The sequence below is a fragment of the Hylobates moloch genome, unplaced genomic scaffold (assembly GCF_009828535.3).
Source record: "Hylobates moloch isolate HMO894 unplaced genomic scaffold, HMol_V3 SCAFFOLD_11, whole genome shotgun sequence".
NCBI classification, from domain to species: domain Eukaryota; kingdom Metazoa; phylum Chordata; class Mammalia; order Primates; family Hylobatidae; genus Hylobates; species Hylobates moloch.
The window spans coordinates 15433082-15504131 of record NW_026652286.1 but is presented as its reverse complement, the minus strand read 5'-3'; the positions used below and the strand labels follow the sequence as shown (position 1 = coordinate 15504131).

Sequence of the window (71050 nt, the reverse complement as noted above, 5' to 3'; positions counted from 1 at the left end):
CAAAATAACAAACCCCAGTAATTAATGATCTTCCTTGGGGGTTGTTCTGGACTTTCAGCTTCAGTAGGGAGGGAAAAAAAAAGGTCCAATAGGAGGGTTCACCATTTCCTGCTGATTAGAGCTGGTGAGCTCTGGACTAAGAGTTAGGATACCTGGATTTGAGTCCTGGCTTTGCCACTAATTACACGGTCCTTTGTCTCTCTGTAAACAAAACATTGGCATCTAAGCTCCTTTCTAGTTCTGTGGTCCTTCAGCCTCACAATCCTTTCAACTCTATTTAGCCATGCCAAGTTAAGTAACAGCACCTTCACTGAGTGCTCACAATGTGCCAGGCAAATTGCTAAACACATTAAATACATTATCTAATTTAAGTCTCACTGCAAACTTATGAGGTGAGCACTATTATTATTATTTTTATTTTATTTTACTTTTTGAGACGGAGTCTCACTCTGTCACCAGGCTGGAGTGCAGTGGCTCGGCTCACTGCAACCTCTGCCTCTGCCTCAGCCTCCTGAGTAGCTGGGACTACAGGCACACTCCACCATGCCCAGCTAATTTTTGTATTTTTAGTAGGGACGGGGTTTCACCATGTTGGCCAGGGTGGTCTCGATCTCTTGACCTCATGATCCACCTACCTTGGCCTCCCAAAGTGCTGGGATTACAGGTGTGAGCCACCGTGCCCAGCCTATTATTATCCCCATTTTACAGGTTCAGAGAGATTAGAGCATGATGATAAGAAAGCCACACCATGTGTCCTCTCCCCAGATGGGTTACTGACCTCACAAATGTGCTCCAAATGGGGTCCAGTAGGAGAAATGCAGGTAGATCCCTGATTGACATTGTTCAAGTCAGCATCACCCTCATTAGCGGTAAATGAGGATAAGCAGTAATAAGTAGTCAGGCAGGTGCTTGGAGCCGAAGGAAGGAGGGAAAAGGATGTTAATTAGCAAAGCCAGGCACTTTATGCAGGTGGTCTCATTTAATCCTTAGAGCAATGCTGTACATTGGGATTATTCCCATTATACAGATAAAGAAAATGAGGTTCAGAGAGGTTAAGTGACTTGTCCACTTACACTTCCCACCACCGGTCAGCAGCCAACCTGAGATTTCGGTGTATTTTGTTTGACCTCTTTCATCACACTGCGTTGGGACAATCCGTTGTTTGCGGCCAGAGATTTCAGGGCCTGAGCAACCACACATACATTTATTGAGGCCAAGACCACGTCCACTGACAGTGAAATAACTGTTCAATTCAGACAAAGGGAAGGTGGGGAAAGGTCTTTAAAAAGTTAGTCCTTTTCTTTGATATCGGCTGAGCTGAGATCTCCTGGGTCTATGCCCAGCCTCTGCCCCAGCCTCTCCAGGACACATGCTGTCCTGCCTCTGAGAGAAGAAACCAAGGACCTGCTAATGATCTCCATGGGAACTGACTCAAGGGTTGGACCCCAAGGAGGCTTCAGAATAGGCCCATTGGAGGAAGCACAGGAACAGGCTGTGAGGCAGAAACAAGGAACAAACCTAGCCATCTTCAAAGACCAAAAAAAAGTTACATTTTTTTTCTGTTTCTCTTTTGACCCTGTCTTTGAAGACTACATGCTTAAGAAGAACCACTCCGCTGGACCTTCCAGACACAAGGAATAATTGAGTACAAAGAGACACGTTGCTCAGGTGCTCTTGGGATGTAACTTCTCAGCCACCATCCAAAGAGTAGCCTACCATGGTATACAGGTAAACTGGTTCTCTGGAAAACAAAGCAACAAAGGCAGTGCTGCTTTGTAGCACTTGCCAATTCCCATGGTGTAAAGACTTTCAGTTCAAGCTGCTAACACTTTAACATTTGGCTTGCAAAATACCTAAATATTTAACAACTGCCTTCAGCTAAACAAGAAGTGACATCTTGGTTAGAAAACACGTCTTATGGGCCAGGCACGGTGGCTCATGCCTGTAATCCCAGCACTTTGGGAGGCCGAGGTGGGTGGGAGCCAGTTGTTAAGGAGTTAGCAGCTCAGCTACTACTAGCAAACCAGTGGAACTGGTGTTCCATGTACCCTGGGTAGCCAGCTTTGAGGGTACACCATTCTGAGCAAGCAAGAGTCTTTTGTGGACAATGGCCCAGTGTTCTCCTTCCCCACTGTGACTCTAGGTATGCCAAGATATTCCCTGTCTTTTTAATTCCTGCACTTCCTTTTACCTGGAAGCTTCTTCCCTTTCTCTTCCTTCTGAAAAACTCCTATACATCCTTCAAGAACCAGGCTGAAAATAACTCTGTTAAACCTTCCCCCTGTTAAAGCTCATTCTTGATCCTTTGCCCATGCCTGTATTACCTGTTTAAGTGTCTGATTCTTCTACCAGACTGTGAGACTCTTGGTCATATAGTTTGGATCTTTGTCCCTACCCAAATCTCATGTTGAAATGTAACCCTCAATGCTGGAGGTTGCCTGGATCATGGAGGTGGGAAGTGATTGGATCGTGGAGGCAGATTCTCCTGAATTAATGCCATCCCCTCTTGGTGTTCGTCACGATAGTGAATTCTCATGAGGTCTGGATGTTTAAAAGTGTATGGCATTGCCCCACCACTTCTCCCCACATGTGAGATGCACTTGCTCCTGCTTTCCCTTCAGCCATGAGTAAAACCTGCATGAGGCCTCCCCAGAAGCAGAAGCCACTATGCTTCCTGTACAGCCTGTGGAACTGTGAGCCAATTAAACCTCTTTCTTATAAGTTACCCAGTCTCAGGCATTTCTTTATAGGAGTGCAAGAAGGGACTAATATACTTGGGGAGAAGGCAGTGCCTGATTTATCTCTGAATGAGGGGCCAGACACACAGGAGGCTCACAATCAATGTCTGCTAAATGAATGACGTTATAAACTTACCTCTGATTTTAAGAAATGAAGGACATCATTCCTTCACCTGGTTTAAATGTCCATGTTTCCAGAAAGTCTATAGAAGCAATTCCAACGGTGGTAGCTGGGCAACAGCAGCTAATAGGGCAGGTCTCTTCTCCAATTACGGGCAAGAACTGACTACAGCAGTGGACAGGGCTCCTCCTGGCCTATCTCAGCTCTGAAGGGATGTCCTAGGAAGACTCAGACCACTATGGCTGGGGTCAACCTTTTTGGCAATCAAAGTAAGGAATGGGAGAGTTTAAGGCCAGAACTTGGTTGTTCTCCTAAGTTCCCCCCAAATCTATAAGCCCTCCAAAGGGATGCACTGAAGCCAGGGAGGGCACCCCTAGATGTCCCCTCGGGACCTGTCATGAGAATCCAAGCATAAGAGGGAAGGGCCAGACCAACTGCCTCAAACTGAGAATTTCCAACCTGTGAGAGAGAAGTGGAGGGAAGGGATGGAAAGTGGGAGAAACGATGGAGAACAAGAATGACTAGAGACAGTAGTAATGTTCTTTATGTAAACAGGTGATAATAGCAATGACAAAATTAAGAAAATAAAAACACTGCCATGAAGATTTATAGACTAGCTAACACAGACCTAAATCGGCAATAACTTGGGCTGATAAAAGGCAACGGGGCATCAGCCACGTAAACAGCTCGTCACTTCAATGCTTCCGTGTATATTATGATGACACTGGTTTGTTGATACCACACCGCCCCCATGACCCCAGGCACCAGGAGTGGGGCCTGACTCACTGTGGGGAGGTTGTGCAGGGTTGACACTGATGAGTAGCTTTTTCGGAAAGACAAGTTATCCTTGACTGGATGCAGATGGCTTGGTGAAAAATGAAATCTGCCAGCAGACACTGCCTTTATCAGCTGTAGAAGTTCCGCAGGGACGAGACTTCCCCATCCCTGGCCCGCCTGGACGAGCCTCTGGTTTCAGCACCATATCACAGGCTGTCCTAATGAATTCTTCTGCGGGGTTGGAGCCTTCACATATCTGCTTCTAGGAGTGCATCCTGGCGTCTAGAGCATGGTACGGAACTCGCCTGGTGTTTGCATTCCACCTCATGGAGTCGTCAAGGAATGCTTGCGGCAGGAAAGGGAGCGCCAGCCTTACCAGGGCTAAATGCCCTGCCTCAACTGGGCCATCTTGCCAGTATCCTGGGTCACCCTCATTGACTTCCAGGTGGGAGTGCCCAGGAAAAACCAACAGCCTCCCCAGGACATGTCAAGCCAGACAACCATTGATGTCTACAGTGTGGAAGACAGTAATAACAAGCACCACTGTTAATTAGCTTTCTCTTATGTGCTGACCCCCATGCCAGGCACTGTGCCTCATGTAACACACGTCTGTCCCATGAGGTTACTGTTATAGCCTCGCCTCATAGATGAGTAAACTGAGGGCTACATGGACCTGTCCAGAGTCAGGGGGCTGGGAAGTGGCAGATCCAGGGAATAAAATGGAGCTTCGTATATCTACAGGGCCTGTAAACTTCAAAGGACAAATAAGAATGAAAATGGGCAAAATAAGACTAAATATCTGGAGATTTGGTACCCTACAGTCAGATAAATGAGCAGATGCTTCGGTTTCACTCGCGATGCAGTTGCATCATTGAGAAGGCCACAGTCTGACAGATAAATCTACCATGTGGATGTTTTTTAAGCACACTATAAACTCATTTCAGAACACAGCACCCGAAGGTTTGAATTAGTGCTGCTTGTGGTTATTTGTGTCACTGTTCTGCTCCTTTGAAACCAGGATTTGGGAGGCAAGGTGTCTCCAAGGCCCCAAATCGCTCCGTGAACTCAGCCCGATTCCTCGATACTGTCCCTGCTGCCGACACACTCAGGTGAGAAAGGTGTGCTTGTCCCAAGTGCTTCCCATGCCTTCCTCCTCTCCTCTTATCTGGGAAGCTGAAACTGGCAGGAGGCATTCTGATGGGTTCAGAGAAGACCTTTATACAAATGATGCACAGAACAATTGAGGTGTGGGCCTGACCTCCAATGAGGGTGGGTCCCAGCCAGTCCCCTAACAGCACCTTCCTCTCTGGGGTGAGACAGATGGGCATGCATCCCTTCCGCTTCCTGACTTGAGCAACTCAAAGGAGGAGAACAGAGACAACTGTGTGATGGGGTAGTCTGGCAATGACTGACCCCGGCTCCTGCCTGCTCCGCCCAGCGGTGCCCAGCTCTCCTCTCTGCAGCAAGGCAGGGCCAAGGCTCCCTGGCAGGAGTGGCACAGGGCCAGTGCAGGCCGGGGCCCAGCATCAGGCTCTGCCTCAGTCCTTTCTGAATAGCTGAACCTGCTCCACGTACAGCCAGAGGCCTGGCTGCCCTGAGCAGTGCCTGCCAGCAAGACCGAGGGTAGGCGGGCTAGGCACCTGTGGCCTCTCCTTTCATCTTCAGGACAGCCTGGGAGGAGAAGAGTGGCGCTGTCTGAGTTGAAGCTCCAAGATGCAGAAGGCGTTGCCGGGCTCATGGGGATGAGTGGCAGAAGGTGTGCTGGTAGGTGCTGCACCTCAGCACTGGGATGTTCCTGTCTCTTTGGGGGTGGGGGTCATGCCACCCCACTGCCTCTTCCCACGATCCTCACCCTTTGCTCTGGTCCCTTTCTAGGCTGTCCTTGGTGAGCAGAGACTGGCCAGGGGCTGGATCAATAGGCAGAAGTGTTGTGGCATCTTGCCACTAGCAGTTGAATGCTACTAACACTGGTGGGGTTGCGGGGAGGGGTGTCCTTCAAAGTTCTCCTCAGTGGTGTTCCCTGGGGCCTTGGAACCCTTGCCTAGAAACGGTGGTGGTTTGTCTCCATGAGGCAGCATCGGGAACATCTCTCCCATCAGGCAGCATCGGGAACATCTCTCTCATCAGGCAGCGTCGGGAATATTCACTGGGTGGGCACTTTGTGTTGCCCACCCAGTGAATTCAAAGGCAGCTCTCTCAGGAGGGAGAGGTAAACGCTGTCTCCCCCAGCCTGGTTATGGGTGAAGGCAGAAGCTGTCCCACCCAGCTCCTCTCGCCTTCTTGCTCCGCAACAAGCTCTCCGTGAGCCGGAGCAGAGAGCACTCCTTCCCAGGACGCTGCTAGGGGAGAGGTTTGCTGGGGTGGGGCTAGAAGGCGGGCAAAGATAGAGGCCACTGACAGGGATCGTTATACTTTTAGAAGTCAGAAAAATTGGGACAGGCGGTGTCTCTAGGACAGGCTCCCTGGCCTTTTTCATTTGGGTGGTAAGGACTCATCTTTTACAACTGGAGGCTGCCTGCTGAGAAGTGGGACAATCCCATCCATGGGGTCACATCCACAAGAGTCCCCCGCACCCCTCCTTCCCTGGAAACCAACAGCTTCCTCCTCTGCCGCTCCCTCTGACGTAGAACTCCTTGGGAAAGCAGGATACTGCTTTTAAAGAGTAATCATTGACCTTGAACTCTTAAGATGTGTTTCTCAATTTTCCCCTTTTATCACTATCCGGCTAACATTATGCCATGTCATTTCTTGAGTTCCGGTATTTAATACAAAATGTGGAATGAAAACATCAGCCTCTACAACTGGGTATGGGGGAAGGGAACATTGTGTCAATCCTGCCCGTCCTTTCTCTGGGCTCTCGAAAAACATCCCTGGTATCCCAGCAAGTGGGCAAGATACCGCTGTTGCATTCTCTCAACATTCCTGCTCCTCTGGTGCATAAGGCCAACGTGCTGTGGGACAGGGGACAAATGTGGTACAGTGTAGGAGTGAAGAATATGGACTGTGACTCAGTCAGATTAAAATCTCAAGTCTGCCATATGCATGAACTGCATGACCCTGTGGGAGGTACTTTTGGAGTCTCGGTTTCTTCATCTGTAAAATGAGAACCACTATCAAAAGGAGGCGAGTGGAGAGACTGCATGTAAATGGAGAATGCATGTAAAATGGCACTGAGATGCACACAAAGGATCAATACATGGTGTGCATTGATCCGATTTGCAGTTCATCACTTGAGCATCTCCTAATTGTGAAAGTCCTGGGGTGTGCGTTCACAGGCTGGTGCAGGTTCATGCTAGGGGCAGGCCCTGTGAGACAGAAGCCTCCTCTTCCTGCAGACCTCTCTGACATCTGCACTCCATTCCTCATCTGTCTCATCTTTCTTCCCAGACTGGTCTTCCTCACTCCACCCCTCCTTCTTTCTCCTGGAGCCCAACTGCCTCCTCCATGGCCCTCCGAGTCCCCACTGCATCAGGCAATCCTTCATGGCCAAGTGTCAGCATCACCAATGCTCCTGGGACGACAGGAGAGGGGAAAGCCACTGGTCTCAACCAACCTCTCCCCTCTGCATTTATCTCAGCCCTTCCCCCAGACCATCCTTCAATCCTTCCCTGCTCCATAAAAATATTGCACCAACTCCACAGCTCACATTTGCTCATTTGGTCTGCTTGACTTGTTACCGCTGTGGTCTCCCTGTCTGAGGCCTCTATTCGAATTGGGATGATTTTGTCTGTGCTTAAAGGCACTGACCTTCCAGATCCCCGGACTTCAGGAATTTGTCCTCATCCCCTCATCAGTCTCTGAAGCACAACCTTATTCAGGGGTCTGGTCTTGATCGTCCTAACTGTGCAGGGCTGGCCGGTGGGTTTCCAGACCTCTGAGATACTATACCCTTCCTATGCTGTCTGGCTCTCTCTTTCCTTCTCAAGGCCACCTGAGAGCTAACAGAATCAGGATTTTGCTTGAAAAATGGAGGAAAGCCCAGAGCCCTCCATGGAATCAGCTACTTTCTCAGCATAACATCAACTGACAATAGAAATCAGGCCAGGTGTGATCATCATCATGAATATTTATATTTATTTATCAGTTTTGCAAGATGCTATCAAATAAAATTGCACATATTTCAACCACTTGATAATTAAAATAGTCACTAGAAGCAAAGACCTGAATGAAGAGTCCAGACCTTTATATTTTCATAGGGATTTGTTTCTCTTTTTGTGGTTCTCATGCATTTACCTATGAGAAATTCCTACAAGCCACTCTGCCTGATTCAAGACTTTGAAGAACAATGCCTCCATGAGTCAGTTAATTCAGAATGGTGGGTTCAAGACAGCCCAGACAGCAATTCTTAGGCCAGCCAAGATGCACCCCATCACCCCTCTCATCTGGTAACAGTCCCTCTACAGCAAGTGACTTCCCTCTTCTATGCCAGGGTCTCTCAACCAGGGGACTATTGACATTTGGGGCCAGACCATTCTTTGGGAAGGGGGAGGAAAGGCTGTCCTGTGCACTGTAGTTGTTTAGCAGCATCTCTGGCCCGTATCCCCCAGATACCAGGAGTATCCCACCCCTGCCCGGGTCATGACGATCCAAAGTGTCTCCAGAATTGCCAAATATCCCCTGGGGGAGCAAAATCAACCCCCCCACCACTGCCCACACACACTCACACACACAAACTTCTTCCTGGCACATCCGTTAGTCCAAGATCAGTGTTGCAAACACCCTTCAGGGAGGACAGGGCTCCAAGGACCGTCACCTTTGCTCTTTGTTACCCAATAGAGCCAAGAAAGTAGTTCCTAGTAGCAGCAAGACATGGGAAAACCCTGACTGCCAGTGAGGCTTGGGGCTCACAAGGAATACATCCTCACCAAGGCCAAACGACTTCAATTTGTGGATGCTGGAAAACAGGGCATCAGGGAGGCAGGGGTCTGCTGCTGAGATGTGTGACTGAGTGAGGTGCAAGGACTGCAGAGGCAGGTGTGGCCCCTCACCACACTTGATCTTACCTGTGGAAGTCTCCCCAACTTGTGGAAGTCACCAACATAGGATCTGCCAACTGTGTTTGAAAACAACCCCCTCATGGATGGATTCCCCTGGGCTAGTGCACACAGTTCCTCTGACTGCATTCAGCATGCGTGTCTTGACCCACAGTGGACCTTCACAGCAGGGCCCTGGGCCATCTTCACTGGCTCCTCTCAAGGACTAGAAGGGCCCAGCACCATCCCAGGATAGTCAAGTGCAAATCTCATCAGTCACCCTTCAAGTATTTAACAAGCCCACCCTGTAGATCCTTGCTACACATAGCGTCATCCACAGGCCGGCACAGTGGGAATCCCCTGGGAACTTGTTAGAAAAGAAGACTCTCAAGGCCCCGCCCCAGAACTTCTGAATCTGAGCCTGAACTTTAGCAAATTCCCCAGTTGCTGTCCATGACATGAAAGTTGAGAAGCCCTAATGGAAGTAATGCAGGAAAGGGAGAAGCTCTCCTTCCCTCTAGAAGCTCACACTCTGGCAGAGAAGATAGGATATATAAAAAGAAGGTCGGTGTGGTGGCTCATGCCTGTAATCCCAGCACTTTGGGAGGCCAAGGCAGGCAGATCACAAGGTCAGGAGTTTGAGACCAGCCTGACCAACATGGTGAAACCCCCATCTCTACTAAAAATACAAAAATTAGCCAGGCGTGGTGGTGCGCGCCAGTAATCCCAGCTACTCGGGAGGCTGAGGCAGGAAAATCGCTTGAACCCAGGAGTTGGAAGTTGCAGTGATCCAAGATCGCGCCACTGCACTCCAGCCTGGGCAACAGAGCGAGATTCCATCTCAAAAAAAAAAAAAAATACACACACACACACACACACACACACACAAAATTAGCTGGGCATGATGCCATGAGCCTGTAATCCCAGCTACTTGGGAGGCTGAGGCAGGAGAATCGCTTGAACCCAGCAGGCACAGGTTGCAGTGAGCCAAGGTCACACCATTACACTCCAGCCAAAAAAAAAAAAAAAGGATATATAAAAATGAGGCAAGGGAGCAGAGTGCAAGTCTACACCACCAAGCATGTTTTGGGAGGACAACTGGATGCTGAAGACCAAGACTAAGTGCTGCCTTAGCCACTTACTTCTACTGAGCCTCAGTTTCCTCACCTGTAAAGTGGGAATAACACTTGCCCTGTCTACCTTACAGGATTGTCCTAAAGATCAAAAAGGATAGGAAAGTACTATTCTGATCTAAAGTACTATTTAATGTTAAATGTACTCTAAATGCTACAGAGGTTCAGAGAGGAGAGGGCTCCGGGTGACTGGAAGAGTCTGGGAAGATCCAGCAGAGGGAGTTGGGGAGCTGGGAGTACTGAGTCATACGCTAAACCAGGTGCTGCAGTAAATAAAGCAAGATGGAGAAGTGCACGTGCTGACCACTGCACCCAACACCGCCTCAAGCCTGGGCCACAGGGTACACTGACCTACTTTCACCCACTAACTCCTCACAGTCTGTGGAAGAGCAACACAGTGGGTCTCAGAAACACATACAGCGTTCACAAGTGCTTTACAGAAGACACAGAGCAAGCAGAGATGGTCTCCGTAGCAAGGCTGGCAAGAAGCTCAATTGCTGCAAAAGTTATTAACTCTGAGTTGGGGTAGAGGGCAATGGACTTTTTACCATTTTTCAGAGCTGACCTGTGAGGATGGCTAGACACTGCAAGAGGATGCCTGGAGGAGGGAGAGGTAAAAGAAATAAGCCAGTAAGTTCTTGGGTAATAGTTTTCCTAGATAACGTTTATAAGCCTGTGCTATGTACTTGATGTTTTCATACTTAAAAAAAATTAAACCTCACTATGATCCTATCAGGCAGGGACTTTTGTCCCCACTTCACAGATAAGGAAACTGGAGATTTAGAATTTGAAGCCAGGTTGGTCTGCTTTCCATAGCCCACGATCTTACTGCAAGCTAAACTTACAGGGTCGTCTGAGAATCTCTGTTCTTCCCTGTGCAGTTGAAACAATCAATGTGGCTGTACTTTTGTTGTAAGACCTGGCTCTTTCCGACTCGCTGACGTTTGCCATGCTTGTCCTGAGCTTCTCCAGAGAAATGCTGTCTTCTGGCAGGAAAAGATAAAAACGGCTGATATAAATGAGTCACCACACTCGCTATAATTAACAGTGATGCAAGAGCCAGATGCAAAATAAGAGGGGCCTCCGGACCTGACTTTTAGGCTGCCCAAACTTTGAGCTGCACTTCAATGTAAAACAGTCTCCATGGCTAGGCTTCTGTCTGTTTGAGACGCATTTTAAATGAAGAAATAAAACCCGGAATGCATGCAAGCCCCAAGATAAGGGAGCTGAGAGTGGCTGCACCAAATTAATCTCCTTATTTACAATTCAAAAACCATACACCAGAACAGAAAGAGAGTTTATAGTTTATAGATAATATAGATCTTTGTTTTCACACTCAGTTGCCCTGGAAAGGCTGAGCAGTTTTCAATCTGCTGAGCTGATTTATAGCAAGTACAGCTGTAAATTCAACTGTACTAGGTGTTCAGCCTATGCCCTCCCAGTGATGTATCTGTGAACTTTTCAAAAGGACTAGTTACCATTAACATCTCTCTATTTTCTTTTGCTGATCTGGAATGATGGGATGCAATGATAATCTGCTTAAAATAAACCTTAAAACCTTAAAACATAATCACCACATCTTCCACAAACCCCATCCAACCACAGCACGAGCACAATCACTCTGTAATGCAAGGTGAGGGTATTCTCTGCTGCTTCTAGGACATATAAGTCCCTCCTGAAGTTTGACAGAGAGAAATAAATTGTGGTCAGGACCTGGATAGGCTCACTAGTAGCCACCGATGTCGGTGGCATCTTCTCTTACCTGTTTAAAAGAGGCTCAGTGGCCTTGAGATTTGAACACAATACAGCTGATGGAATCTTGCCACTTTCCTTTTTGAATAGACTTTAATTGAGAGCAAAGTGAAAAATGCAGGTTACAATTTTAAGTGTTATCATCAATATCTTGTAAGATCAACACCCAGTGATGCATCTAGTACTTATACAGTCCTAATTTTAGTTGTCAAAGAGCAAATCATTATCAGACATATATTTACACAGTAATTTCAAGCAACAGTAAATAATAAATTCCCTCCCTTAAAAAACAAAACACAACAGAACACACACACACGCACACACACACACACACAACCACCTTTAAACAATGGATTTCCTCACCCAATAAGTCTCATTTTTTTCACATATACTTGTAGACCCAAAGTTACTTAAGTTACTTAAAAACAGTCTTATCAGTGGAGATCCTGGACCATCCCCTATTTTCTTTTAAAGTCACTTTCATTTTTACAACTTGAAGCCACATAACCAGCATGGTTTTTATACACTAAGGACACCCCCAATGATGAAAATGAATTCCCCTCCATTTGTGCGAGGAGATATGTACATCTATGAAGACACATATGATTACCACTCAAAAGAGTCAAAAACATACACAAAAAAATCTCAGATCTTCATAGTTTCTTAAGAGCAGTGTGCCAATGTTCACATTGAATTAACTGAACGGTAAAATTCTTTTAGATTTCTATACAGAGGTACTGGTTAGTTCTGATTCTTTCTTCAGCTGCTTGAAATGCATGAGCTTTAAAAGTTGCCTGGCAGAACTACATCCTGCTTTCCAGGTTAGCAGCCTGGCTGACCTCGGGAATGTTAGACAAGACTCACCCCCGATGCCTTGCTCTCTGATTTATTTCTTGCTGTTGCTGTTAGTAAATGGAAACCATGACAAAGTTTACATTAGCAGACACATACACATGCCCTGGCCTATAAATATTCCATGATAGAAAATGGTACAATAATTCCATCCCCAGCGAAAACGAGCATAAAAAAAGAAGGGAAGGGTCAGGGGGACATGATCAGCTATGGCTCTTCTTACAGTAGAAAATCCAGACCAAATGGCAATGGGCTTTTAACTAACTGCACATTGTTAGCCACTTCTCCAGGGCCTGTGACTCAACTAAAAGTAGGCAGGGCAGAGACCAACTCTTCCAGGCACACCTGGTGGTTTCCAGAAGCACCGGTATCTTGTCTTGGAAGTTGGATGAAGAAGATCAACTGAAGTTTCCTTCTTAGTGAGGAGGAGTGGAGAGTCAGACTTGAAAGCAGTTCACACACTGTGCTGCCTGGGACACTGAACGGTCCCCGAGGGAGACCCCTCAAAGCGCCAGCTGGAGCTTGGTCATGTTTCTCTGATGCATGTTGTGATGGCGGACTAATTCATCTGACCGGGCAAACTTTTTCTGACAACTTGGCCACCGACAGCTGAAGGGCTTTTCACCTGTTGACACAATTGCCAGTCAGAGACACTTGCAATGAAGAGACAGGCACAAGTTCAACTATCAAGGCCCGAGTGAAGTCATCACAAGGCACCCACTCTGAATTTCCCATCATTCCATCCCTGCGCTAACCAACTGAGCTCATTTCCCAGGCAGCCTTGAAACGGCAGCACCTCTGGGGGGCTTTAAGGATCAAAATATTGTAAAAAGTTATATTCTTAGGTCAGAAAACTTGGAAAGTGGGAGATAAAGAATGAGTCAAGTTGAGGGAAATGTCTGAGCAATTCATAATTAAGGGGAAAAACGTTTGTTTCAGTTTCCGCTGATAGAATGTTTTGTGAACTGTGTAAATTTCTCCCCTTGTTGAGTAAGTTGGGAACTGAGATGAACTGGGCTGCAGAAGCCTCCGGGTCATCTACCCTGGGTATTACTGAGTGATCACTGTCCAGGGATCTCAACTGTGACTGAAGCTTTTAACACTTCTATCTGTGTAGATACCCTGGATGGGCTGGATACTTTAAAATAAATCACTGATACCAGTTTACATGTTATGTGTTGGGTTTTTTTTCTCTTCAAGTGTTACTGAGAGCATAATCCTGTTATATGGAAGATTCTAGTTGGGGCGTGGTTCTTAGATTTTTAATAAGCTTGCCAAAAGATTGAGGCTTCTCCACCCAAAGAGCCCTCAGACATTCTTTCCAAGCCTCATTCTTACTAGGGAGAATAACTATCATTTATTTGATGCTTAACATATGCCAAGCCTTGTGCTGGGCTTCACACACACACACACACACACACACACACACACACCCTCATGTATGCCTTACAACAGCCCGTGGGGGAAGCGTTATTATCCCCACTCTACAGATGAGGTAGGACATCTATTGAGGGCGGATCCAGGCAGAACTCAAATCTCCAGGTCTGTCGAATTCCAGAGCCCGTGCTCTTTCCTGTATCACACCTCCCAGGCCTAGCCATGGTGGAAAAGCAGCTGTGGCTCCATCTTAAGGAAGAATGCACAGAAGCCAAACCCTGTACCACCTGACGGATCTTCTCAGATACTGCTGGTCCCACCTGGCCTTCTCTGAGAACTACTGGTTTGGACAAGCACTGAGAGATGTCTCAGGAGGGCTGGTGTCCCAGAGTCAGACTGGAGGCCAATCAAATGTGGTATGAAACAGTCTGCTGGCAAAACAGGTCATGTCACACTTACTTCGGGAGTGTGACAGCAGCGTACAAGGGACTATAACACTTTGCCACCAAATTGTGAGCTCAGGACTAAGTCAAAGAAGCATCAAAGTCACCTGAGGAAGGGAAGCAAGATCCCATTCCACCAACCATGGGCCACAGGTGTCTTGGCTCTGTTTTTAAATGCAGCCAGTTTGGGCGAAGAATCTGGGGCTGCCCAGGGGTTTGTGATGTCGTGTTTTCCTTCACTCGCTGTTCCTCTGCTCTTCCTGGCCTGGCTCCCACTCTCCAACCCCACCTCCAGCAGTGCTGTTAAGGGCTGGCTCCTAATGGACAAATCCCAACTCTGTCTCTCATCATCTTCATTCCTCTCGGTCTCTCAGTGGTGTTCAGCTTTGCTGACTTTGACTCTCTACTTGACTCTCCATGCTCCCTGGACTGCAGAGTAAATGCCTGCCCCTTCTCCAATAAAGAAGCAAGTGGGACAAGGTGGGCTGGAAGCAGACAGAACTGGATTTGCTACTTACTAGCTTTGTGACTTTAGATAAGCCATTGAATTACTATTGCCTCAGTCTCCTCATCTGTAAGACGGGAATAAAACATGCCTACCTTACTTTTTTTTGTTTGTTTTGTTTTGTTTTGAGACAGGGTCTTGCTCTGTTGCTTGGGCTGGAGTACAGTGGTGGGATCACAGCTCACTGCAGCCTTAGCCTCCCAAGCAAGCTCTAGTGATCGTCCTACCTCAGCCTCCCCCAAATAGCTGGGACTACAGGTGCACACCACCATGCCCAGCCAGTTTTTGCATTTTTTGTAGAGACAGGGTTTTGCCATGTTGCCCAGGCTGGTCTTGAACTCCTGGGCTCAAGCGATCCACCCACCTCAACCTCCCAAAGAGCTGGGATTACAGGCGTGAGCCACCACAGCTGGTCTTACCTTACTCTACTTACAAGCATGTTGTGAAGATAGATTTAGATAAGCTAAACATTAATCCTCTTTCCAAAGGTAGAAGATATGCAACAATGGCGGTGCTATTTTTATTATGAATCACACCAGACTTGCAGAAAGCAAAAACCTTCAGCAGCCAGTAAATAAATGCCCTATTCTTCTCTCTGTACTAGTATGAAGGAAATAATACCCACACACTGATACTGGTCCAGCAGAAACCAAGACCGCTCCTGGGGCACTAACTTTCAGCAGAGCAAGGACTCAGTTCTCTGAAAATAGTGCCATGAAACATGTGCTCTCAGAAGAATAAATGTTTGGCCTTCTAGAATTTCTGCTGCTTTTCTGTAAAGTTGATTATCATATCAAACAGAGTGACAAAATGTGTGACGCAACAAACTGAAAACAGTAGGGACCTGGCTTATCTCTTCATTTTCATTCTGCCCACACCAGCCATTCTTTTCCCATCTTTCTCCTTCTCTGTATTTCCACCCTCCCCTTCTTTAAAAAATGTTATTATTTATTATTTAAAGATAGCCATGCACTATTCCTTCTCTCAACTGAGTCTAAACCTTAGAACTTTTACACTAGTCTTTTCCAATCCCTCTCATCACAATTTCATTCCACAATAGTTTAAAAAAATAATGAAAAATAAATGTGAAGAAAAGTTTACGCACTTGTTTTACCTGTATGAGTCCTGGTGTGGGTCTTCAGGTGGTCGGACCGGGAGAACTTTCGCTGACAAGTTTTACACTGGAATGGTTTCACACCTAAATGGACAGAGAAGGTCTAGCCTCGGCCCTAACAATGTGGGGCATAATGAGGCCCACAAGGCTGACTTCCGGCAGCTGGAGGAGCCCAGCATTTCCAGCCATGCCTGCAATGTCTGCATCTGCCTCACCCTTAGATTTCCCCAGTCCCCCAGGCCCAACAAAAATCACTGATTCTGCATAGTAATCTTCAAGGACCTGCTTCTGTCTTGGGAACAACCATTCCTTAACCACAGGGGTCCAGCTTCTCACCAGCTGGAAGATCTCAGCTGTGTCAGAGACAGGAAAAGTGAATCACACACTGCAAGTTGGATTCCGCTCTCCATCACCCTCATTCTTTGCTGATGCTCAGTGTATCATCAGCCCACTGCTAGTGGGATCTCACTGTTCTGTGGTTTGCAGGGGAAATGTGGGGTGTTTCCTTTTCTTTCTTTTTCTTTATTTAAGGGGAGGAACATCTCCAGAGATTATGGGGGGAAAATACTGGAAAAACTAAATACATGGCTGACTCTCCCATTCATATTCAACAATGAAGAGAATCATGAAATCAATCCTAGCCCAAGGGAACACAGCTGCCAGCAATGAAAAGTGAACCTACAAACCTGTATGTCTCCTTTGGTGTCTTTTGAGCTGGTCTGAACGAGAAAACCTTCGCTCACAGTCCTTGAAGTCACACTGGTATGGTTTCTCACCTTGGGGAAGACACATGTTCTATTTGAAAATGATACTGGAAAGGGGGATCTCATTAAAGGCAACCTCTCCTACTAGGACTGAACAGATCCCAAAATGCCTAAGGCACTTCGCTGGAGCTTGTTAGGGTAGGATGATCCCCAACTTGCAAGTTACAAATGAATGGGAGCTCAGGGGCCAGAGGATTCTGCCCCGAGACTCACATCTAGCTCTGCCATTTAAAAAAAAAAAAAAAAAGCCCTGGGCGAGGTGTGGTTTCTTTATTGTAAAATGGGTCCAATAATCCAACAACTTCAAAGGATTTATGACCTTCACATAAAGGGCTCAGCCCATGGCCTAGCACAGAAGGAGTGCTCAAAAAATATTAGCAAATAAAAAACAGAATCTTTAACTCCCAGGCAGAATCTGAGGCAGAATTCTGGGATGCACGCGCCTTGAGGTCAACCTCATGAAATAAGAGTTTTATGTTTTACGGCCCGAAGATCTGGTGTTCTCTGCTACTGACTCCTTGTTCTTGAGTCAAGCAAATATGACTCCATGGTTGTGAGACCCTCAAGACACACCAAAAGCCCTGAGAAAGTTTTTGGTGTGCTTTATCCAAGAGAAGTCAGTAGTGGGATTACCCAACCTCCTGTCTCAGAATGGAGAAGCCTCACCCCTGTCCCCCCCCTAGAGAAAGTTCAGCCAAATACTGGGACCTGAGCCCCAAGAGAAGTGAGCAACCCCAGGCCTTCCCACCTTCCTGGGAGAAGCCTGAGTCACAGGCATCTGGGATGGAAACAATCCATTCCAGAATCAGTCAGGTCTTTCTGTTGCAGGGCAGCCCCCTGTTACGTTTCCAACCTCAAAGCCTCTGCTATTTCCCTCATGAATCTCTATTCCCCACTATGCCAGAGCTCACATCCTGAAGTCCTCCTTGCACTCTGCTCACACTAAATGTCCCCCATCCCTATCTCCACATCGAAAAGTCTCCTGGGTGTCTCCTTCTTCTGCAATGCCTGCTTGGAAACTGCATGGGCCAATCTCTCTTCCTTCCCTCATGACATTTATTCCAGGGTGTCTAATGTGGTGAGCTGTGTCTGGATCTACAATTCTGCAACTCTTCAGTGGGCTGGAAAATCCTGAGGGCTGGAGCCTTTTTATTTTTATTTTTTCTCAGAGACAAGAGTCTCTCTCTGTTGCCCAGACTGAAGTGCAGTGGTGTGAGCCTAGCTCACTGCAGCCTCAAAACCGTGGGCACAAGCGATCCTCCCACCTCAGCCTCCTGAGTAGCTGGGACTACAGGCATACACCAGCACACTTGGCTAAATTTTTAAAAATATTTTTTGTAGAGACAGGGTCTCACTATATCGCCCAGGCTGGTCTTGAACCCCTTAAGCAATCCTCCCGCCTACGCCTCCCAACATTCTGGGATTACCGGTGTGAGCCACTGCAGCTGGCCCCTTTCTTTGTATTGGTATCCAGCTTGGTGCCTTATGTTTCATCTCTGTGAGCTGGAGAAGTCGATACCCCTATTGAGTCTGATTTCCTTCCCCTGCCTTTGAGCTTCTGCTCATCTGTCACTTTCTCTGCCCAAACTACCAGCCTCCACTGGCTAACCCAAGCCGTTCTTCCACTGAGAAACTTTCTCGGATGACCCTAGTTCAAACTGATACCCTCCGAACTCCTCGGTGCCTCCTGTCTCTGATTTAGTACATGATCATGTACTCTCTTCGTCACTTTTCATTTGTTTATATCCTAGCTCCCAAACAAACCATGAACTCTTTGAGAAGGAGGATTATAACCTGCAGTTAAAAAGCAGGAGTTTGAATCCTCTTTCTGCTATATCCTATCCTCTTCATAAATGTTTTGTGAGTGAGGATTAAATGAAATCTATATGTAGAGAGCCTGACACCCAAAAAGTACTTAATATAACAGTCCGTACTGTTATAAATAAATAAGAAAATATTGCTCTCTTTCAAGGGGGACTGTAGGATTGTTACATACCAACCTGCCCTCATCTTCTGCAAGGAAGAGTTTCTTAAAGGCTCCAGTGGGTCTGGGGTTTTGGCTGTCTTGTTCACTGCCTTCCCTTCCCACAGTTGTCTAACCCTCACTGCATTCTAAGTGCTTCTCTCCCATTAAAAGTTTCTACAACCATATTGCCTTCATTTATTCCCTTGCATTTTTCAGGCAGGATTTTACTTTTTCATTTTCCTTATAACCTTGACAGTCACTTTTCAAATGATCCCATTTGGGGAAATGAGTAAAAATATAACATGCCACTGGTCCCCTCCTCTTTACCCTCAAAGTCTGTGGCCCACTGAGTGCAAACTCGGGTTGATACCAGAATTGCATCCTCTGGACACAGTGAATTAGCAAAATCCAATGGTCTAAGGAAATCTGAATGCAGCTCACTTTTTTCTCCAGCTTCCCAAGAGCAAAATCAGCAGTAATAATACAGTTGTAACAGTGATCCTATAACAATGCTGTTCTTCGATTGTGGAAAAGGCAGCAGTAGCTCCTCTGTAGGAAAACCTGGGTTTCACCACACTCCCACCTAGTGCCCACAAGGCCCAGAGCAAACGTTCTGTGACATGGCTGTCCACATTCAAGGTGGCCAACAACAGACAATGCCAGTTCTCTGTTTCCCAGAAGCAGCCTCCTTGACCTGGGGGAACATCCAGTTTCATTGGCATTATCTTCAAAAATCAAAAATCATCATCTCTCTCTCTCTCTCTTTTTTTTTTGGCAGTCTTGCTCTGTCGCCCAGGCTGGAGTACAGTAGTGAGATCTCGGCTCACTGCAACCTCTGCCTCCTAGGTTCAAGCAATTCTCCTGCCTCAGCCTCCCGAGTAGCTGGGATTACAGGTGCGTGCCACCACACCAGGCTCATTTTTGTATTTTTAGTAGAGACAGGGTTTCACCTTGTTGGCCAGGCTGGTCTCCAACTCCTGACCTTGGGTGATCCACCCACCTCGGCCTCCCAAAGTGCTGGGATTACAGGCGTGAGCCCCCATGCCTGACCTTTTTTTTTTTTTTAAAGTGATCACAAAAAAATCAAACTAACAATCAATTTTCCCTTTCCTGTCTGGTTGATTATTACTGACCCAAGCAGATAAGTTTTTCCTTGGACCATCTCTTCTAAAATTTCACAGTGATCTTGCCCATTGACCTCCTAAAACCATCTGATGACTGTATTCCCAGGCTAGCTCCTCTCTCCTTAGAAATGCTAATAGTATTCTAACACCAACACGATTCCCACACAGGTCTCTTTAATTCTGTGGCACTTTGTCTCTACCACTCTGCTCTGCCCTTCTGGAAGACAGTTTACTGACCTCTGTAATAAAGGATGGATAATCAGAATGCAAAATGGCCCCACAGCCTCTTTACATCACCTGGATCAGACCTTTCAAAGCAGTGCTTACTTTCCATCCTGGAAATGACCTGGGTCCTTAGCAGTGTGAGAGCCTGGAAAAGGAGCTCTTGAACCATGTTTGCCCAAGGCTGGACAGTGGGCACACTTACCAGTGTGCTTCCTGCTGTGCATCTGTAAGTGGGACAGCTTAAAATATCTCTTATTGCAGCCTGGGTAAGCACACATGAAGGGGCGTTTCTCACTGGTCTCAGATGCTGACCGCACAAGAGTCGGGGCTACTCCAGGCACACGCCGCACATCCTGCAGGCAGAGAGTAAGAGGAAGGGAGGCTTTAAGCCACATGTGAACATTCACGTAGGTCTTGAGGGAGAGTGAGAACTGGAATATATCCAAAGAACGGGTGGCAGGTGCAGACCTAAAACCACTCCCATTCACACTCCAGATCCCCATGGCAGACATCAGTAATGGATGCTAAATTGGGACATTCTACAATGCAGTGCTCTAAGATCATCACTACTGAGCAACCAGAAGTGGCTCTTGGGATGAAACCTACAAGAAATGGCTGTCCCAGAGCCTCTGCAAAAGAAATGCTGGTACCTGGAAGAGCTCCCAATCCTTTCTATCTCTCAGCTTCTCCTCTTGAGGTAGTGATGTCTGCAAGTCCAAAGTCCCAAAGTCTAACTACTCCCTCCCACTTGGAGACATGACCACATGACCTAGAGCCAATCTGCAATGGGTGGGAACATCCTTATTAGAAAAAAGTGGGATAATGAATGAGCCCCATGCTGACCAGATCGTCCAAGTATAAGCAAATAACAAGGAAGAAGGAGCCTCTGGATTTGGGGGTCCCATCTGTGAAAGGAAGCAAAACCCACCAGAAGGCCATGGTGAAGCCAGCAAAACCTTTAATAGTGAGGCCAGAAAGCACTGGAATCCGTCTGCCTTCTGTGCACTGCACACGTCCTTTGCAGGGCATCTGTTGCTCCCCTTTATCTTGTGGAAGTGCAGTGTGTGTGTTGTCAGTCTTCCAAGAATAAGAACTGGAGGAAAACAAAGAGGCAAGCTCCCCTTCCTCTTCTTGGGGTCAGGGAGTCATAAATGGGAGCCGAGCAAGTGCCTGAGTGGCCACTAAATTCTCCTCATTCCTTTACAGATGAGCAAATCAACTCCAAAGGGGGTGAGATGCTGACACAAGAGTGCGTCCATCTTTTGGTTTTGTTTGTTCTTAAGACAGGATCTTATTCTGTTGCCCAGGCTGGAGTGCAGTGGCACGATCGGGGCTCCTGCAGCCTCGACCTCACCAGCTCAAGTAATCCTCCCACTTCAGCCTCCTGAACAGCTGGGACAACAGGTAAGAGTCATCACGCCCAGCTAATTTTTTTTTTTTTTTTTTTGGTAGAGATAGGGTCTCCCTATGTTGCTTAGGCTGGTCTCAAACTCTCAAGCTGAAAGGATCCTTCTACCTTGGCCTCCTAGAGTGCTGGGATTACAGGCGTGAGCCACTATGCCTGGCCTAAAGTGCATCCACGTTTTGTGCTAAGACCTGGAACCACTTCTGAATAAAACCAACTCCTCGCCCTGTGCATTTTCCACTCTACCCCATGCTTATGTTCTAGTCCCTATTTCGCATTGCCCTGCACTGAAAGGTCACTTTCCTTTTTGGAAGGAAAAATGCTGTAGTGACATACAACACAATATTGATGTTAATAGGCCATAGTGTCTCAGGGATAATGGTGGCATAAAACTAAATGGTAAGCCAGCTATTGGATTGGAATACTCAATACCTGTCCGGTCTGGAGTTTTTTAGAGGCCATGGCAAGTGAGCCTGACAAACTGGGCTTGATGGGAAAGAAAGCAAAGGAAGCATTTTCCATTTCCCTTAATTCATCCTAGAAGCAGTGCACATGGGAACAGGAGTTGTTGATCTCAGTAAGGGTCCTGGTGAAGGATTCTGATGGTATGCGTCAGGGGAGAGGCTTGATGTCTCCCCAAACCGTCATCAGATTTCCATATTTTGGTAACCCTTGCCTTTATTCCTCTCCATTGAAAGGCTTGGGAGTAGAGAGCACACTGTTCTTTCTTCATGACACTTCTGGAAACATTAATCAGAACATCTCAGAGCTACTTGCCCCACATATCATGTGGGGTCTGGCCCAGATACAACTTATTTCTAGAGTACTGACCATTCTGGTGAAAGTATCACTGCTGTTACTCACATGGATTGATGTTTATAAGCCATAAACTTAACTGTGTGTGCTTCTGACCACCCAAAATAGAGACTCTGCAGGGAAGGCAGACTGAAGGTCTATGGAGGTGGCAGACCAAAAGTGTCTATTGAATTATCTGAAACTTTTACCTTTATACTTTACTTTCTTCATGCTCCTTGGAGACTTCCCCCTCCCACAAACTGTCCACCATCCTCTGCCTCCGTAAGAAGCATTATCATGAGGTAGGTATAAACAGGGGGTCTGAAGTCAGGCAAGACCTGTGTTATTAGTCTCGGCTCCAATATTTACTAGCGATCTGATTCTGGACACGTTATTCATCACCTCTGGGCTTCAATTTCCCCATCCATGAAATGGAGAGAATAACAGTACCTACCTCATAAGGATGTATTGCAGATGAAATGAAGGGGGAAAGGCCACAAATAGACACGGAGAAACCTTACATGCATATTGCTAAGAGAAAGAAGTCAGCCTGAAAATGCTACATCTGGTGTGATTCCAACTATATGACATTCTGAAAAAAGACTGGGCTGGGTGTAGTGGCTCACGCCTGTAATCCCAGCACTTTGGGAGGCCGAGGCAAGCGGATCACGAGGTCAGGAGATCGAGACCATCCTGGCTAACACTGTGAAACCCCGTCTCTACTAAAAATACAAAAAATTAGCCAGACGTGGTGGCAGGCGCCTGTAGTCCTAGCTACTCGGGAGGCTGAGGCAGAAGAATGGCGTGAACCCAGGAGACGGAGCTTGCAGTGAGCCGAGATAGCGCGGCTGCACTCCAGCCTAGGTGACAGAGCAAGACTCCACCTCAAAAAAAAAAAAAGAAAAAGAAAAAGACCGGTGATTACTGGGAAGAGAAGAAGAGGGAGGGAAGAACAGGTGGAGTGTGTAGGGAATTTTAAGGGCAGTGAAACTATTCTGTACGATACTAGAATGATAGGTACATGGCATTATGCATTTTTCAAAACCCATAGAACTGTACAATACAAAAAGTGAACCCTAATGTAAACTATGGGCTTTAGTTAACAATAATTTATCAATATTGGCTCATCAATTATAACAAATGTACCACATCAATACAAAATGGTACTAATAGGGTAAAGTCCATTTTTTTAAAGTCCATGTATAAAACTTAGCACAATGCCTATAATATAGAAAATGTCCAGCCGTAGGCGGTACAGTTAATATGATTATCATCAACACTTGGCAAGATGTGAGTCTACCTGTGGGCACTTTACGATGTAGGCCACATCTTAGAAGTCAAAGAGGTCCGGGCGGTTTATTCAAGCCCAATTAGCTCAAATACAAAAGCCGCACAGCCCGCCCTGGAGGAGTCAAATGGAGCAGTAAAGGCAGAAAGGAGAGGATTCTGGAGGACGCATCTTGGGCAGCGTCAGGCAGCGGGGCAGCCTCTCTAGGAGAGGACACAGCCGCCTTATCAGACCCAGGGGACAAGCAGGGGTCCCTGATGTTAAACGAGCCTGCAATTAAGAAGAGGCTTGCCAGGGCCAAAGAGTCCATCAGTAAGGAACTAAAGGGCCAGTAAGGAGGAAGAGGCAGTGCGGCCCCCTTCCCGCTGGGGCCTCTCTGTGTGCTCACCTGAATGCCTCTGAAGACACCGTGCGTGTGTATTCTGTACTGGGCGCCGCAGAGGATAGGCGTTGTGTGGTTATCGCTCTCGTACCCTGTGCCGTGGCTGCAAACACAAAGAAGGGAAAAAGGCTCAGGGTGGCTCACAGTCGCCATTTGGAAATGCTTATCTGCAGTCAGGAGGGAATGATGCTTTGTAAAGCTCACAGAACAAAGATAGTTGGTTTTTGCCTCCCTCCATGGGGCCACTTTAGATGCAGGGTTCTGCGGCGGGCGAGGCCGCTGGATCCTGGGGCCGCCACCTCGCAGCCCCTCCCTCATCCTCCGATGCGAGCGAGACCTAAGCGTGCACCGTCGCGGTCTAGGTCTCGCTCAGACAAGCCGAGGAAAACCACAGTGGCAGGGTTTCATCCTCGGCAAGTTGTTTACCATCTAGACGGCAGGGCTGACAGCTGCAAGTATCTCAGGAATGAGCAGAATGCCTCAAGCTTCACGTTAAGTGCACTAAATTCTTGTCGGCACCTCATGACTCAGTTTTTACCAGATAGCACCAAAAAAGTGATGACGAAAGAAGAGATGTCGTGTCCTCAGAAGTGGGGATTACATATCTGTAGCCCCACTCTGCTTAAATGACAGGTCAGTTTTCCAGATCAGCTTAACTCTTGGTAGCCAGCCTCTGCTGTAAGTGAGCACTGGAGAATCTTCCTCCGGCATTCGACTGACTAGTTCCCTAACTGGTGCTCAGGTTAAGCTTCGACTACATAGGAAGAGCTGAAAGAGCTGAAAAGGACAACTTGGAAGGGATGAATGTTCTGCTCTAAAATTATTCTCTCCTTCAGATACAATGCCTCTATCTGCTCTACAGTTATTTTACTTCCAGATGAGATGAGGCAGACAGGTTTTTCACCCGCACCAGCAGCACATTAGAATCACATCTAGAGGCACCGAGGAGAGTTCTTACGAAATAGCTCTGTGAAATGATGCAGCTGCTTTGCAAAATATCTGGCAGTTCCTCAAAAGGTTAGACATAAAGTTAACATATGACCCAGAAATCCCACTCTTAGGGATATTCCCAAGGGAAATGAAAACAGATGTCCACACAAAAACTTGTATACATTGTGCATTAGCAGCATTATTCCTAAGAGCCAAAAAGTAGAATCAACCCAAATGTCCATCAGCTGATGAATGGATAAATCAAAGAGAATATCTTAATACGATGGAATATTATTCAGCAATGAAAAGGAATAAAGTACCAATACATGCTACAATACGGATGAACCTTTAAAATATCGTGCTAAGTAAAAGAAGCCATTCACAGAAGACCACATGTAGTATGATTGCATTTCTATAAAATGTCCGGAATAAGCAAATCTATAGGGACAGAAACTAGATTAGTGGTTGGGTGCCTTGAACTGGGGGAGTTGGGAAGACAAAGAAAATGACTGCTGAAAACGTCCTAAAATTGTGGTAATTGTCATACAACTGTGAATATACTAAAAACCATTGCATTGTACACTCTAAATCAGTGAATCATATGGTCCATGAAATCTATAAATCTGCTTTTAAAAAATTATCAGTGTCGGGGGTGGTCTGAGAGGGATGCATCAGTATATTTATTTATTTATTTTGAGATGGAGTCTCACTTTATCACCCAGGCTGGAGTGCAGTGGTGCGATCTTGGCTCACTGCAACCACCGCCTCCCGGGTTCAAGCGATTCTCCTGCCTCAGCCTCTGGAGTAGCTGGGATTACAGATGCACATCACCACACCTGGTTCATTTTTGTACTTTTAGTAGAGATGGGGTTTCACCATGTTGGCCAGGCCAGTCTCGAACTCCTGGCCTTAAATGAGCCACCCGTCTCGGCCTCCCAAAGTGCGGGGATTACAGGTGTGAGACACCAGGCCCAGCCGCATTAGCATTTTTAAAAGCCTCCAGGTGGGATTGAACTGGCTGTCAGCACTGAGAATTCCATTCTCTGCCTCCATTACTCTAACTGTTGGTTCCAGGGATCCTGGGCAGGGAGGCAGGTAAGCTGATGGGTGGATCAGCCCACTCCATCTGATGTGGGGTGGGGAAGCCTGCAGTTGACCCAATACTCACTCACCCAGAGGAGAGAGTGCCTGGAAGGGAAGAGTGTCTGCCAGGACAACTGAAATGTCCACACCCTCTAGGGCCACAGAAGCTGTAGGGTTTCACATTTACTTCTGGCTCCAAGCATTTTAGAAAGAACTGCCTGCCCCTCTAACCTACCATATCTTGTCTCCACATCCTTCAAGTAATTTTTGACTTATCTAGGGCAGGGAGAATGTCTCAAAGAAGTAGCCCCAGGGTCAAACATGCAAAAATTGGGCAAAAATGCCAAACCCAAAGAACATATGCCCTTCTGACCCTTAGAATGTGTTTGCCAGGAGAAAGAGGCTGTGTCTGCCTTCCTTACAATTACTTGGTACAGACAGTGGGAAAGTGAGAGGTGATGACAATGGCCACTTGGCAGCAGAAAGAGGGCAGGACCAGAATGGTGCCATGGTGCTGCCAGAACATTTTGCCTCAAAGGCTGTGAAGAGAAGCTGCCTTTGCTTGCTTCAGTCATCTGAATGGAGCCACAATGTGACTTACACATTTTCTTCCTTTTTCTTTTTTAGAGCTTGCTCTATTGCCCAGGATGGAATGTAGTGGTGCGATCATAGCTCACTGCGGCCTTGAATTCCCAGGCTCAAGTGTCCCTCCTGCTTCCATCTCCCAAAGAGCTAGGACTATAGGTGCTCCGCACCATGCCCAGCTGATTTTTATTTTTATCTTTGTAGAAACAGGGTCTTGCTATGTCCTCCATAGAACGGTCTCAAACTCCTGGGCTCAAGTGATTCTCCCACCTTGGCCTCCCAAAGGGCCAGGATCACAGGAGTGAGCCACTGCACCTGGCCTACTTTCCACATTTTCTAGGGCTGAAGGATTTCTAGGGACACAACATGAAATTTCTGCCATCGAAGGGTAAAAATTAGAAATCTCTCTTGACAGCTAAGCTCTGGGTGTTAGCTGGGTTCCTGGAGGGTGGGGGGCAAGGGAACAGACTTTCCTGAAGACAACTGTCTCATGAAGTGAAGTGATGTGACACTCAAAGGGAACAGCAATCTGCACAGCCGGATGCAAACCACAAACAAAAGAAGCAACAAGCAACAAGACTGTACCTGCCAAATATGCCAGTGGATTCTCCTACAAGGTCCATGAAGAAAAAAAAAAAACAGCCAGGCCCCCGCCTATGGGGACTTGGGTCTCCAAAAGACAACCACACCAATGCAATTCCACATTGTGGAAACCTGCAGTTCAACACTTCCCAATGTAGTGTGCCCAGAGCACCAAGTACAACGTACTGGCATCTGATGTGGTAACAATTCTCTCTAAATAAGTTTTTAAAAAGCAACTCGGTGGTCTGGGAACCATAGACTAACAGAGATAGAAAGGATCTAGAAAGGCCGTCTACACTAACACCCATTCGAAGCAGAAATCTCTTCCAGCTTATGCCCAACAGTTGATCAACATGACTGGTGACTAGTTTTCAAGACAGCCCATTCCATTTTAGGGAGCTTTAAAAACAAGCTGAAATCTGCCTTCTCATTTCTGACTCCTGGAGAACAACTGAGCGAATTTTTTTTTTTTTTTTTTGAGACAAGAGTCTCACTCTGTCACCCAGGCTGGAGTGCAGTGGCACGAAGTCAGCTCACTGCAACCCCCACCTCCCAGGTTCATGCCGTTCTCCTGCCTCAGTCTCCTGAGCAGCTGGGACTGCAGGCACCCGCCACCACACCCAGCTAATTTTTTTGTAGTTTTAGTAGAGACGGGGTGTTCACCCTGTTCCAGGATGGTCTTAATCTCCTGACCTCATGATCCTCCCGCCTCAGCTCCCAACGTGCTGGGATTACAGGCGTGAGCCACCACACCACGCTCAGCCGCAAATATTACTATTTTACAGCCATCTGTGTGTATCTCCTCTGCCCCATTGTAAACTTGGCCTTGAATACAAAGACTCTCTGCTCCTCTCTGCATCCTCTAAACTCAGTGACTGAGGCCGGATGTGGTGGCTCACGCCTATAATCCCAGCACTTTGGGAGGCCGAGGCAGGTGGATCACGAGGTCAGGAGATCGAGACCAGCCTGGCCACCATGGTGAAACCCATCTCTACAAAAATACAAAAATTAGTTGGGCATGGTGGCACGTGCCTGTAATCCTATCTACTTGGGAGGCTGAGGCAGGAGAATCGCTTGAACCTGGGAGGCGGAGTTGCAGTGAGCCGAGATCGTGCCATTGCACTCCAGCCTGGGTGACAGAGCGAGACTCTGTCTAAAAAAAAAAAAAAAAAAAAAAGATTTCAAACAGTTTTCACGTTTTTCTGTTTTGTTTCCTAGTAGACTTCTTTTTGAGACATAAGATAATTGACTCTGCTGAATGACAGGGAGAAGGGATTTATGAGTCCTTGGCCAAGATAGTCAGGAAGATCACAGGAATTGACAGCAAGGTGTCATGAGCCTGTGGTTCCAAGTGGAGAAAAGAACGGTGAGTCTGGGGCAGGCAGGTAAAGTCACGGGAGAGGAGGTTCAGGGTAATATGACTGCTTCTCCTGTCCTGCCACAGAGACCACTCTGTGCTAGAAGCCACTCTCCAACTTAACAAAGATACTTTAGACAACAGTTCCTTTGGTTTTATTGTTCAGCCAAGCACAAATCATCCATTTAAGCATTTAGCCCATCATCCCCTACCTTGTCCACAAGGACACCAAAAATATCAAATATCTTTTGCAATGAAGAGCCACTATATTAGCGAACTTCCACTATTGGACTGGTAATTCTACCCAAAAAGAAACGGACTTGGGCACGTGTCTTGCATACCACTAACCAACCTTGGTAATGATCCCTGTTTTCTCCCCAGCTTGTTCTCAAAGATCTGGCTTAATAACTTTTCCAAGAATTCATGCTAACTCTGTGGTTTCCAGAATCCACTGGGTATTTTTCCTACTTGAAAACTAAGACATTTATCTGTCTCAACTCTTCGGTCACCTCTGTTATTCTCTATGAATTTCCAGGTTATTGGATAAGGAGGCAGTTATTTTATGTGTTTGCTAAATTGGTAAGAATATGGATTTGACTCTTTTTAATTTAAAACAGAGCCATGAACTCAAATATTCCTACAGAGGCCAAGTAAGACAAGTAAAATAAAGGCGACCCTAAAGAATGAGATGACATTGAACTCACAGGGAGGGCTACCCTGGCCACATCACCCTCTGACCAACAGAGGCAGCCATGACTCAGCTCCCCCAGCCAATAACTGTAAACAGTGTGAACCCAGCATTGCTATACCTTTCCATTCTCAAAGAAAAGTAGGAAATCTGGACTTTTTTGAGAGCACCTGAGTTATAAGTGCTTGCAAATAATTGAAATTTTAAAGAATCACTTTCAGGTCAAATAAAACACACATCTGGCCCAAGGGCCACCAATCTGCAACTTATTGTATGCATCTCATGAGTCTGGTGATTGAGATCAATAAAATTTATGTCTTTAGGGCATGTGGGTGGCTCACGCCTATAATCTCATCACTTTTGGGAGGCCGAGGCCAGAGGATCACTTGAGCCCCAGGAGTTCAGACCAGTCTGGGCAATATCATGGTAAGACCCTGTCTCTACAAAACAATTAAAATTAAAATTAAAAAAACACTGAGCATGTTGGTGTGCACCTATAGTCCCAGCTAGTTGGGAGGCTAACGTGGGAAGATCACTTGTGCCCAGGAGTTCAAGGCTGCAGTGAGCCATGATGGCACCGCTGCACTCTAGCCTGGGTGACAAGAGTAAGACTGTGTCTGTAAAAAATATATATATATATTTTTAATATACATATATGTTATATATAATATATTCATAAATGTATAATAAAATATATGTTGAATATATAAATATATAGAGAATATATACTTATACATAAATATATATATTTTTCAATCTGTAGAACCCTAGGAGTCATTCATTAAGTTCCATCACCTTACACAAATGACATAACTTCCTCCCTGGCCTCAGCTTCATGTAAAATGAAAATAACAGCACTTCCCCCATCAGACTGATGCAATAGGTCAGGTAAGTAAATCACAGTGCTTGGTATGCACTCAATAAGTGTTAAACTGTTGCTTATATAGTATTATCCCAATTTTATAGCAAAGAATACTGAGGTTTAAGGAGACATTGCATTATTTGCCCACAGTCGGATGGCAAGTGGCAGAGCTAGAGTTTCAGTCCAGGTCAGTGCTGTTCTTCCTTCCAAATGAGCTGGATAATCCTGGTGGTATTAACCCCACCCTACAAGTTCACTTTTATCATCATGACACTTGAATGACTCCCAGCTTTTTCCAGCGGGATGAATGAAATTAGGCACGCTGAAGGTTTTAAAGGTGAACTGGGGTAGAGGGAAAGGACTAAGGTAGAGGAGAGTTAAGGGAGTGGGAAGGGACAGGTTTGAAACATTCCCTCTTTAGCCTTCTTCAGCTTCTACTTGGAGGCACAACATGTAGTTTTGTATAAAGCAATGGTTCCCAATGTTTTTGGCACCAGGGACCAGTTTTCTGGAAGATCATTTTTGCACAGACCGTGTGGTAGGGGAGGGGGTGGTTTTGGGATGAAATTGTTCCACCTCAGATCATCAGGCATTAGTTAGACTCTTATAAGAAGCGTGCAACCTAGATCCCTCACATGCGCAGTTCGCAATAGGGTTCACACTGCCATGAGAATCTAATGTCGCCACTGATCTGACAGAAGGTGGAGCTCAGGCAGTCATTCGAGGGATGGTGTGGCTATAAATACAGATGAAGCTTTGCTACCTCACCTGCCACTCACTCCTGCTGCAAGGCCCAATTCCTAACTGGCCACAGACCACTACCGGTCCATGGCCCGGGGGTTAGGGACCTTTGGTATAAAGAAAGCACAAGGCTAACTGATGGAAATAGCTGCTTATGTGCAACAGAGCACGATGTTTACCCTCCACCAAAAAAAAAAAAAAAAAAAAATTTATTTCTATTGAACTGGGAAAATAAGCAGAAGCAGTTATCAGCAGAGCATGCACTTTGGCACTTCACTTCTGGCAATGGCCTGGACTGTACATTTTCCTAAACAGCTTTAAGATGCATAAAAATGTATCCTGAGAAAATTTGCTTTTCCTAGACAGCTTTAAAATGCATAAACACGGCCGGGTGCGGTGGCTAATGCTTGTAATCCCAGCACTTTGGGAGACCGAGGTGGGCGGATCACCTGAGGTCAGGAGTTCAAGACCAGCCTGGCCAACATGGTGAAACCCCATCTCTACTAAAAATACAAAAATTAGCTGGGTGGGATGGTGGGCACCTGTAATCCCAGCTACTTGGGAGGCTGAGTTGAGAGAATCGCTTGAATCCGGGAGACAGAGTTTGCAGTGAGCCGAGATCGCACCACTGCACTCCAGCCTCGTGACAGAGCGAGACTCCGTCTCAAAAACAAAAACAAAAACAAACAAACAAAAAATGCATACACACTTTCCTTAGAAAGTTTGCAAAAAGAGAAAAATGTCCCTCATATAACACAAATTGTGAGCCCTCTTCACGCCAAAAACGTGTACACTGAGATTTGGCCTGGGGAAAAAAAAAACAAAAAAACGAAAAACAAAAAACAAAACACTTAACATTGCAAGAGTGGCTTCTTTAGAAATGATTAACTTTGATATTCCACAGGCACATGAAGATTAATAAAAAGGAATTGAGGTTTTACAGATGAGGAAAACCAGAGCCGCCCTGAAATCCCTTATCAACAGAAGAAGTAAAAGAGAGAAAAGAAAAAGAGCCTTTGGAAGGCAATTAGCATTCATACGAATATTCAAAAAGGGGGAACTTCGGCCTGTCATTTCTCTCTCCCACCTCTAGTTATTGGCCAGGCAGGCATCCCCCCATCTTCACCTCTGTCTTCTCCCCTCTGCAGAGTTAATCAGATTGAAGGGAAGCACCTGGGGACATTCAAACTCTTGTGTCTCTAAAACATGGAATTTACCCATCAACCCCTCTTCTCTCCCCACCCTTGATACTCAGGGCTCATACGTGAGATGCTGAAATGCCTGATTCTTTTCGGTGTTGACAATAAATGCCGCTGTAAGCCTTGAGAACCATCACCCCCTTGTTTAAGGATCTGTGCTAAGAAACTATGCTTCCTTAAAGTTTAAACACAAGAAAAAAGGCTGAACACAGTGCCACTCATCAATTACATTTACCTAAAAAAGAAAGAAAGAAAAAGGAAAAAAGAAAATAAAAAAAGAACCCCAAATCGAATCAAGCCTCTAGGAAACACAGGGGAGGCCAGGCGTGGTGGTTCATGCCTGTAATCCCAGCACTTTGGGAGGCTGAGGCAGGCGGATCACTTGAGGTCAGGAACTTGAGGCCAGCCTGGCTAACATGGTGAAAACCCATCTCTACTAAAAATACAAAAATTAGCTGGGCATGGTGGCATTTGCCTATAATCCCAGCTATTCTGGGGGCTAAGGCAGGAGAATCGCTTGAACCCAGGAGTCGGAGGTTGCGGTGAGCCGAGATTGCACCAGCCTGGCGATAGAGTGAGACTCCATCTCAGAAAAAAAAAAAAAAAAAGGCTGGGCGCAGTGGCTCACGCCTGTAATCCTAGCACTTTGGGAGGCTGAGGCAGGCGGATCCCTTGAGTTCAGGAGATCAAGACCATCCTGGCTAACATGGTAAAACCCCGTCTCTACTAAAAAATACAAAAAATTAGCCGGGTGTGGTGGCACGCGCCTATAGTCCCATCTACTTGGGAGGCTGAAGCAGGAGAATCGCTTGAACCCAGGAGGTGGAGGTTGTGGTGAGCCAAGATTGGGCCATTTCACTCCAGCCTGGGTGACAGGAGACTACGTCTCAAAAAAAAAAAAAGAAAGAAAGAAAGAAAAAAAGAAACGAAGGAAGGCAGAGGGAGGGAGGGAAAGAATGAGAGAGAGAGAGAGGAAGAAAGAGAAAGAACAGAAAAAAGGAAATACAGGAGAGAGAGGCCCAAGTTTAAAAGACTGTAAGATAAAGCAATCTGCCAAATCCAGATTGTAGGATATTCTACCAGAAAACTGACCTGCTATTTCCAATAAACCAATAGCCTGAGAAGAAAAGGGAGGAGGGGGCTGTTATAATATAAGCTAGAATTAGGAGAGGACAACTACCAAATAAAACAAAACACAACAAAACAATAAATCTCCGCATAAATACTGTACTCACTGTGTACTCGTATGAACCACAGATTGCTGGACTTGAATTAATCAGCCCTAAGGGACTTAGGGCCAAAAGATCCAGGAGCATTCCCTAGGAATTCTCAGTGGTTATGCCACAATGCTTAGGTTTAACACTTTACTCAATGCATATCCAATTTCCCTGTAGCCACAGTAATTTCAAAAGTCACTTTCATATGCACTTATCAGATCTTATTTGGGGAATGAATAGATACTGGGATTATCCACATTCAGAGCTGGTGGCAACCTGGCACAGATGCCCCCAGATCAACATAAATATTATTTTATTATTTGCTTGAGTGTGACATGCTCCATCTCTTTATTTTAAAAAGTAAAATTTTAAAAATACCAGAAATAATTAAATATTTTAAAACACTTGGGATGGGAAAAATCTAAGCATGATCCAAAAGTCAAAAACTTGAAACTATAAGACAAAAACTTACTATTTTTCCCATAAAATAAAAATATCTGACAGAAAAAAACCATTAACAGAATTAAAATACAAACCAGAGAAAATATTTTCATTACATATGACAAACAAAATAACTCTTATAAACAAAGAACTTTTTCTTTATTATTATTATTTTTAGAGTGATGGTCTCTGTTGCCCAGGCTGGAGTGCAGTGGCATCATCATAGCTCATTGCAGCCTCAAACTTCTGGGCCCAAGCAATCCTCCCACCTCAGCCTTCCAAGTAGCTGGGACTATAGGTGTGCCACCATGCCCAGCTAATTTTTTAATTTTTTTGTTTTCTATAGAGATGAGATCTTGCTATATTGACCAGGCTGGTCTTGAATTCCTGCCTCAGCTTTCCAAAGTGGTGGGATCACAAGCATGAGCCACCGAGCCCGACAGAAGGAACTCTTATAAATTAATATTGTTACTAGATGAACTATCCCAGCTTCTAGCTAAAGCCAGCCCCACCAACTTATCTATGGAGCCCCTTCTCTCCCACCTCCTTCAAGGACACTGTTCCAGTGATTCTGTCCCCTCCCATTGACCATTTTTTCCCTCCTCTTTTTTCCTTTTCTTTTTTTATTTTTGTTTTTTTGAGACAGAGTCTTGCTCTGTTGCCCACACAATTGTGCAGTGGCACAATCTCAGCTCACTGCAACCTCCGCCTCCTGGGTTCAAGCAATTCTCTTGCCTCAGCCTCCCGAGCAGCTAGGATTACAGGTGTGTGCAACTATGCTCAGCTAATTTTTGTATTTCTGTAGAGACGGGGTTTCACCATGTTGGCCAGGCTGGTCTCAAACTCCTGACCTCAAGTGATCCACCTGCCTCGGCCTCCCAAAGTGCTGGGATTACAGGTGTGAGCCACCATGCCCGCCCCATTATTTCCTCCTCTTGATCATTCTCATCAGCAGACAAACATACAGATACTTCTATCTAAAGATAAATAACTAAATAAAAGCAGAACAATTTAAAGCAAAACTACTCCTTCTCCCGACCTTCTTTCCCCAGTCAGCTAGAACCCCATTTTTTTGCCCCCTTTTGCAGCAGAACTCCATGAAAGCATGGTCTTTACCTCCTCTCCTTATCTCTTAAACCCATCTGTTTCAGGCTTTTGTCTCTTCCCTCAAATATATTTAGAGGTAACTGCAATTAATAGTCTGATAAATGTTTCCAGAATTTTTTCTCCAAAGATATAAATACACCTCAAAATGTTTTTTTAAACCGTTATCTCTGGATGGTGAGAAGACAGATGAATTTTCTTTTTCTCTTTATAATGTTTTGGTCCTGTCTGAATTTTTTAAAAAATGATAAGCCTGTGTGACTTTTATAATCAAGGAGAAAATAGCTGTTTTCATTTTAGATAAAGTCGCCATCTAGGCATACAGAACTACATCTGTTGTTTTAAAAATGAAGAGTCAGAAATACAGCTAGAATAAATAAACTGGTTCGCTTTTAATAGAAAAACTCCTACTAAAATATGCAGTAGCTCCTCGTTTCAGAGAAAACACTTATCTGGATAACTTTTTATTAGTGTAGCTTCCAGATCAATGTTCTTCTACTTAGAGGTTATGATCTTTTCTTGGGCAGATGACAGGCAGAAGGATAAATGGTGAGTAGAGGGTCTCAGAAGAGATCAGGGATAGGAGAAGTCCAAATACTGCTTTGGATCATTAAGGTATCTTCCACTCATCTGATGTAATCTCTCCCTCTCCAATACACACACACAGACACACACAGACACACACACACACACACACATGCATTCATCAATCCTCATTAACCTCACTTCACCTCCCTGTGCTACAATCACTGTGTTTCTCATTTCCAACTTGGCCCCTTCTCCATCCCAACCTTTCTTTCCTAGCTTTCCTATTCAGCTCCTTTCTTCTCCAGATCTAAACAAACCTAGCATTTTTCCTCACCTCCACAAGATGAAAGTAATTCCTTGCTTTGAAATAAAATAGTTAGAATCATGGTATGGAGATAAGTCTTCAGAGCCCAAAAATATTTTTTAAGAGGCTGAGAATATTTTCAAGAAGTCAAGGCTATCATGACAACTTCGCGATGGCCTATAAATATGCATTTGCTGAACTGAATCTCACCTGAAGCCAATCATTTTTGTAAGAAAGAAAATGACACAAATGTACATGCATGGACAGGAAAGGGTCTAAAATTGTGTGCAACATCATTATCATCACAGTTTCATGTGGGCTTTTGGGGGGAGTTTTAATTTCCTTCTCTGTGTAGTTATATTTTCTAACTGTTCTATAATTTATACACATTACTTATATAATAAAAAAATTCAATACATTCGTCGAATGCGTGTCCAAAAATAAAAGGATAGAAAAGGCCAGCAGCCAGGGAGGGGAAAGAAGAAGGAGGAAAGTGAGAAGCAAAGGAAAGAAGCTTCTGAATCAGTCCACACTAAGTGAGAGGGACACAGAGCTAAGTCACGAGTCTCCATCTTTATCAAACCCTGGAGTCCCATTCTTCGTTCTGGCTGGCAGGGTTAACAGACCCTAGGCCAAGTCCAATGCAAGGCAATAATAAAGAAAAAAAAACTCTTTAAACGGCATTAAATGAAACTGTTTAAACGGGGGAAAATTAATAACTTGTTGCTGGGGGTGGAGATGAAGGAGTAGGCTCGGGAATGCTGATATTCACAGAACTGAGGCTCCCCACCTTCACTTTGCATCTCAGCCTCCAGGAGCCACTTAAAAGCAAGCTATCTATTTCCAAGAAGTAAATCTCTTGGACGGGTACCTTATGTTCACGAGCCCACGAGGGAAGGTGCTGGGCTGTGTATTGGAGCTCCCAGCCAGAGAAGACAGCTATCTCTTTTGGCACAGGTTCTCAGGGATGAGACCATGTCTAGCGGGGATTTTCTCCAGATTCGACAGCCTTGGCCCTACCGAAACGCACAGCTTTGTTTTCACCATACATCACTCATTGTTGAGTCTTTTTTGTTTTTCCTCTCAAGCATCCACAGGTTGAATACTGCATGTTCCCAACAGCCTGTGAACTTCTTGGACCAGCAAAGGGACATTCATTTTGCTGAGCACTCCTTTCACATTTCTATTGTGTTCGATTTCCCACTCCCCCTGCCCGAGTCCCCAGAGAATAACTTCTTCCTTGTTTTAATAACTTGGATCACAGTCAAGGTTGATGTGTTTCTCCATTTTGCAGGATATTTTCTTCAGAAGAGACAAAACAGAGGCCAACAGGGTAGGAGAGGCTTGTTCAGAAATCAGCAGCCATTGAGAACACACAGAAAATGTTTTCAAAGAAATAGAAAGCAGATAACACAAGGCACCATCAATAGAAGGCTTCAAAATGGTGGACTCATACTCAGAAAGATTCCCCAGCAACGTTTTCTCCCAGGGACCCACTTTAAAAATCTAATTTCATTTGTTTGGGGGGTGAGGGAGAAGAAAGTGGTTCTTTCCATAAAGTACCTTCTTATTGACTTAAATTGAAATACATTCTCCCATTGGAGGTCATAAAAGTAGCTGTGATCCCAGTGGGTATGCAGAAATTAGAAAACGAGTAAAGGGAGAAGGAGGAGAAAGGAGCGGTTCAGTCACACAAGTATATCCCACCTCTAACACAGCAAGTTTTCATTTCATCTGCCCATGTTCTTTATAAAATCCTATCCCCATCCATTTTAACACTGCTCCCTGACATCTAATGAAAGATATCCCCATGGACTTGCTTGGGATACAAGGAAACAAACCTATTCTTTGTGAAGCCACTTTTTTAAAAAGAAACATTTTCAAGGAAAGAAGACCCGAACCAGCATTTAGTGGGGTTTAGTCTGAGGTACATGATCTTTTAATAAAAAATTGATAATGCCTCTTTTTTAGGAGTGATACAGAAATTGCATCTTTCTTCTCTAAAACATGAGTCAAATCACCAGTTTTCCTGTAATAGATCTACCTTGTCACGTGATTTTTCTTACCATTGATTTCAAACAGTGTCAAGATACTAGTTATGAATGAACGCAAAAAGTTATGTGTCTGAATTTGTCTTCATGGAATATCTTTTCTCAAATGTATTCTCCATATTAATACTTTTCATACCATGGCAAAAGAAAGTAAATCCAGTATCACAGAGAACAATGACCCCAACCCAGATTGGTCTCCCCTGGGGAAAGGCCAAACTTTCTACTGGAATTACAGTAGAAAATCCAGTTCTGGGCTGTTCATGAGTTTGGAGGAGACAGCCAAGGTGTCACCATGTTTGAACGCTAAAAGTGAGGCAAACTGTGGGTCATGACACATCAGTGGGTTGTAAAATCAATATAGTACATCACAATCAGCATTTTAAAAAATGAAATGGGATAGAGAGAAAATGTCAGCAGGCACAGCATATCATAAGAGTATTGCTCAGTGAAAATCTATTGTGTGTGTGTGTGTGTGTGTGTGTACATGTGTGTATATGGGATCTCACTATAAAGGGTATTTCTAACTGTGGTCACAGTCTAGAAGGTTTCCACCCATTTAAGAAGCTCTAATCCAGGGCGCAGGTCCTGGAGTCAGACAGAACTGATTCCAACATGGCTCTGCCACTCACTCACTATGTGACCTTGGTTAGGTAGCTTCATCTCTCCACCTCCTCAGCTAAAAAAATGGATGTGGCCATAGTGTCCTGGGCATACTGTAAGATCAGATCAGAAGAGGAAACATGTACAGCCCCTCACACAGCACCCAATACTGTTTATATACATCCTTAGATAAATGTCCACTTCACAAAATGGAAGCGGAAACTTGTGGATTTACAGTATGTTCTACAGGGATAAATTCACAGTGTGAAAGAAGATGGTAGGCAATTAGCTAATTGTAATTTTTGCTCTGCAAAACAGTTGTTCTTTTGTGGAACTATCTGTTGGGCCATCTAGCCCTTTTTATAACAGCTCCCTGAATAAAGTTAATATTCGAGAAATATACGTATATATTTTGTTTGTTTGTTTTGTTTTGTGGAACGGTCTCACTCTATCGCCCAGGCTGGAATGCAGTAGCCTGATCTTGGCTCACTGCAACCTCCGCCTCCCAAGCTCAAGCAATCCACCCACCTCAGCATTCCAAGTAGCTGGGGTTACAGGCATGTGCCACCATGTCTGGCTAATTTTTTTGTATTTTTTGTAGAGAAGGTGTTTCACCACATCGTCCAAGCTGATCTCAAACTCCTGAGCTCAAGTGATCCACCCACCTCAGCCTCCCAAAGTGCTGGGATTATCAGCATGAGCCACCATGCCAGGCCAAGAAATACATTTTTAGGCAGGGCGCAGCAGTTCATACCTGTCATCTCAGCACTTTGGGAGGCCAAGTGGGGCAGATCGCCTGAGGTCAGGTGTTCGAGACCAGCCTGGTTAACATGGCAAAAACGTGTCTCTACCAAAAATACAAAAATTAGCTGGGTATGGTGGCAGATGCCTGTAATCCCAGCTACTCAGGAGGCTGAGGCAGGAGAATCACTTGAACCCAGGAGGCAGAGGTTCCAGTGAGCCAAGATCGTGCCACTGCACTCCAGCCTGGGTGACAGAGAGGGACTCCATTTCAAAAAAAAAAAAAAATAGAAAAAGAAAAAAAAGAAATACATTTTTATTTCAGAAATCCTTCCCAAGATGTAAGTAACAGACCAATGAAAACTTCTCATTTTTTTCTTATGCAGGATTGAACAGAACAAATTGTTCACACTTTGTGCTTCATCCTTATAATACAGCTTCTGCCTCCTCAGCAAGTGACTAACAGTACGTGTCTAAAGACCTTAAAAAGTATCGAAATTGTCTCAACTATGGAAAGATCCAGCTGCAAATACATGCCAAAATTCCTTATCTGTAATTTTTGTAACTGAACAAACAAGCCCCTGTATTACAGCCTGAAGAAGTTTTTGAGAAACGTACTGCTCACTTCACAATCATGTTCTGTCTATCCTTGCTGTTTAGCCTGGGGAAGGTTATCAAGTTCTGAGGAGAGGCGAAAGGAGAAAAGGAAGGGAGCCAGAAAGAAAGGGTGGGACCAAGAAGCCAAGGAACTTAAGACGAGTCAAGAACAGGTAGAAAAGCCAGGCGCGATGGCTCACGCCTGTAACCCCAGCAATTCGGGAGGCCGAGGTGGGCGGATCACCTGAGGTCAGGAGTTTGACACCAGACTGACCAACATGGAGAAACCCCATCTCTACTAAAAATACAAAATTAGCCGGGCGTGGTGGCGCATGCCTGTAATCCCAGCTACTGGGGAGGCCGAGGCAGGAGAATCACTTGAACCCAGGAGGTGGAGGTTGCAGTGAGCCAAGATGGCACCATTGCACTCCAGCGTGGTCGACAAGAGCTAAACTCCATCTCAAAAAGAAAAGAGAACAGGTAGAAAGACAGAATGCTAAAACTGTCAGCAGCCCCCCAGATGGAAGACGGGAGAGAAATAATTTAAAACAACAGAAAGCCTTTTCTTTGAGGTCCAGAGAGAGGAAGAGGAGATCTGGATAAAACTGCTGAAAAATTTGGGGGCAGGGGCGAGGTGAAGAACCTAACAGTAAGTCTTGGAAGATGAAATACAACTCTGTCGATTACTGAAGGATGAACCAAATAACAGGACTGGGCCAACACAAGAAAGAAGAAAAGAGGGCGGCTGGTTGTGGAGTTAAAGCAGAGAAAAGAAAAAGAAACAGCTACAGAAATGCCCCAAGGTGCAGGGTATACGGCTGGGGAAGGTGCGAATGTTTGGGAATAAAAACAAACTTTGAAAAACAACAAAACACAAGTCTTTTCAAAGCCTGGCCTCACACTTAAGGTAAGTTCTCCCTGAGAGATTTAAAGGTAAATAAAGAACAAGCAAGTAAGTTAAGACTGAAAGGCTTGACTGATCTAACAGGAACATGTGGTGTTATGGTTGTAATGCCACAAATTTAGTACTTAGTATTCTGTGAAATATTCACAAAGAAATGAACAGGATGCTGCATAATTTTTTAAATTGTTTTCCAGGGGCACGTTGATGAGAAATGCCACTCCCTCCATTTTGTCCCCAGCATGTGTACGATGAGCAAGAAGAGGTGGGGGTGGGGGAGAGAGATTCTTCCCATCCACCAAATGCTACCCTGATTACCCACGTCAGTCCTAACTCCTGCATTGCCCCAGGTGCCAGTCAACAAGGCCTACACCATTTGCTTTGCCATCTCCGCATTGTCCACTCACTTGCTCTGCCCTTCTGTCCATTTCACTGAGCTGGAGCTCCCAGCAGCAACTCTAGAAGAGAAGAAGAGGTGGGGAGTGGGGAATGGAGCATGCATGGATCTGGCAAGCCCCCCAGATCCCAGAATCCAATGAAAAGCCCCTCAATACACAGAGACATCAAGCTAGCTATCAAGACTGCTGAACTAAGTCCCCAGTCTCACTGGGGCCAATGGTGGGGTGGAAGGCACCACTGGAGGCTGCAAAGAGCTTGGGCTTTGGAATCAGATCTGGACTTGGAATCCCAGCTCTAGCACTTAGGAGGATGTGAACTTGGGAAGTAACTTAGCCCTCTGAGCTTGGTTTACTCATCTGTAAACCAAGCAGTACTTAGCTCTCATGAGAGTGTTGGGAAGATAAGATGAGGTAACCTGGAAGGGCACCTGACACGCTGCAGGCACTTCACAAGTGTTCTAAGCTACTGCCCATCTCTTCACACTTGTTAGAAAATGAAAAGTGAGTTCTTTCAATGGTGAAAGCAAGTCCCACCTGCCTTCTTTTTTTTTTTTCTTTTTCATTTTTAGGTGCAAAGAGTAGCTCCTTCTGATGTTTCCTGGCTGTATTCTCCCTATTATGGTTGTATTACCAAGTATGGAAAGAAAAACCCTGTTGGTGCAATCAGGTATGGGCATATCTGAGTGTGGATTGCTCAGATCTGCATCACACAAATGCGAATTTGGATCCTGGACTTTGCACACCCAAAGCACTTCTTGATAAGATAGTGGAATGGTTAACAACTGTGATATCATAGTAAAACACAACTATTAAATGAGGTTGAATGGCCTTTGAAGAATTATAAAACATTCAACAAGACCATAAGTGTCCTCAATATTCCTTGTTTCAGATAGAAACACCCCATATTTATGTTTTTGAAAATTTAATACTGAACACAACTCACCAACTAGGGGAAGGAGGAAAGCATTCTAATGTCACAGAGAACTTTGCCCTTTCTTCTAAAACTGTACTCTCTTCATAAGTTCTAAGCACCTTTAAAATGGTTCAAACAGGTATAAGTTACTGTGGAAAGGCAATGGAATAGAGAAAACCTTACCCCTTTAAGGTGGCTCCTAAGTTCATCTGATTCCAGGTCATGCATTCAAGCTGGGAGGTCATTTGGTATAAATTGTCACTGTCAGAAAAACATCCAGAGTTAGAAACACATAACCACAAAATACTACACAATTGTTTCTTCAAAAGCAATGGAGTTTTAACTTTTCTTGGAAGTGCAAGCCTCCACATTTTCCAGAATGACAGAATATGCAAATCTGAAATTATTTTCATTTCATCCCACTGATCTCTGCACAGTTATACACTTCATACACAGCAGAAGGGATGTGAGAGGAACTCGGAAGCATTTTTTAAAACCTTTGTATAGCAACCATTGAAGTTTCTAAAGAAGTGTTAAACCTTTGAGGGGAAAAGGCTAAGGGGAGTGAAACTTTGAAAGGCAACACAGGCTGGATAACTCAACATTAAAGTTAAAAGCCTGGAGCTGAAAGTAAAGACAGCAGATTAATTATTCGTGAAAAGGCCATTAAGTTGTTTTAATCAAAAGCATAAGTATCATGTGGATTATGAGGGTCTGAAAAGTCAAAGAGTGATGGGTGATAAATGGTCTAAAAAGCAAGGATGTGACAAGCAGAAGAAAGATGATGATAAACTCTATGCACAGCTGAAGGAATCATTTTCTATATGTTTTATAATCCTGGTACAAGTCAAATGTAAAAAAAAAAAAAAAAAAAGAGCCCAGTTCTATAAGATTCTATGAGGGAAATGGCTTATCATTTACATTAAGACTCCAAAGAAGTTTTACACCACTGTGTAAGCCAACCAAAAGCTGTTCTGTCCCTTCTGTATTTATCTCATTCCTAGAAAATCAGCACATGAATCAATTGCCAGAAATCTCCTAAATTACCAAGCTCCATCAGGAATAAATTTATGCCTGAATTGAAACGGTTAATTATGAAATTTGAGACCCAAGAGACCAAGAGTTTGTCTGGGACCTCTTGGTCTAAACACTTTACAGAAGAAAAATTTCACTCTACCTTCATGGCAGAAATGAAAAAAGATAAGAGGCATTTAATATCCGATGTGTGGTATCAGATTGCAGATCTCGGACCATCTCTGTCTGGTCATGGCATTCTTTTAAGCTGCTTCACTGGGCAGAGGCAACACCAAATTTTAATTCAGAAAGGCTTTTTTCAGGCCAAGCATAACTGGGAACTTGAGGAGTGGAGAGGGAAATTACAGCAACTTAGAATAAATGAATTCTGTGCTCTCTTTCCGCATAGCTTGATAAATCATGGCAGAGTCCATCTGACTCTCATATAATAACTCTGAAAATTATTTGGAACTCCTTAGTGGTGGGTACACAGGATAAGGAGGAAATCAGATTCCAGGAGGGAATTTTGCATATGAAAAGTGAAGTGACTTCAAACTCAAAGTATGTGCCGCTTCATTAGTCAGTGTGTATCTGGACGCCGTCACTCATCCCCGTGTCTGACTGGCTATTATGCTACTACAATATCCTACATATCAATGAAAAAAAAATGATGAGTTTCTCCTGCAGCTTCCCCATTTGTAGCAGCAGCCCGTACTGGTCTGTGCCACAGCATTTTGCAATTCCACAAATTCTTTCTGTAAGGCTGGAGTAATTAATTCCTGAAGGACCCCAACTTTTATTAGAAGTGCCAGCCTGCTGCATTTACCTCAGGAGAGTTTCTTGAACTTTCTTTGGGCTGACAGTTCATTAATAAGCGGCCTCCTCCACAATCTCTCTACTGGTTTTTGTTCTCCTGCGCCTTTTCATCAAGCAATCCATTTATTAATCTTACCATTAATCTCAGCCAACAGGCATTGTATTCCCCAGGCAGCTCTATATTTTTGTCACTAATTTTTAAAAAATTGTTCACCAACTAAAATCACTCAGCCACAGTTGACAATTTTCCTAGGCCCTTTGGGGATATGGGATCTTTCTGAAATTATTTCATCCTTTCACAACTCAGAAAATCATAATTTTCAAGAGAGCTGGGAAAGAAAGATGAGTGACAGATGCTGATGCAGAAGGGTGAATGAATCCCAAATATCTAACTTTATGAGTTGGAAATTTTCTCACAGACTTAAAGAACAGTCTGGTTGATTCCTAAGGTCTCTATAAGGAAGTACCCCAAAGAGAAAATATACATTTTTTTTCGTTAGACGGAGTCTCACTCTGTCGCCCAGGCTAGAGCACTGTGGTGCTATTTTAGTTCACTGCAACCTCAGTCTCCCAGGCGCAAGCGATTCTCCTGCCTCAGCCTCCCAAGTAGCTGGGATTACAGGCATCTGCCACCATGCCTGGCTAATTTTTGTATTTTTAGTAGAGACGGGGTTTCACCATGTTGGTCAGGCTGGTTTCAAACTCCTAACCTCAGGTGATCCACCCGCCTCAGCCTCCCAAAGTGCTGAGATTACAGGCGTGAGCCACCGTGCCCGGCCAATATTTTTAATGGCATTTTCTTGGCCCTTAGAAGGCAAACCTTCTCAAATACAGGGTCTGTGTCTTACATATATGATTTTTTCTGGTGTATACTGTACTGTCTAATATGGTATATGCTGGCCACATGTGACTCATGCTGCACATTAAATTGATAAGATTTTTTGCTATATTGAGTCAAATACGCTATTTGAAAAATTAATTTCACAGCTTCTTATTTTTTGAATGTGGTTACTAGCAAATTTCAAATTACATGTATGGCTTGTGTTATGTTTCTATTGGACAGTGATGTTCTGTAAGTTTTGGGACATTGAGCACATCAGTTCAGCTCCCTGCCCCTCAGTTTTCTCGTCTGTTAAATGGGAATATTAATCTCCATCAGTCTAACTGTACAGGAATGTTGTGAGGCCCATAGAAGGTAATGCCCTCAATGGCCCTTTGAAGATGATACAGATAATATACTTTAATTACTTTAATTTGTTCTAACCTACCAAATTTTGCACAGCACTTTCACACATTCTCAATACTGCTCACAACTTTGTGAGGCAGATGTAATTCTGAGTCCCCATTTATTAGATGAGGGTTGAGGCACAGAGAGATGCCCAGTGCTGCCATGCCTGGTGCCCCCACCCTCACTCTGCCCTGCCCCTGTGAAGGCATCCTGAGCCTCACCCTCTCATTACCATTTATGTAATAATAATGATAACAATAATACAGACAAGAGTCTGGAGGTGAAAGAGAATATACTCAAGGGAGCAACGTGACCTACTCAGTCTCTAGAGAATGACGATGCTGCAAGATGCCCCATGCGTCCTCTTCAGCTCACTAAGGACAGTGTGCCAAGATCCCAATAGAAGCCCCCTTTGCCATTCTAGCTGTCCTGAAAGCTTAGCCTGCAACCTCCCAGAAGAGGAGAGAAGGTGGGGAGGATGTATGGGAGAAAAGGACTTTCAGAAAATCCCCAAGCTACTAATAGGTTTCCTGAGGCCAGAGATAGGATCAGAGCACAGTTTTAACCACATCCTGCCTTTTGCTGGCTGGGGCTCCTCAGCTGCTCAGTCAGTGGGCCTGGCTGGCACGGCCTTTCAAATGGAAGTCAATGACAGCAATGACAATAACGGCTGCTGGGGAGAGGACAAAAATGTGAACTGGAGCTAAAAATACTGGGCCCAAGCATGCTCAGGCTCTGATCTCTTTGGGCAATCGCTCAACACCCAGCTCTCATCATGGAAGCCCATGGAAAGAGGCAGCTTCGTTCAAAGAATATAGAGCCTCTGGCAAATGAAGCATCTAATTACTCAATAACCACTGTAGGTGCCACCACCTCATTCCCAGAGGAGATCAGATAAGCAGGTGGTTTGGCTTACAGCGACCACTGTGGTCACGTAGGCATTTCAGCTCCAACCGTCTAACTCTGCCTGTTCGGAAGTGAACTTTCAAATTGCAGGCTGCCAAAATGTATTCCAAAAGTCATGGTGTCCTTTATATTTTTTAAGTAGATTTTTTTTAAGTCACTTGTTTCCTATGTAAGAATGTTTGAAGTTGGAGGCAAGGGAAAGAGGAAAGAAACTTCTATAACTGGGATTAATGCAAGTTGGAGTAAAATAAAAGGAAGTTAGTCCCAGCAAAAAGGGAGAGCTGAAAAGGAAATCAGTAGTAGATCATATAGAGTTTGTTTTGGCCTGAACTGCAGTATTATTAAGTTCTCGACCTCTGCACAAAAAGAAAGGAAGAAAAAAAGCCTCAGCTATTATCTAGACGAGAACTCCTCCACTCTTCAAATGCATGTGTGATTCAAGCACATTTTCATCTTTAAGTCTGTTTATTATATTCAGCAGAATAATTCGTGTCATCAAGGGAATAGAACCAACTACCCTGGCTGAGATTAGGGTCACCTCTGCCACGTAGTTGCTGGCTGGCCAGGTAACAACTTGGAAGAAGTAAAGAGCTGTCCCCAGAGGATAAAAAATAAAAAGGCTCAAAGTAGACATAACTGGCATCTGTGATTAGAATTCATGTTTCCAGCTTTTTCAGCAATAACTGTGCCCCACACCAACAGAAAGGCCTCTGTGGGTGTACCTCTACCTAATAACTTAACAGAGGTTGCAGCCAGACTTCCACACACCCTTTTCCTGTGCTCCTCCCTTTGAGGTGCCTTGCAGCCTGCCTGCCTAGAAATTTCTGCCCAGCAGGCCATGATGAATAATTATTTCACAGTCACTCTCTTGGTATTGTAATTTCTCTGAAGCTCACCAGCTAACCAAAGAAAAACCCACTGGGGATTCCATTTCTATTAATAAACACTTGGTCAGCACAAAAGTTACAGGAATATTTGGAACTAGATTTTTCCTCCTCCCTGGAGACGAGTTTAATTCAAGCTTGTGGCTTTGATAACATTGCCCATCACCCTGGAAGCCATTTCAAACCTTCCACCTTCTGCCTTCTGTGTTAGAACTTTAAGACAATGCTCGTCTGCTTCTGATAATGGCCTTCAGGGAAAACGCTGTCCCAAACCACTAAGAACTTTCTATTGAAAGCTACGGGTAAAACTAATGGATAACTGACTTCTTTCACAACTGTGGGAAATAGGAGACCATCCTTGAATGAGACTGAGGACATTCCAATGCAGGAAACAAATATTGATTTTGTACTAAGGGAAAAGACAGTGTACAATGTACATAGGTACACAAGTGAAAAGAGGCATTATTAATTACAATTTTATTTTCTTGGGCATGGGCTGTCATCTGATTTATGTCTATGTTGAAGGCCAACCCAAGTGGTGGATCGGCACTTCCCACTGAGTTGTGGAACCCAAGATTTCCCAGAAACTCTATGGCTGCTAAGGAAGTTTCTCTCATATGAAAAATAATCTACTTGTAACAGGCTCCACTGTCAATGTCACCATTTGTGAATCATCAACATTCAGTTAAAAACAGACTAACATTAAATGATTGCTTCCAGAGTCAGAGTGGTTTTACCCGCTAGCAGGCAAAAGTACAGCAAAAGGAAATATCCTCATTTAAATTGGTAGCACAGTTGCTAAAGAAGAATATGCAAACCTAATAAAAGAGCAAAAGGAAAGGGAAAAGGCTAGAATGCCTAAAAGAAACAATCAGTGTGCATCGGAATATTTTTCAAACACAGTGCACAGAACTTTCCAAAGTAGCTATGAGGATCATATGTGAAGTCAGTATAGTCAAGGACTGGGGTCTCCAAGGAAGTCAGCAAACAGATGAGGCAAAGGGACTCTGGGAAGGAAAGACATCAGAAAAGGCCCAGCTAGCTGCCTTTTCTGGGTAGAAATTAGGGGGGAAATTGTGCCTAGTAAGGTTGGACCCCACTACTCCCTACACTGACAGAAGAACTTTTCCCTGGGACCTTCCCTCTGGGCAAGCCCAAACCAGGGCGGTCCTGGAAGCAGTCATTCATTCTGGGTCTGGATGGACAGGGAGAAAGGTCTCTGCCCTGCAATTCTTTAGGTGCCTGGGCTGAACTTCACCCCAACAGTTCACACCCAGTAGTAAAAACAAAACTGGAGGAGTCTGGAGTTTGAAAGACAACTGCTCTGTGTGTTAGAACTTTAAGAGAATGCTCGTCTGCTTCTGATAATGGCCTTCAGGGAAAACGCTGTCCCAAACCACTAAGAACTTTCTATTGAAAGCTACAGGTAAAACTAATAGATAACTGACTTCTTTCACAACTGTGGGAAATAGGAGACCATCCTTGAATGAGACTGAGGACAGATGCCACCTTCACAAAGAGAATGGCACTTATCCATCTAGAGAGAAAGCAAGTGCAGAGGGTAGGAGGATGGATTCTGGAGTTGTATTGCCTGAATTTGAACACCACTTCTGTCCCTTAACTGTGTCACACTGGGGAAATTTACTTCTCAGGGCCTGAGTTTCCTCCTCTGTAAAATGGGACTGATAACCTGTTGTGTCCCTCAGAGAGTCACTAGGTGGATTAAATAAGTCAATACTTGTAAAGTGCTTACAGTGGTACCTGGTGCATGTTAAGTCTACATAAGCATGTGCTCTTATGATTTATGAGCAAAAGTGATACATTGGCCCAGCGCAGTGGCTCACACCTGTAATTCCAGCACTTTGGGAGGCCAAGGCGGGTGGATCACAAGGTCAGGAGTTTGAGACCATCCTGGCTAACACAGTGAAACCCCCTCTCTACTAAAAATACAAAACATTAGCCGGGCGTGGTGGCACATGCCTGTAGTCCCAGCTACTTGGGAGGCTGAGGCAGAAGAATCTCTTGAACCCGGCAGGCAGAGGTTGCAGTGAGCCGAGATTGCACCATTGCACTCCAGCCTTGCAACAGAGCGAGACGCCGTCTCAAAAAAAAAAAAAAAAAAAGTGGTACATTGACTATACACGGGGAGTAATCAGATAGGGAATCCTGCGTGGTCTGGTATCACTCAGTGATTCAGAGCACAGCTGGGCTGTGAAGTCAAAGAGACTAAGGATCAAATCCTGAATCTGATTCTCACTTGCTGTGTGACCTTGAGCAAGTTACTTTGAGACTCTGAACTTATTTCCGCATCAGTAAACTAGAAATTATAGTACCTGCCTCAAAGAGTAGTCAAAAGGGTTAAATGGGTAAACCGAGTGAACCATTTAACATCATGCACAGCAACATATAGTCAGCATGCAACAAATTCCAGTTATTACGTTATAAGGACTCATGCTTTCATCCAACAATGATCACTGGGTTCCATAAGGGCAGACACCTGGTTTCAGAAACCCTAGCGATCTTTACACAAAACTCCACCCACCTTCTATATGAGAGGAGAGGGTAAGGAGGATGGAGAAAACCACCTCCTGTCACTTCCCATAAGTTGCTGATTGAGTGCATTTTCTATTCACTGTTGTTCATAGCCACAACAAACATACATGCAGCTGCAACTCCTCAGAACTGTCACCTGAGAGAAAGGAGGGAATTGGGCAGGGGACAAGGAAAGAACTGGGATTCTGAGAACGTCCTCAAAGCACACTCCACACTGTATTCTGCTTATTTAATGTCAGATCTGTACCATTACCTTTCTTTAGGCTGGCAAGGGAAAGTATATCCAAAGACTGGGAAGAGGCCCAGCACAGTGGCTCACACCTGTAATCCCGCACTTTTCGAGGCCAAGGTGGGCAGATTACCTGAGATCAGGAGTTTGAGACCAGCCTGGCCAACATGGTGAAACCCGTCTCTACTAAAAATACAAAAATTAGCTGGGCATGGTGGCTGACACCTATAATCCCAGCTACTTGGGAGGCTGAGGCATGAGAATCACTTGAACCTGGGAGATGGAGTTGCAGTGAGCCAAGATTGTGCCACTGCACTCCAGCCTGGGCGACAGAGTGAGACTGCATCGAAAAGAAAAAAAAAAGACTGAGGAGGAAGAAGTTTGGTGAGGGAGGGGGGGGACAAAGCTGGGCAGTCAGCCTCAGGGGGTCAAATGCAGCAAGGCAAACAAAATACAAGCCAGCTTTCCCCAGAAAGTCCCAAACTTTAGAGAGAAAAATGAATGAAACCAGGGACCAGTAGAAGCACCACTGAATATCTAAAATCCAAAAGTTAGGGTGTTAGGCAATTAAAGTTTACTCCTACTTTTTATGCTTCTTCAAACATTGCATTCACAAAAGCATTTAAATACCCTTTCAAACTTGTTTAGGAATAGGAAAGAGGGAAACCATGTAACTGTAGTAATGTTGGTGCACAGACCCAGGTTTAAAACATTCCTACACCTGCCCATTCATCTTTAGACTGCAAGGGAGGCACATGATCTTTAAAAACTGATGGGAAATGTTAATTTAGAGTGAATGGAGCTTTCAAGATCCAGACAGCACAAATTCCAAGGGAACAAACTCTTCCTACAGGGGTCACAAATTCTTTTTTGAGATGTTACTACTTGGGAAATTTTCTGTGAGAGGGAAAAATAGTATTTTTATTGGATTTGTGTAAAAATAACAGGACCAAAGAAAGTTCCTGAATTATAAAGAAAGAAGATAGAAGTAAACAAATACTTCTGAAAGGTGAATTTGACGAAGTGCTTAATACGGTGGCCAATCAGAAGCTAGGTTAGAAAACGTGAAAATTTATGTGATGTTTCCTACTTCCCTAGCAACCACAAAATCAGACCTAAGTCAAAATCCACCATAGGCACCCTGGAGAATTGCTATTAAACCAGTGGTAATGATCGGTTTTTCCTGGACTCCTCTTTCAAGGCTGCCAGGTGCTCTGATGGACCCCTTCCTAGGGTCCCACAGGGTGAGTCTCGGCTTGGGAGAGGGGAGTAACGGATGTGTGTGTAGCTTCGAGTCACTGATGCACTGGACTGCAATGTCTTCCAGTCCCCAACCCCCAAGAACACCTCCCATATCGACAGTGCCCACTCCCGCATCAAGGTCTTCTCTCAGCCTAGTGTGACACACCAACTGAGTCCACAGGGAGCTAAGGAGGAAGGGATGGACCAAGGTCATTACGTGGGAACCATTCCAACAGCCCGCCTGACGGCTACTAGAATAACAGCAATGACACCCTGGCAATGGGCGAGAGCAGCTACTCAAGAAGAATGGCAATGGCCCCGCTGCCAGTTTTGCTAGGGAAGGAGATTCACCTCAGAGAATAGGTGCGAATCCTGCCCCCATTCCAAAGACCTGACCCACCGAAGGGAGGCGCTGAGGTGGCAGGCTTGGGGCAGCATGCCGCGCCTGTGGTGCAGAACGGGAATGATTTCTAGCTAGGGACGCAGAAAAAGAAGGATGGGGAGGTGCGACCATTTGGTGTTCTTGCCCACCGCCTGCCTCCCCCCGCCCAAAAAAAAGCGTGATGAGGAATCCAATATTCGGATAGCTAAACCGGATGTTCTCGGGGAAAAAAAAAGAAAAAAAAAGGTTTCCCAGGTCCGCGCGCCTCAGGCGTTAGAAACAGAAGGGGCGCGTCCCTGCACCTCTCTAGAAACTCCCGGGAAGGAGAACCTTAGATGCGAGAGCCAGGCCAGCCCCGGGCTCACTCTCATAAGGGCAGCAAGAGCCTGGGGCTGCGCCTCGCTCCAGATCGAGGACTCCCGCCCCTCCTCCACCTGCGGGACTGGACAGTTCCCCAGGCGCGGCCACTCCCCCACCCAATCTCTCAGGGCAGGCGCTTTTCCTTCCTTCATGACCTCACTACCTCCTTCCCTTGACGTCAACCCCGGGTCCCCGCGCGGAGGGGCGGGAGGATGGCGATGCGTTTGGGGGCAGCCGGTGTCAGGATCCCCGAGCACCCGGGAGGAGGGGGCTATGAGGTCATGCGCGCCCAATCCCGGGCCTCACAGGCCGCGCGCTGCCGCTCCGCGGCCCCCGCCCCAATTTCCAGCCCCATGCGGGCTGGTGTGCGCCGCAGTTACTAGGCAACCCTATCGCAGACGCGGGCGGCCGGCCAAGTTCACCCAAAGTTGAAGAAGAAATTTGGGGGAGAGAAGGTGGAGAGAGGCGAGAAGAGGAAGCACAGAGCGGGGAAAAGCTTGGAAGGGAATGAAGCTGGCCTTGGGCCTCCTGCGCACAGGAAGAAGGTCCCACGCGGGCCAGAGCAGCCTCCCCGCAGGGCCCTGTTGCGACCGGACCTCCGTCCCGCACCCAGGCCGGGGGCCCACCCCAGAGCGTAGCAGGGGCGCTGGGAACGACGTCCACAAAGCGCTGCCACGGGCCGAAACCCTGGAGGGTTGAGGTGGGGAGAAGGCTGCGGCCAAGGCTGTGGCCCAGGGTACTCGCCTTAGAGGTAGCCTGGCCGGTGTGGCCATTGGATGGGTTTGAAGGCTCAGAACCGAGTGGGAGTGGACTCTGTGTTTAATATTTAGTCTCGATGAAGGTAAATTCCTCCCTGTAAAGACCTTCTAAAAATAATAATAATAACTTCTCGAGCGCCGCTTCTTCTTCAGCTCGAAACAGTAATTGTCCTCATTTTTATACAACATAAGAACAACTCAGAGACCAGGGAGATCAGCTTTAATTTCCTCTAAGTAGTAGAGTGGAGTCGAGGCGTCTCGTGCCACCAAGACCCTGCATGCCCGCATTCGGGGCTGCCCGGTTCGGGCGTTCCCAAGTCCCCTCCGGGGTCCCAGGGACCCAGACGCAGAGCCCAGCGCCTTCCTACCTGCTGTAGGGCGTCCTCAGCAGCAAAGCCTGGCTGCCGGTGCAGCTGTCGGTGGGGGTGTGGCAGCCATAGACCGGAGGCGGCACCGAGTACTGCTGCTCACCTGCAGAGAGAACCGAAGACAGCTGAGCGAGTGCGCCCCAAGGGCTCGGGGTGCGAGGCTGCGGGCAGGGGTTGGGGGAGACGCGAGATCCTGAGCCTGGGGCACTGGGGCCTGGATGAGCAGCGTACGGAGCAAGGCCGTCCAGAATGCAAGAAGCTAAGCCTCTCACTTTGCATCCCCCTAGCAGTCGCTGCGCGGTGCACCCAAAAGGCCCTCCGGGCATTCATAGACTTAGTTGGATGGCGATGTCCCTAACGTACTTGGGATGGAGGGAGACCTAGTCTTGTCCTTTAAATACAGTGCCACTGGGGTAATGATTTCTAAGGTCCTTTTAGATGTCCTCCTTTGCCTAATTTGCTGTGGGTTGGGAATTCCTGGGGGAGAGGAGGATAGCACGGAAGAAGGGGAGAAGGACTCCACTTGGTTCCCGCTCGCTTACCCAGCGAGCCCTGCTGGCCCATGGGATCCTCATGCTTGAAGGAGTGGTTGGGGAACTGCGCGGCGTGGTGCGAGGGCGTGTGACCGTAGCTGGGCGTCCCGTCGAAGGTGACCGTGCTGTAACCTGCGGGAGCGGCGGAGAGAAGCACAGTGTCAGCCGGGCTCTCGTAAGACGGGGCAGTGGGTCTGAACCAGCCACGGGCGGGGGGTGTGCGCTGAACCCCGCATTAGGACCCCCAGCAGAGGAGCATCCAGCCCCACCAGCCTCCAGGACTTTCGGCAGGAAGACGGCCCAAGTCCCTGGATGTGACCTCGGGACAGGCTTCTCCATCCTTTTCTGACTAAAACCCCGACCTCGCTTTTTCCCAATTTATTTATGCCTCAGTATTCTATGGTCTCTGCCGCTTCGGCAGCGAACCCCTGGCAAGTTAAGTATAAAACTCGTTGCCTGATCGACAGAGAAAGTTGTTCACCCCCAAAAAACAAACTCTGCAGCTCTCCCGCAGGAGCAGCGCGGGCAAGCGAAATGAATCCGCTGGGCTAACCCCGCGCTGACTCTGAGCTGTAAATCAGGGGCCCGCGCACCAACTTTCATTAATTACTCGGAGCCAGTTAAATGGCCTGGTCTTAAAAATGGGAAGAGTAATTACCGAGTAATGTTATCTGTCTGGGACTACCCGACCCGACACCATGACACCTGAGGCCCAAGGGAAAGCCGATGAGGGGGAAAACAAGGGCCCCTTCCAGTTGGGCCTTCAGATGGCGACCCTGCGCTCTCCTCCTCCTCCCCACTATGGGACCCACCTTGCGCCCAGAGGTCCGACCCTGACCACTGCTGTAGGAGCCAACTTCCTCGCTCCCCAGGCTGGACAACCAGTTTCCTTTAGAGTGTGCCTGACACTGTATCTCCCATTCCCTCCATGGTAGTGCTTGGGTCCTTTGCCTCAGTTTCCCCCTAGAGAAATCCTGGCATTTCCCCCCCCCCCAAAGTGAGAAAAAGAGCGTGGAGCCTCAGTTGGAAAACATAGTCTTTTATAATTTTTGTTATTAAATTGCTTTAAACATATACCCCTACAAGCTTCTGGAAAGCTGTTGCTGCCTCTGGGGAAAAGGATCCTATGGCTAAAGATCCGTCATTGGCCCCGGAACCCAAGGGTGGGGTCCCATTCCTCTACAAGTTCCAGAGTCTGTGGCCTGAAGTCCAGGCACAATGGCAAAGGAGAGCTGCTCCTATGGGATCCTGGCAGAGCCACCCCACCAGCCTCCGATCCTCCTAGCCCAGCGACTGCCCTGGGTCTCCAAACTTCACAAAATTCTCAGGAGTAAGTTGGGTCAAACAGCACCCATTCTCCCATTCTTGCACGATTTGATCAAAGTGCCTCCAAAGACTTAAGCGGGACTCAGCCGCTGAGCAGGACCCAGGGCATCGTTACCTCCATTTTCGAAACACACACGCACACTCACGCAAACACACCACCACCACCCCCCGCCCAGAAAAAAAAAAAAAAAAAAAAAAGCTTCTCGAGGCAACAGAGGCATGAGCTTGGAGGATGGTGTGGCAGAGTGCAAGGGAGGGAAGGAGGGGGCAAATCCTAACTCCCGGATAGTACAGGTCCAGGCTTAAGTCACACAGTGCTCAGCACCACACGTTGGGGATTTGAGAAGCCACCAGCTTTTATCATATGACCCCGAGGGCCTCCATTTCTCGCCTGCTAAGTGGGCAAAGATAACCCCGGCCCGTTAGCTCCCCAGCGTGGGTGAGCACGTTTGGGCTTCCAGAGACTTCCTTGTGAAACCTGAGGCCTGGCCCTCTTTGAGGCCTATAGATGAGCTTACAAACGAAATTTGGCTCTGCGCACCCACTATCGCCCGGAGGGAAGGCCAAATTTCTGAAAGGATACTAAAAAGAGAGAGAGAGAGAGAGACAGAGAGAGAGGGAGACGAAATAGAAGCTACGAAGAAGTTTTCTCTAGACGAACCCTTCTCCATTCCTGAGCCGAAGAGTAGGCAGGGACCCAGGGCACTGCACAATCCTCAGAGCCCTGCTCCGCAACTGTCCGTGCCCGGCGAGGGCCGTGGGTCTCGAGTTGCGGCACCCACTCTCGAGACGTCCGTCCGCACCCCAGAACTCGGGCCCAAGGATGCCTGTGGCCCGCGAGGCCTCCTAGGCCCCCTCCCAGACGGGACACGCGGACCTCCGCGGGCAGAGACCGGCCTCGAACCCCCTCCTTCAGGTCCCCCCGGGAGGGGCAGTGGTGAAAGCGTCTGCGGAGCGGAGGGAGGTATCCTTTAATTAGAAGCTTATCGGACGCGGGTTTGATTAGAGCGCGCTGTCCCTGGGACCAGCGATGGGCCTGGCGCGGAGAGTGCGGGGGCAGGGGCCAGGGGAGGTACAGCTGCCGGCTGGAAGGAGCAGGGTGTTCAAAGGCTCCTTGTACAGGCCTTGGAGGGAGAGAATCGAGTGGCCAAGGTAGCGCCTTTCCCACGGTTAGTCCCGGCCCAGGAGGGGAGCGCAACCTTGACCGTGCGTGAATAGGCGAGACGCGCTCTGTGCCCTCCTCCCCCGCCCGCGGCTGCAGAGAAGCGGGGAACCGCCTGGCCCTGCCGGGCTGGGAGAGCTGAGGGGTGAAATGGACAGCAGGCTCAGCCAGGAAGGTGCTCAGAAGGCTGAAAACGATGACTGCAGCTGCACCGTGACTGGGGAAAACCTGTCCCCCAACAAAATACCCTCTCCTATGTGACCAGAAGGGGGAGCCTTTGGCCCTCGGGCTTCGCAGGCCTCCGCATCTGACCCTAGGGTGGCCTGATGATCCCAGGCCTAATCATGTGTTAGGGTTCTGCGAGCCTGCGGGGCTGCGGGATCAGTAGACTAGCAAGCAACCTCTTTTTTTTTTTTTTTTTTTTTTGAGACGGAGTTTCGCTCTGTCGCCCAGGCTGCAATGCAGTGGCACGATCTCGGCTCATTTCAAACTCAGCCTCCCGGGTTCAAACGATTATCGTGCCTCAGCCTCCCGAGTAGCTGGGATTATAGGCGCCCGTCACCAAGCACGGCCAATTTTTTTTTGTATTTTTAGTAGAGACAGGGTTTTGCCATGTTGGCCAGGCTCGTCTCAAACTCCTGACCTCAGGTGATCCAACCGCCTTGAGCCACCGCGTCCGGCCCAAGCAAGCTTTTTTCCCCTCCTCCTTAAGCCTTGCATCTAGTCTGGGGCTACTCAAGTCCTCACGCCACATCTGCCCTCACAAACCCGTCAACCCCCACACACGGACTAAGAGTTTGGTGCCCCTCCCGCGGTCCAGAAGAAATCCATCTCAACGGTGGGGCCAAGATCCCTGGAAAAGGAGTAGAAACACCCTAGAATGGTCTGGGTTCAAATCCCACCTCTGCCACCTAATCTCATAGAACCTGGATTTCCTCATCCAAAACAAGGGGCTTCTCCAGGATTAGCTGGTGAGCTTCTTGCAAAGGTTCTTGAGGCCATTGTCTTAATTAATATTCACAACCCAGTGCCTGACCAAGTAGGCGATTGGTGTTTGCTGAATTAATGTTTACAAGATTAGGATGCCAGATATAATATTTAAGAAATTAAAATATGAACATGCTTGTGAAGTTTTGGGCGGTTGTGAGTGGGTACCACCAATTGCCCCTGCCTGTACACCATGGCTAGGCTGCCCTAGGGATCCAGAGACGGCCTTGATTCCTCTCCCCTGGGGTTTGGCCTTGGCGCTCTGATGGCCATTTCCACATTTTTGAGAGAGTTGATGCCCTTGCCTCTCACAGCCCAAGTCTTGGGCCAGGTCCTGCATTCCTGGGGAAGCAGCAGAGACCCTGGAAATCAAAAGAATAAACCCAGAATCTCGAGGGCCGTTCTTGTTGCCCACTCCAGGATAGCAGCTGGAGCCCTTCTCACATCCAAGCTGCCCAGTGAGCCTCAAGGGCTGAGTAAGCTGGACCCATCTGTTTTCATTGCAAGACAAAACTTAAACCTGGAGATAGTGCTTCCAGGCTATATGATTTGAATCTGGGGCCCTCTCTCCATTGGGCTTTTTTCCAGGATGGAGAAGGAGGATACATTCACCTGCTAGTCCTGGTCCCCTTTTAACTTTTTCTCTATGGCAGCCGCGCCTGTATATTACAGAGGAATCCAGATATCTTCCAGAAGTGTAATGCCTGCTGGCTGCAAAACCCACAGTCTCACCCCCCATGATGTGTGATAAGATCCCAGGCACCAGAACTGCCCTGAAAAGGGCTGGACAAGGGACCCAAACTGAAGCGACAGAACCCAGGTTTCAAAAATCCCCTAGAAGTACTAAAAAGATAATGGCATAGTAGTATTTTGTACCCCAGGGGCATGGAGTCGATGGTTTCTCAACCCCCTCCAAATAGCACACATGCAGACAGAGATTCATGGTTTCTCAGTCACAGATGTTTAGATGGGTTGCCGAGTTCCATATTTAAAGCCCCAAGAGGGTGGTGGGTCGCGCTTCTCCATTTATGGCGTATAACTTCAAGCCGGACCCAGTCTCTAGGTTGTCCATCCTAGCTGTCCTCTTATAGACGGGGACACTGAGACCTAGAAACTCCCCAAAAGTAACACCAGCCTGCTAAACAAAGGTGGCGCGATCTGATCAAAGAACATAAGCCTCAGCGACCAGTAAGTTGTCCCAACGCCCCTTGAGTACAAAACACTAATTTCACTAACTAAAGACAGAGTGGAGGCAACCCTTGGGTCTGCTTGCGGTTCCTCCGCAGGACAGTGATCCCAGATTCTCCGGAAGAAAAGGGCAGTTTCGATTTCTCCAAGGCTTCGAGTGGGCCCGGTGCTAAGGTAGGAGCGGCCTGAAGACGCGCGTTTAGAAGGCGCGGGTGAAGGCGGGCAACGCAGAGCCCTTCTCCGGAGCCTTGGGGGAAGGTACCTCCCGCAAAAGATACACTTTGCTTCCCACGCATTCCAAAAACATCCCAGTCCCTAGGCCCTCGAGTAATTTTGCTCCAGGAAAAGCATCCGCCATTGTGTTAGTAAAGCGTTTACTAAATTACCGAATCAAACCGAACTGGCTTTGGTTCTCAATAGCGCGGAACTCCACTGAAAATAAATGAAGAGGGCAAACTACAGGGGCTCCGCAGGATCGGGTCCTCGCCGCCCAGGCGAAAGAGAGGTGGGCGGGCGCCGCGGCATGAGAAACCAATCTGATACTTATCGTGTGCCGAGTTCCCTCCTTGTATCCCGACTAAGCACAGCGAATAACCCTGTCCTTGTTCTAACCCCAGGTCTTGAAGAAATACTGTCCCAGCTGAGACCCGCGTTTACAAGATGAAGAGGCGCCCCAGATGCGCTGAAAGGCCAAAGCTCATGCCTCCTTCCACTGCCTGCGGTAGAAGCTGGTCCCGCATAGCTTGGAATCGGATAAGTCAAGTTCTGTTCCATCCCCAGAACCTGCGTGGCCGCCGCCTGAGCGAAGCCCAATAAAGATCCACTTCTGTATTTACCATACGCGGGAGCTATATGCGGACACGACGCGGTTCCAGAAAGCCAGTTAGTTACTGGCGGTGCATGTGCTCGTTCTAGTTCTCTACGATACTTAATGTGCACCTAGTGTGTGCCAACACCGTATTATAAGGGCTGGAAGTGCTCCTGGACATTTTTATCGCGGCGAAGGCAGCACAGCACAGGCGCTCACCCCGCGCTGGTCCCACTCCGAATCCAGAGTCCAGACGTCTGAAAAGCCCAACGCTTGGTGACAATTTGGTGTTGCCTTAATTAACAAAACTCATCCCCGAGGCAGAGCCAGACAGTGCGCCGGTCTCCTGGTTCCACTCCCGTGGGGACTAGCAGTCCCGGAATCTCTCGGACTCTAAGGGGCCCCAGACGCCCTCCCGGCTCATGCGAACAGTCAGGCTCCCAGCTCTGCCTGGCTTTGGAGGATGTCGGGGGCCCGTGCCTGCATGCGCTCCCACTCCTCGGCCTCCTCCCCAGCCGCCGCTTCCGCTATCTTCCCGGCCCTTGGGAAGCAGCTGGGTAAGAGCTGCGGGCAAAAGGGGTAGGAGAGGGGGGTGTCCTAGAGCGGCAAGCCCCTGGCGCCACTGCCCCGCGCGTAGGGGGCGCTCCCCGGCCTACTTACCTTGATTGCGGATAGCCGGCTGGCTCTCGAGGCAGCTGGGCAGGTAGGGCGCGTTAGGAAACATCCTGGCCTGGCCAGATGACGCCTGACTGGGCGGAGGAGGACCGAAGGGCCCGTAACGACAGGCTCCGGCTGTGCCAGTGAACTGGCCGGAAAAGTGGACAGTGAAGGCGCTCAGGCACTGCTCCTCGTGCGGCTCCGCGCCGCCCCAGCTCGGCTCCTGTTTGATGAAGGAGTGAGGCGGCGGCGGCGGGGGTGGCGGCGGAGCCGGTGGCGGCGCGGGGCCGCCCAACGACCCGTAAGCCGAAGCGCCCGGGGGCGCAAAGTCCAGCACCGGCGCCCACTGCGCCGCGCCGCTCACAGGCAGGGCACAGCCGCCGCCGCCACCCAGCGAGGGGACGGCCGGCAGCAGCGCGTTCAGGTCCCGCACGTCGGAGCCCATTTGCTGCGGCTCAGACCCGGACGCCCCGCGGCTCCTCCGGCTATGGAGACGTTCAGCGCTGGCCTCGGCCACGCCTAACTTGGCCCAGAGGCCGCCCGGGTCCCGGACTCCCTGCTGCTCTAGCTGCTGTAGGCACCCAGGCCCGGAGCGGAGCGTGTGCTGAGACGCCGGCTCCGGGACACACGTGGAAGCCGGGTCCTGCAGCAAGAGGAAGTCCAGGATCGCGGCGAGGAGACGGCGGGGCCCGGGCGCCTGGGCTGCCGTCCCGGCTCTGGGTGGGTGGGTGGGTGAATGAGTAGGTGGGAGGGAGGGCGGGAAGTGGGGGAGCGGACAGGCGGTCGGGTTGCGGAGAGCCCCCGGGTGTGGGCGCTGCCTTGAACTCCTTACCCCAGCTGCCTGGCTGCCCTCAGCTTCCCAAAGCTCAAATAAGAGGGGCCGGCGGCGCGGGGAGGAGGAGGAGCCAGGAGCCTCGGCCGCTCCATTCACTCAGCAGCCCAAGCCCGGCCAGGCAGCGCGCGCTGCTCCTTGGGGGCGCCCTCGCAGCGGGGGTGGGGGCGGGTCCGAGGGAGCGTCTCTCTCGGAGACACCCTCCTCTTCAACCCAACACGCGCTCTCAGCTGGCCGGTGTGGCACAACCCTCCCCCCACCTCCCCTTCTTGGCCTTCGCCAGTGTGGGAGCCTCGTCTCACTGGAGAGTCCGTTCAGGTAAGCAGTGAGTCCGGGCAGGGTCGAATGCGGTGGGAGCAGAGATGGGGTTGTTAATCTAAGAGAGTGGTTTGGAGGGAGGGGCAGGTGGGTTCCAAGAGGGCGGGAACTTCAGGAAAGCGCAGAGAGAACTCTCTCAGGCTTCAAAGAAGCGTGTACCCTTGCTTTGCACCCTTGAGTCTGGCTTTTGCTTCTAGAGCCGTCGGGTAGGGGGTGGCCATGATCTTGGGGTCACTGGGGAAAGAGGTGGCCCTTTGTGGGTTCCAGAGGTCGGGACTGAAGGCGAACGTCCCTCAGTTGGGTGGCCGGGAGTTGCACCAGTTATAAGCCGGGCATGTTTGGATCGGCTAGTAGTTGTTTACTTGGTGAGGTTTGCGCCCGGCGGAGGGCGGTTGCCGCCTCCCTAAAATCAGAGTCAGCAGCACTTAGTTTCCCTTTCCAGTGAGGAATATCTAATTCTTCTACGGTTAAGCCGGGAAAACAGCGGCTAGTTTGGGAGGGAAGAAAACCCTTGGGCAAACGCCCAAAGCCTGCGTATATTCCGGCCGGAGCATCCTGGCGCCCAGTTTGGGGAGGAGGGGTGAAGGGGAGGGTTTGGATACGAAGCCCGGCAGGGAGAGGGTAACTCCTGGAGCCACTCCGCTGAGCACTGCCTGCGGCCCTGGTCGAGGATACCATTCCGGTTGCTCAGTGATTGACCAGGAGGCGGAAACCAGTTAAGGGGACCAAGGAGTGGAGTAGGGAGAACCTCCATCGGCCCATGGGCGCGAGTTAGTATTCGAATCCTTGGGAACTCAGAAGAGCTTCGCTAAATCTGACTCCCTTCATCTAGTCTCTGTTTGGCAGCCCCCGCGCCCCAGAGCAGGTGTTTGGGGCGGGAGAGGGGGGGTTGTTTTGGTTTGGTTTTTGGATCTTCTAAAGGAGTCAGGATCTATTGGGAAACAACCCCTAGGCAAGGAGAAGAACCGGGAGCCCGGAGCGGAGCGTGTTTCAGAGGTGCGTATAAAATCCCAGGGGCGCCAGGAGGCAGCAGCGACGGCGCAGCGTGGGACCGCCAGGCGCGACGGGAGGGAAGCAACCGGTTGCAGTCCGGCCTCCTGTACCTGGCTGGCCCTGTCTGGGGCTCCAAGCTTTCCGGCCAAACTTATGTGAAACAAAGTAGTTGCAGTTTGACAAAGAATGGCGTTTCAATAAATGACATAGTCATTTTTTACGCTTTGGTTTTTAGCTTGCATTGCGTAAACGTTGTCGCCATTAAATTCTGGCTGCGGACCCGAAGTGTGTGCGGAGGACTTACTCGAAGGGCGCACTTCTTGGGGATGAGCATCCCTTAGGCGCAGGAGACCCTGAGGGTAAAGATACGGAACTTGAGCCCTCCGCTTGCCCCCCAGGCCACCTTTGCTGCTTGACTTTGCTTCGTCTCCACTCAGAAGCTTTTAAAATTATTATTAAGAAAAGAAGGATTCTACAAGACACTGCCCCCTACGCTCTCTGCTCAGTCCTCTCCCATACGCTCTATCCCTAAACCTTTCACGGGGCTCGCGCGTTTGGTTTTTTGAGTGGAGAAAGGACTCTCTAGACAAAATTCACTGCCGGTTGCCCTAAGAACCCCCCAGATCCCTGTATCTCCCTTCCTTCTCCCCGCCTATTATTTCTACTTGGAAGTCGTTTTTCTTAACTAGGACTCAAGCACTGTGAGGGACGAGGAGCCCTTTATGAAAAGCCGGCGACTTTCATTTCCAAACGAAAAGATTGAGATTGTTTCTTCTTTTACCATCGTTGGCACTTTTAGCGGGGGGAGAGGAGGTTTTCTGAAGGGAGTCTGGCTTGAATGTGAGTCTTTGTGTTTGTGAAACCCAGGTAGGGCAAAGACACGTAAATCTCTGCCAACGTTTTTAAAAAATAAGCTTTTGCCCCGGGGTGAGGGATGTAGGGGTGGGTAGGAGGAAAGGGGAGCCAAGCAAATGTAGAACTCCTCTCTCCTCTGCCATTTATTTTCTCAGAATCCTTGTGGGGGCGGGGAGGGGAAGAGCACCGGTGCGAACCCCGGGGTGCCCCCTCGCCCAATTTGGACTTCTCTGATTGAAGAGATGGGAGGAGTTCCCTGCAGCCTGCGGGGCCGAGAAGTAAGTGCTAAGCTCAGGAGCCGCAGTCGGAGGACCCCAGGGACTCGACAGGAAGTCTCCGTACGACCCCCACGGATCCACATTCCCGGAAGCCCAGGCGACACTAAGCCAGCGCTGGGGAACTTACGTACTCCTGCAGTCGCAGGGCTCTCCATGCCTCTCTCTCCTCTTCTTTCTTGTGGGTAACGTTCTCTGCGGGAGACCTGAGGTTACCCAAGGGGGACGCGCCCGCTACACTGGCCTTGGCGCCCTGAGCTAAGCACCAGGACTTAACAGCCTAGCACGAAGGCGGGTAGCACCTTCACCCGCTGCGGACGATAGGAGCTCTCCTGCACCTCCTTTAGCTCGCGAGGCCCGCCCTTCGCGAGGTCCCAGGGAAAAGTAGGCTGTGGAAAACTGGGTGCTCCCTTCTTTCACCCACCTTCTTACCCCCGTAAGCGCCGAGATCTGTGGCAGAGGTTCCTGGTCTGAACCACCGATTGGCAAAGAAAGCTGCAGATTAAACTTCTCGTTTTACAGAGAAGGAAACTGAGGCCCAGACAGCCGAAGGAGAGGCAGTCTATGGAGCGCAGCGGTAAACAGCAAGGGAGTGGTGGCCCCAGAGTGGAACCTCAGCTCTGCCAGGTAACCAACAGCTGTGTGACCCTAGAAGAGTTCCGCAGTCTCTCTGAGCCTCAGTTTCCTTACTGGCCAAACGAGATAATGGGATACTAGCGCCCACCTCATAGAGTTGTTCTGAGGATTAGATAGGAGAGTAGTGTTGGCCTTTGACTCAATCAACTTTACAGTTTTTTGTTACTACTACTGTTTAAGGACCGGAAGCAAGTGAGCGGCAAAGCCGAGCTGAAACCCGGGTCTCTCAACGTCCAATTGGAGGTTTTACCCACCACCCCTCTACCTCTTCAGAGCTAATGGGATGCAGAGGCGAGGACAGCCCCTGGAAAACCATGTGGCGTTGATACACTGGCAAACAGCAGGCATCCCGGCCTCGAAGGTGCATGATTATTGCAATATGAAAAAATCGAGGCTGGGTGGGAGCAGGGCAGTGAGGATGTCTCAACCCCTACTTTCACCCCGGCGCTGTCCACTGCATCTGACGGAGCGCGGAGCTGGGCTGCTACAGCCGCAACCCCAGGGACCAGTGCGCACGCCCGGGCCGCCTTCCGGGAGTCACCCAGCGGCCGCGGACAACTGATTAAACACCCCAAAGCGCTGCGATCGGTCAAGGGCGGGGACAGGCACACTGCGCGCGGGGCCCGCAGGCCGTAATAAAGAGTGACTCGACCTCGCTGCCGCCTGTCGCGAGAGAGGCGACTAGCGCCTCTCCCCGGGGCCCGCGCCCCGAGCCCCATGCGCAAGACAGCCCGACAGCTTTTCCTCCCTTCCCCGCCGACTCCAACTCCTCGAAATCTGCCCACTCGGGGCTGCAGGGCAAGTGTTTAGGATGGTTCCCAGCCCCGCGCTGGCGGTAAAAATTTCAACGTCATTTCTTTAATTTAAAAAAAGGGGGGGGCAAGGGAGGGGCTTTGTGATAACTACTCCCAGCTTCTTCTGAACATTTCAAAATTAACTCGATTTTTCTTTTAACCAGTCCCCACTTACGGTCCTAACTCTCCTCGCTGACCGTATCTGGGGGCCCGGAACCATTAGGTACTGCCCAGTGCGCTGCAAAATTTCCCCCTCTCCCCCAGTTCGCAGTGCCTGGAGCCGCCGGGGTTACCCGTCTGTTCTGATGCCACCGCGAGATGGTCCCCGAGCTCCCCGAGAGTCCTCAATGAAAGGATTCCGCGGCACTGCCTCTATTATTATACCGTAAATCTTCTTAAATTCTGGAACTAATTATATAGAGGATATGTCTCAATTTGTTCTGCATTAATGCCACAGTGGGGATGGAGGCCAGGCCGTGGCCAGAGCAGATACGTAGGCCCATGAAATTGATGAACTGAGAGTTGCTTCCAGTCCTGAGCGCACCATCTGGAATTCCAGTCTGAGGTTACAATTAGAACTCCTGACCCCAGATTCAACTTTGCAAACAACAGGGGAAAAAAATGGGGAAAAGAAAAACCACGAGAGAGGGAAAAAAAATTATTCTGCACCTGTAAAAAAAAAAATGAAAAAAGTCACACAATCTTAAAATCTTTCCGTCTTAGACAATTCTTTCCAAGTATTTCTTTTGTGTTTTTTAACCTATAAAACATAATGGAATGTTTTATAGACTGGATTTTATCTCATCCCCTTTCCCTCTCCCAACTGCCCTCAGTTTAATAGTTGTCAGTTTTACCTCAGTGTTGAATTTAATTATACGGGAACAAAATATTCCTCAGTAAATTAGCTTGCTAAATATTCTGTCACATTTACTTCCCCTTTGAGAAACGGCTTAATTATAGAAATCTACCTGCGTCTAGGAACTTTTTTTCCCCCTTTTCTTTTTTGACTGCCATTCCAGCTTAATCATAAGCAGAGATTTTATTTGTGCAGTAATTTTATTTGTGTTCTAAATTGGTTTAGCAATTTCTTTCTTCTTTCTTTAGTAACACCCTGCTTTATTTTCCTCTCACTTTGACCCCCTGAAGAAAATGAAGGACCAGGCAGTACTGGAGAATCTGTTAAATTTATTAGCATAAATGCTTAGACAAAACGAGATATAAATCATTCGGATGTATTAAGCCATAAAGTATCCCAATGAAGTCAGTCCCTTGCCAGGGTCCTGGTGTATAAATGTTCATATAAAACAAGGTATCAGTATTATCTTTCAAACTGAATATATGTTGTAAAAATATCCAAGGTTGAGTTAGGAACACAGGAGGAGGGTGCAGCAGGGCAGGAAGGGGATATTCTTTAGAGCAGTCTGTTAACATAGTGGTGGCTCAGGAAGTATGATGGAAAGGAAAAATTTCAACCGTTTACATTTGGAGTCTTCTTAGATAATATGTTTTTAAAGAAAGGTATGCAGGATATATTTGAGAGCAAAGGAATAAGAGAAAAAAAAGATGACTAGAGAGAGAAAGGCATTGCTTTCTGTAGAATGCATTTTTCCCCCAAAGGTCAGTTTAGCTTCACAAAAATCCACCCAGAGGAGGCACTGGCTCTTCACACAGATAATGGATTAGCCAGTAGAGAAGAGCTACCTGGGCCTTCGTCTGGGAACTGGGATATGCAGCCGCTGGTCAGCAGAAGGTTGTGTATTCATTAGTGGTGGAAGAAGAGGAAAGCGCCCGGCAGTGAGGAAGGGGAACGGACAGAATTCCTGGCAGAGGCTTACCAAGACAAAAATCAGACACAATGTTTAAGCAGCAATTGCTCGTGAAGTTCATAACCATGGCTCTCTGTAAATCTTGGCAAATCGGGACATTCTTTGCGTTTTGGCAATGATTGTTTTCAAGACTTTTTTTTAAAAAAAAATTAAGTTGTCCACCAGAAAAATGGAATAGCTCACCTTCCCCACTCTTTTTTTAAAGCAGGGATATCCTCATCCTTTCCGTGCCATTCATTCATTCATTCATTCACTCACTATGCAACAAAGATTGTCGGGCATTGTAGCAGCAAGTAGGAGCACAAAGTAATGATAGGCTCACCCTGCTCTCACAGTTTATATTTCAGTAGGTATGACAGATACATTACAAGGAGACAAATGAGATATTTTCATATAGTAGTAATTGCTATAAAAGAACAAGGAGATCTGTGAGACTAGAGAATGACTAAAGGTGAGATGGGAATGAGGAGCAACAGATAGCCCTCACTTCCTTTTGCCTTCCGCCCTTCTGCCCACACTACCACATTTCAGTGTGTTTAGGATGTATTCCACCTTACTGTCCAGATGCAGGAAGGGTTTGAAGGATTTGGAATGGTTGGTCTGGATAAATCTCTGCCTACAAAACTGGACTTTATGGAATTGGCAGGGCAGCTGTTTATATAGCTGGCTTAAAATCATCACCACTAGCTGAGTGACTCTGAAAGCTATTTAACCCCTGAGAAACTCAGTTTTCTTCTCTTCAAGATAAAAAATAACAGCAAGTTATGAGGACTACATTAGGTAAGGCATGTAAATTTCTTAGCCTTTAGGAAGCACTTAATACATGTTGGCTATTATCTATATAGACGTAAATTCTATGCTTTGTTTCCAATTAATTGATGAGTTATAGGCTTAGTATTGGTATTGGTGTGAATTCAGAAAAGGTGGCAGTCTTTGTTCTTGTTGCATCAGGAGGAAGAGCAGGAAGAGAAACCTTTGCTGAATCTGACCTTAAACGCGGTTGTTGCCATCTAGAAGGAAATTTAAATCATTTTGCCCTACACCCGGACCCTAAAACAGGAAATATGTGGCTTTTGCCTCAAAATCAAGCTTAGGTTCCTTCTTTTAGTACAGAAGTCTATAGGTTCTGAAACTCTTAGAATTGCATTGAAAATCTTAGAATTGCATTGTTCCTTAGAGCCACATTTCAGGTTTGCAGCCTTGTCCAGGATAAAGAATTCTGGGGTGGGTATAAAAACACCTGAACTCAAGTCCTATCTCTGCCAGTTACTGTGGTCTTAGGGAAACAGCTTCAGCTCTCAGATTTTCAGTAGCTTTATCTGTAAAATGGAGATAATGTAAAACGAAATAAAACATCCATAGGTGATTTGAGAACTATGAAGTGCCGGACGGTGCAGAAGACCATCATAACATTGTTACATGTGAACACGTGGAAAGGAAAATGTCTACTCAGAACACTGGGGCACATTGCTTGCTCTCAGGGTTCTTCATTTTTAAGTGAGTGTAGTACCTTTCATGCAGGGCTGTTGTGATAAGTAAGTGAGGTCATATATATAAACTTTCAAAACAATGCATAACATAGACCGTGTGCTATGTAAGCGTCACTGCTACGGTTATTGTTACTGTTCTCTGGCCATCTTGTTGGGCCAAGGGTTGAGCCTTATAATTTTCACATAGAGAGCTTCTTACTGTAGAAGTTTACAATAGTATAGAGAGGCAGGGCTTTGGGATCGGATGACTGGGGTTTAAAGCCTCTTCGCTAGTTATTTTCTGTATGGCTTTGGGTGGCTTCCTTATTTTCTCTGAGCTTTAATTTTCATAACTGTAAAACAGGGCTAATGATACCGTCACCTCACAGGGTTGTTGTGAGAACAAATTAAAACACCATATGTAAATTGCTTTAATGGTGCCTGGCATGTAGTAAGTAATTAATAACTGGTAGTTATTAAACCTACAATTTTTCTAATCAGACAATATTAGCTATGACTTAAAACAGGTGAGCCTGCAAGAGCTTGAGTTACAGAATGATTCTGAACAAACGCAGAAAGTAATTTCTATCTTCTTTTAAACTCACCTATACTACGCTGAAATCTCACTCTTTCACATATGAAAGACTTTGCAACCAAGGCACTGACAAGGATTTCCTTTTTGGCTATGAACCCTTTAGGTTAAAATTCTGAATCTCATTTATTTTTAATGGCTTCTTTGCAAAATACCCAGCGTATGTCAAGGACATTGGTAATTCCATGTTTTTCAAAATAAGCAGGAAATTTGTTTCAGCCAATGGGGAGAAAAAGTAGTTTGATCCTCTTCCTGGAGTTACCACATAGCATTTATTAATAGCTCTGTAAACGTTCTGGAACACAGTATCAGCTTGCTGTTCAAAATATGACAAAAGTTTATGTGAAGTTGCTTAGGAAAAACAAGATCTAGTCATTAGAAATCTGACACTGGTCAATAGTACATTTATTCCAAGTCTCCATAAATCGCAAACAAATGAAACTTCTATTGTGATCACAGTTGCAGATCTAAAAGACCCCCCCCACCTTACTTTGATAGAAATTAAATACATTTTAGAAAGCCCAATATTTTTTCCTCTACAAATAGAGGCTAGTTACAAAATTTCCCAAGAGATAATAAATATTAAACTCTAATCAACAGATGTGACACAAGATAAATAAGAAGCACATAACTTAGCTTTCATTCCCTATGTAGGGCGCATGTTTATCTTTAATTATCCCCAACCTGGGAATGGCATAAATGTTATCTGTTTTATTTATTATTTGTATCTAGAGTGACATCACATTTTGATTTTGCCCAGGACAGTCTCAACTTAAGCTGTTGTCCCAGCTTAATTCTTAATTACTCTCCTTTTACTCCCAAAGTATTCTGCTTTTGATGGTAAATAAGGACTTCACTTGCTTAAAATTTTATTTTATTTAAAAAATGATAGATTTAAGAAAGCCATTGGAGCAAGGGTAAAAGATGGGCTAAGTGGGGCTTAGAAGAAAAAAAATTGAATTAATATTAGAATCAAAGGATGCAGATAGTTACTATAATTGAGCATAATGCAATTAATGCAATTCTGAACTTCCTGACAGCCAAGTAAGAAAGGGGAAAATAGCACTAGTTACGTATCTTTCATGATGTAATAAAGAGAAGAAACCTAGTTTTTCAGAGGAGACAAACTTTTTCTGGTCCTAAACTCAAAGAGGAACTTACCATACTAGCCTTTCTATAACAGTTATCAGACAATGGTTAGTGACTTCAACAATAATGCTTCAAAAGATGCGACCACATTCTCTGGTAGTTTATTTCAACCCAATGTCCACAGCATTAAAATTATGGTTCTGTAAACTCTAAGAGGAGAGAGGCAATAATATAGTCCCTTTTTGTAGTTTTCTGGAGGATCTGACCTGATTCAAATTAACCTGATTTGTTAATTTTTAGAAGGTACCTATTGTTTGTTTGTTTGTGTGTTTGTTTTGAGGCAGAATCTTGCCCGATCTCGGCTCACTACAACCTCCGCTACCTGAGTTCAAGTGATTCTCTTGCCTCAGCCTCCCAAGTAGCAGAGATTACAGGCACCCACCACCCCGCCTGGCTAATTTTCGTGTTTTTAATAGAGATGGGGTTTCACCATGTTGGTCAGGCTGGTCTTAAACTCCTGACTTCAGGTGATCCACCCGCCTTGGCCTCCCAAAATGCTGGGATTACAGCCGTGAGCCACCACGCCCGACCCGGTAATTTTTTAAAGGTATCTTTTATTCGTTAATCGTCAGTTAACCTGAACCCGAATCTAAACGCTGCGAAGGACCTGACCATTGTTCTCCAGAATCTGCGAACTATTTGGTGAGAGCTCTAGGGCAGTGGTTGTTCTCAACTGAGATGATTTGCTCCCCAGCAGACATCTGGCAATGTCTAGAGATATTTTTTATCACGACTTGCAGTAAGACAGGGTCACTAGATGCACAGTCCTGGCATCTAGTGAGTAGACACAAGGGATGCTGTTAAACATTCTGTAATGCACAGGACAGACCCCCCAGAACAAAGAATTATCCAGCCTAAAACGTCAATAGTGCCGAGACTAAGAAACCGTGCCCCAGGGTACTGTTAGAAGAAGGGATGGAGGGCTGGGCACGGTGGCTCACGCCTGTAATCTCAGCACTTTGGGAGACCAGGCGGGCGGATCACCAGGTCAGGAGATCGAGACCATCCTGATTAACACAGTGAAACCCCGTCTCTACTAAAAAATACAAAAAATTAGCTGGGCATGGTGGCGGGCACCTGTAGTCCCAGCTGCTTGGGAGGCTGAGGCAGGAGAATGGTGTGAACCCGTCAGGCGGAGCTTGCAGTGAGCTGAGATCGCACCACTGCACTCCAGCCTGGGCGACAGAGCGAGAATCTGTCAATAAATAAATAAATAAAAGAAGGGATGGAGACATTGTTTTTAGCTGCAGTCAAAAGAAAAAAAACCTCATGAGGAAGGGGAGCTTGAGCTAGATTCCTCCATCCCACCCAGTGGAGCTGGAGGATGTCTCTTCCCAAGCTCAGCAAATGTCAGGGAAAAAAAAACACAAGAAGAGGCAAGTCATGTGGAAATGCAGTCCACGAAGGGAATTGTGGATAAACTCATTTAACGAGAAAGGAGGAAGAATCCATGAAGAGCAATAAGAAAGAAAGCCAGATAGCACAGCACATGCAAGTTTAGGGCAAAGAGTTTCTGTTCTGATGTTATGCTCCAAGATCCCTAAATATTGCTGGTATTTTTTAAAGCCACACAAATCAAGGGCAACATAAACTTTTATGTTGCCAGAGATCATCTTTGGAATACTGGCTTATAGTGTATATGTGGATATGCACGTATTTTGCTTCCTCTCCTCCACATCGTTTTTTACCACTTACATAATAGGGATTCCTTGGAACTCAGTTTTATATCACATTAAATTTAAAAATGGGTGCCTACTTAAAAATACAACCTATCAAGGCACAGAAAATTCTGAACCACTGCTGTAATGAATACATCATAGGAATCTCCATTAAGAAATATTATTCTGACCTAGTTCTCTGTGTCATGCTGCAGATTGTCCTTCTCTTGACTCATGGAATGCTTTGAGAGAAAGAACTACAAAGCCAGGTCCCTCGATATTAGCCATCTCACCCTTCAAAGTTCAGCCAGGAGTGGGACAAAACCCTCGTCACCATGTTGACATGTTTACTTCTGGCGTAGGAAAACACTGCTGTTGCCCAATTTGGCTTCCCAGTCCATTCACTTGCCTGGAGACATATATTTTATGCTTTCCTTTGATGATTTACAAATAAATTAACGTGATTCACTAAGGTCTGCCAGCATATATGCGTTACTGGAGAAATCTGAGATGTTGAAAAAGTATTTTAATTTATTGTATCCCAATACTTTCTTAAGAAAGTTTCTTAAGAACCAAATAAATATCATCAGCTAGTTTATATACCTGACATATTTATTACGGTATTCCCGCTGAGCACTTCCCATTGTCATGTGTTCTCACACATTGTTTTCACAAATTGTGTTTTGAAAGAAGTCA

The 71050-nt window shown here is 46.7% G+C and overlaps 2 protein-coding genes across 7 annotated transcripts; one reads left to right on the top strand and one right to left on the bottom strand.

The window, feature by feature from the left end:
- Positions 1 to 11568: 11568 nt before the first annotated feature.
- WT1 (WT1 transcription factor) lies at positions 11569 to 59800 on the bottom strand. 6 transcript variants are annotated; one of them, XM_032167996.2, is made up of 10 exons: positions 58961 to 59800; positions 52839 to 52961; positions 52297 to 52399; positions 41740 to 41817; positions 40653 to 40703; positions 23741 to 23837; positions 20067 to 20217; positions 16472 to 16561; positions 15777 to 15869; positions 11569 to 12971 (listed from the first exon to the last, which is right to left on the bottom strand). In XM_032167996.2, the coding sequence occupies exons 1-10, from the start codon at positions 59400 to 59402 to the stop codon at positions 12850 to 12852; spliced, it is 1350 nt and encodes a 449-aa protein (XP_032023887.1). In that variant the 5' UTR covers positions 59403 to 59800; the 3' UTR covers positions 11569 to 12849. The 6 variants fall into 6 exon arrangements, with proteins under 6 accessions (XP_032023887.1, XP_032023888.1, XP_032023891.1 ...); XM_032167997.2 differs by having other exon boundaries at positions 15786 to 15869; XM_032168000.2 differs by lacking the exon at positions 58961 to 59800 and adding an exon at positions 54817 to 55100 and having other exon boundaries at positions 15786 to 15869.
- Positions 59801 to 60711: 911 nt separating this feature from the next.
- On the top strand, positions 60712 to 63715 carry LOC116477229 (uncharacterized). Its single transcript, XM_058446503.1, has 3 exons — positions 60712 to 60877; positions 61060 to 61103; positions 62111 to 63715. The coding sequence occupies exons 1-3, from the start codon at positions 60868 to 60870 to the stop codon at positions 62417 to 62419; spliced, it is 363 nt and encodes a 120-aa protein (XP_058302486.1). The 5' UTR covers positions 60712 to 60867; the 3' UTR covers positions 62420 to 63715.
- The last annotated feature ends 7335 nt before the right edge of the window (positions 63716 to 71050 follow it).

What these genes read in the sequence shown, in the direction of transcription:
- LOC116477229 (XM_058446503.1), top strand. An exon ending in GAGCGGAGCGTGTTTCAGAG is followed by an intron (nt 61,104 to 62,110) that starts GTGCGTATAAAA and finishes TTATTTTCTCAG; the next exon opens with AATCCTTGTGGGGGCGGGGA.
- WT1 (XM_032167996.2), bottom strand. Translation starts at nt 59,402, where the DNA reads ATGGGCTCCGACGTGCGGGACCTGAACGCGCTGCTGCCGGCCGTCCCC. An exon ending in TTAGGAGCCACCTTAAAGGG is followed by an intron (nt 40,704 to 41,739) that starts GTAAGGTTTTCT and finishes CTTCTCTTCTAG; the next exon opens with AGTTGCTGCTGGGAGCTCCA. An exon ending in GCACAGCAGGAAGCACACTG is followed by an intron (nt 16,562 to 20,066) that starts GTAAGTGTGCCC and finishes GTCTTCCCCAAG; the next exon opens with GTGAGAAACCATACCAGTGT.